This window comes from Epinephelus lanceolatus, chromosome 20 (genome assembly GCF_041903045.1).
Source record: "Epinephelus lanceolatus isolate andai-2023 chromosome 20, ASM4190304v1, whole genome shotgun sequence".
NCBI lineage: Eukaryota > Metazoa > Chordata > Actinopteri > Perciformes > Serranidae > Epinephelus > Epinephelus lanceolatus.
This window is the reverse complement of record NC_135753.1, coordinates 30,591,416-30,645,414: the sequence shown is the minus strand read 5'-3', so window position 1 is coordinate 30,645,414 and position 53,999 is coordinate 30,591,416. Positions and strand designations below refer to the sequence as shown.

Genomic DNA, 53,999 nt, shown 5'->3' with positions numbered 1-53,999 from the left:
GGTCACCCAGTGCCAAAGAAATTACTAATTAATTTAATTAATTATTGATTTATGCACTGATTGTATACTTTGGAATATGAAGTTTAAAGTACATCAGCAATAATTCTGATAAATTAATTTGAAATATGAATTTGAAATAGGAAAAAGTATGTTGTAATTTGTATTTACTGGACTTTGATAGAAATGGTTTCGTATTTTCTATCAAAAATATTTCAGTAGTGGGTTGCCCACTAGCTCACCTGGTAGAGCAGGCATCCTATGTACAAAGGCTGTGTTCCTGCTGTAGCGACGCGGGTTTGATTCCAACCCATGGCCCTTTACTGCTTGTCAGTCTCCCCTCCCCCCCTTCTTTACACCATAACGATCCTATCAAATGAAGGCAAAAAGCCCCAAAAATATATTTTATTATAGCTGCTGCGCAGCAATGGTCGGGGCCGGGCAATTTTAGGCAAAATTAGGCAATTCTGTGCAACACACACACTAAAACAAAGCATATCACAACATAGAAGTTACATCATATAATTATGGCATGCCCTTCAAATTGTGCATGAGTGGCTGAAGTGATCAGACTCATAATATACAAAGGAAAGAAAAAACTCAAGGACAAGAAAGTAAGAATAACATTAACTGCTAGCAATTATGAACAAATTGGCCTGATCTAACTTAAAGCTAAACATTATCCATGGTGACAAAGACAAAAACATTTTTTAAAATGTAAAAGTAGCTATTGGATAGACTCTGCATATTGACTGATAGCTAAGCCAAATAAACAGGGAAAAGAGACAAGGGATAACAGGGAAAAGTGTTGATAAAGAGTATTTGTCTCTCCACAAAACTGCCTGGATCATAATTATTTTAACCTTGGTAGTCTCTAATCCACATAGCATGATGCCTGAACATAGGACTTTCACATTAGAATGTCCGTCCTTCTTCTATCTCACTGAGCTAATTGGCAAGTGACAGTTCATGTGTGGCTTCACAAATTGACTAAGCCAAGCATCAGGGTGCCAGACAGTAACCATCCATGCCATGGAAAAGCAAATTTCAAAGTGAAAGTTCCAAAGCTGTAGCACATATGGTTGATTTGTTATGAATTTTCAAAGTTTTGAAATTTAGAGGCTTGCTGTAGCGCCACCATCAGGACTATTGTCTTGTGTTTCCAGTTGAGGACATCTGGCATGGGACTGGACCTTTATGAAAAGTTTAGGTAGATTTCTCATTTGGAAGTGTTGCACGAGCTGAGGCTTGAACTCACAATCTTCAACACCAAGAACCATCCTCTATCTCACTGAGCTAATTGGCAAACAGAAATGTCACATGTAGCTTCACAAATTGACTAAGCCAGTCACCTGTGTGCAAGACAGCAGCTGTTAGTGTATAAAGGCAGATTTCAAACGGCTGTCAAAAATTCAGTTATTAAGACAAAAATATGAAAATACACAAATTGCATCTAGACAGCATGGAGATGTTGATAATTTGTTTTTAACAATGATTTATTGGCTCCATAAGTGAAAAACTGATGTTTAAAAATGCCATTTTGCATTGACTCCAATTGTTCACATTAGAGCAAAATTCAAAATGGTGTAACAAAATTCAGTTTTTGAGATAAAATTCTGATATATTCCAAACGTCATCTACCATGACTCCAAAATTTTGTTATTTTTTTAATGAACATTGAAAATGTATTTAGCAAGAATTTGCAAGTATATGTTTACAATACCGTTTACAGTCAAAGATTTGGATGCACTGTAGGCTCAATTTTCAATAAATCAAAAATCTGTGTAGATCGTTTGTGTAGGACAGTCTGAAGATGCTCTGTAGCAAGTTTGGTGTCAATTGAGCAAAAATTGTGAGAGGAGATAGGTTTAATAAGTTTTACAGTTTTTGAAAAAAACAGAGTGATGGACTTCATAATTTGCAATAGTACAATAATAATTTAAATGTACAAAAGTTTCTTCAGTATTGGGGCTACATTTTGGTGAAAATTGCAAATCTGTAGCACATATGGTTGATTTGTTGTGAATTTTCAAAATTTTGAACTTTAGAGGCTTGCTGTAGCACCACCATCAGGACTATTGGCCTGTTTTTGCAGCTGAGGCAATCTGGCATGGGACTGGACCTTTGTGCAAAGTTTGGTGATTTTTTGCGCATGGGAAGTATGATTTCCTCGGAAGAAGAAGAAGAACATGCAGCAAAACAATAGGGTCCTGGCAGCTAAGTCCAACATGCGTGATTTGGTCTGCCTTGAACATGCCAAGGAACTGTCTGTATTTTACTAAAGTTAAAAACAACAACACATTTGGTTTTTGATGTATGTGTTTATTTGTATAAAGAAGGGAGAAGTGAGATCTGATCGCAAGTGGTCACACGAGATGCATGTGGAGACACATTCTAACGCCAGGTGTGAACAGACAGGCTGAGAGCTCTCTATTTGAGGTTGGATCACCCGAGAAGCAAGATGACACCAAGAGTAAACAGGGCCTCTCAGTCCTCTGCACTCCTCTTCCTCATGTTTATTGATGCAACCAACAATGGGTGAATCGTCTGAAAAGTTCTGTAGGTGGCAGGAACCTGAGTTTGCTAAGGGCCATACAGTCCATGTACCGAAGGAGCACGAGTCTGGTTCGCATGGCTGGCAGTAAGTCGGACCTGTTCCCGGTGAGGGTTGGACTCCGCCAGGGCTGCCCTTTGTCACCGGTTCTGTTCATAACTTTCATGGACAGAATTTCTAGGCGCAGCCGAGGGGTGGAGGGCGTCAGGTTTGGTGACAGGAGGATCTCGTCCCTGCTATTTGCGGATGACGTGGTCCTCCTAGCTCCATAGAACAGTGACCTCCAGCTCTCGCTGGGACGGTTCGCAGAGTGTGAAGCGGCTGGGATGAGAATCAGCACCTCCAAGTGTGAGGCCATGGTCCTCAGCCGGAAAAGGGTGGATTGCCCACTCCAGGTCGGGGGGGAGGTCCTGCCTCAGGTGGAGGAGTTTAAGTACCTCGGGATCTTGTTCACGAGTGAGGGTAGGATGGAGCGGGAGATTGACAGGCGGATTGGGGCGGCGTCAGCAGTGATGCGGACGCTTAACCGGTCCGTTGTGGTGAAAAGGGAGCTTAGCCAGAAAGCGAAGCTCTCGATTTACCGGTCGATCTACATTCCAACCCTCACCTATGGTCATGAGCTCTGGGTAGTGACCAAAAGAACGAGATCACGAGTACAAGCGGCCGAAATGAGTTTCCTCCGCAGGGTGGCTGGGCTCAGCCTTAGAGATAGGGTGAGGAGCTCGGACATCTGGGAGGGACTCGGAGTAGAGCCGCTGCTCCTCCACATCGAGTGGAGCCAGTTGAGGTGGTTCGGGCATCTGGTAAGGATGCCTCCCGGACGCCTCCCTTGGGCAGTATTTCGGGCATGTCCAACCAGGAGGAGACCTCGGGGCCCCCCAGGACACGCTGGAGGGATTACATCGCCCGGCTGGCCTGGGAACGCCTCGGGGTTCCCTCGGAAGAGCTGACGGAGGTGGCTGGGGAGAGGACTGTCTGGGCTTCTTTGCTGAGGCTGTTGCCCCCGCGACCCGGACCCGGATAAGCGGAGGATGACGAGACGAGACGAATGTGAATATGGATGGCACCAGTGGGGAAGTCTGTAATGCAGGATGCAGTGTCAGGGCACAACCTTGTGTTCTAGAAATAATGTTTGTATGTTAAACTGCTTTCTTGATTACGTTATTGTGGCAACATTTCGCTGCCTGGATTATACACAGAGCTGTTTCTTTCAGGTAATGAAACACAATTTTAATGTACTGCATCAGCTACAGAGGGAGGTTGTTGGCCTTAGACGTAAAAAGCGCAGGACCTTGACACTAGATCTGCAGGCTGGCGTCCAGACTCCTGTCTTAGGTTTAGGCAACAGATGCACTTTGGTTAAGGTTAGGGAAAGATGGTGATTTTGGTTACACTTTAATAAGAAATGTAATAACAAAGACGCCTGTCTTTGGGTAGGAATTTGATTAAGGTTAAGGAAAGATTGTGGTTTTAGATACATATTAATAAAAAAGGTAATAAAAGTTAGAATGTTGTAGTCACTACTAGTGGATACTGTATTGTTTGATTGCCTATTTTACCATAAAACAACTGAAGTACATGGTCAGTTTACATTTTGCTGATAGTATCAACATTTTTTTGCCCTGTATTAATTAGCAATATTTCCTCATTATGTTAATAGAAAACATAGTTTACTCAGCATTACATTCCCTTCAAAACACATTTACAGTTTCAAATATTTTGTATACAAATGTCATTTCTGGTAGACCGGGCTGCAGGGTGTCATTGCATCACCAGAAGCTTCTCTCTCAGAAGGCGGGGTTGGATGGTGTTGAAAGCACTAATGAAGTTCAAGACCATTACTCTCACAGTGCTGTTGTCTTAACTGAAATTTCACTGAGAGAAAGAGAGGTGGTCTGGTGATTGATGTGTTCCTAGTCCCCAGCAGATATTTGAATAGGGGACAGTGATGATGAATGGGGGCTCACACACACTTACTAAGCAAACAGTTGACGGTTGTGTCAACTCTGTGAAGAATTGGTCAGCTAATTCGGAAATTCTGGGTCCCAATGTATTTTGTAGACAGACACAAGAAGAAATACTATATGAGATTAATAGGATGTCAAATCACCACCACTTTTCATGTTTTAAACTATTTTTAAATGTCCTTTTATATTGAAGTACCTTGTTTGGCTGTTTTATGTCCATTATGTCTATTTTCATGTGAAACACTCAGTGGTATAGGAATAAAGTTTACTATTTGTGATTAGAGACACTACCCGTTTCACGCACAGTGATCACTACAGTAGACAGAGTTTTCTTTTTCAAGTGTTGCAGGGCTAATCAATTACAAATGTAATTGGGCCTAATTTTAAAACCAGAAAATGTCGATGGGCCTGACATTTTCAGCAACGAGCAACCTACTGAAAACCATTTTTTTAGCTTTTGGTAAGGACAAAATTTCGACAAAAGCAAATAAATGTAGTAAAAATATCAATGTTTATCATCGAATTGTTTCACATTTGAAATAAAAAAATATATTTTCAGTCATATATCTGACCGGGGAGCTTCATACAATGCAGAAACATAATTAAAGAGTGCTATCAATGCACAGAAACATAACAAGTGGCATTAACAGTAACTCCCTCTCCTCCACACGCACACACATGCACACACCTCACTTCCTGACCTCCTGACGTTTCCCTTGTAGGTCACTTACACAGGATAGTTTTTGTCAATCCATGGAAGCAACAGTCATGTTTACAACAACAACAAACTCACTATATAAACTCAATAATATCTCACTGGAAACAAGTCTAACGTGTCAATAAAATAAATATTCCTCCTGACATCACAATACTGAGTGACATTATCTAAACATGAAGAACAGACATCAGTATCAATCATTCATCCTGCTCTCTCTCTGTCTCCTGTCTACTGAGGAGACTCACTGTCTACAGGTCGACTGCCTCAGGTACATTTTGTCTGCAAGTCATTTTCTTTCATTTTAGTTTGTGTTTAACAATTTGTTAGCCCCACGAGCACGATGTGCTTGTGTAAACTGATTATAAACCATAATGGTGGCAAATAAGAGCATGCGGACAGAGCAGATTGTAATATGGTTTTCTACATGCTGAACATGTGTATTGATTAAGTATTGGTTATTGCACTTACTTACAGTAACAAGCATCATCAAGTTATATTCCCTTGACCTGCACTGCAGCCTCTCTACTGTTGTCTGACCACTCTGTTGTGTGTGTTTGTGTGTGTGTGTGTGCTATGCCATACAACATAACCCACTGTCCAGCCGTTCTAAGTGCAACACATATTTCGAAAAACCAAGATGGCCAATGAAATGCCAGAAACGCTGTGCAGCTCAGGAATATCATGACAATCCTTCTATAGTAGGAGACCTGTCATCACCTGATCCATACCAGAAACCTGACCTGTTTATGGCCTGCGACCAAAGGACTGTCCTGACCCTAACCATCCAAGGTCAGTATCCCCATTTGTCTTTGCACGTGTGTCAAACAAATCAGGTTTTGGATTGGGCAGACTCTTGCAGGTAAATAAAATCAACACAGAGAGGATGAGAGGCTACAGAGTTGGGACAAAGATGCAGCATCTTTGCATTGCATTGGACACATTTAAATAGCACTCACTGTCAGTAGGCCAATAGTAACATGACAGGGCACTGAGGCACCAGGTGAGGAAAAACCACCTATGGGGAGCCATCCACACCGAGAGATGCCACAGCCAACAGCCACAGGGAGTGCCGCCACAGAGACCACCCCAACCCAGATAGACCGGGGTGGACTCCACACATGGTGCAGAGCCCCCTAGTCCTCCGGGTAGTGTCCCCCAGTCCTCCACTAGTGTAACAGAATTCAAAATAAAGTTTACTAGTCCATACCCATTGAGTGCACAGTTGCCCATGTACAATTTCACATGGTGTGTGTTTAAAAGTTTAAGAATTAAATAGTCAACTGAACCCATTAAGAAGAGCAATGTATTCAGACAGAGTTTTTGTGAATTTGATAGTACGATTGCTTTATTGAAAAAACAGTAGATTGACCACGTCAGTGAGTAGAAAAATGTGGGACAGACAGAATGACTGACTGACAGAATGACACACTGACAGTTTCCGTGATTATGTACAGCATACCATACCATGACTTAGTCATACCAAAAATTTGAAAAAAAACCTCAACATTCAGCCACAGGGGGAGCCACAGCGATCTGTCGCATTTTAGCCATTTTTAAGCATTTTTCTGTTGTTATAGTGCCACCCAGTTGCCAATTAGAGTTAAATTTGTCCTGTTCTACATATCTACCAAGTTTAGTAAAAATCCATATGGAGGTTAGGCCTAGATAAGAAATTAGCTCCCTAGCGCCCCCATTTTGTTTGATGGGATCAATAATGGAGGGGTCCCCTCAGATTATGTGTGGTCATATGCCTACAAAGTTGCGTGGTGATGGGTGAAACCCTTGAGATGTTATACACCTTTATGTGATGAGCCACGCCCTCTGCAATATTCATTGCCTTATAGAAGCTTAGTTTTAGTAAGTTTTCCAACTTTTGCCAAGAGGGAACTTTAGATATTGGTCCCTAGATTATGTTCACCCCGTTTCATGCAGATCGGTCAAACTTCCTAGGAAGAGATCGATTTAAAGTGTTTTTCAAAAAATTCAAAATGGCAGAAAATCTATATAACCGGAAGTTATGGGTTCTTGGGGCAAATTTGTTGCTCATGAGGAGAGGCATCTCTGTGCAAAGTTTCATGTCTCTACGACATACAGGGCATGAGATATGCCCATTCAAAGTTTGCAATTTCAATTGGTTGCTATAGCGCCCCCCTTTGGCCAATTGATGTAATATTGCTTCATTCGCATCCTCCCATGACCCTCTACCACTGTGCCAAATTTCACATGGATTGACCAAGTCAGTGAGGAGAAAAATGTGGAACAGACACACAGACACACACACAGACAGAGTTTTCGTCATTATATAGTAAGATTTTTATAGTTTTCAGATTGAATATAAATTTATTCATTGGTTTGTTTGATACATACTTCTTCGGCTGAAAACACAGGTTGTCCCGCCAGATGGACATATTAAAAGCCACTTTTCTACTTTTCATGCATAAAGAGGAATAAAAACACTTCACAAAACACAAAATCTGGAGCGAGGTGGTTGTAACTCATGCGTGAAAGGGCAAGAGCAGCATCTGGTTTCCATATGTTCTTCACAACCATGTTGATCCATCTCAACATACCAGACTACCTTTATGCCACATATTTGTCATCACCCTGATGACTTCAGGAATTTAAAAAATCCTGGCATTTCCTCAAGCAGAAAAGTACAGCAATGTAATTTTTATTCAATACAGACATTTTTAATGTTGTCAATTAAACCTGTGTTTGATGAGACAAGACGTTTGAAAAGGGTGTGTGCACTATGAGAAAGGTCATGCAACAAACTTTCTCTAACAGGTCATGGTCTAAAAGTGACAAAGAAATTATCAGAATTTGTCTTGAATCTTATAGGGAACTAGATGGGCACTATCTTGCAATGATAATAAATGTGAAAATTATATTGTGTGTCCACCTTGTGCGTTGGATCTGTTCCAGACTAAAATGGCTTCTTCCTTGGCTCATGCTGCATCCCTTCACCAGTTCTATTTCGGCCAGCAGTTCCTCTGTAATCCTGCTGACACACAGACAAAGAAAACCGAAAACATAACCTCCTTGGCTGAGGAGATGAATGTGATCTTCAGCCAAGGGTTGTCAATCAAACAGGACATGACTGTTACATAATATTTTAAGGTGGTGCAACATTGCAACACAGCAAAAAAAAATCAAAAACAGCACCACTCTTGCTTTTATGTCCCTAATTCAATTACATTTTTTGTGTCGTAGTTTTCAGCAGAAACCAAAAAATAACCCATTACTTGACTTTTGAGCCATTTGTCTTTCTCTGCCTCTGTTTATTGATTTTGAAGAACAGTATAGAAATATAGAAAAGCAAGCACATCAGCAACAAATGCACAGGAAAAAGCAACAATGAAAGAAACAAAAACATCAAAACAAAAACATTGGCAGTAACACAAAAAAATTAAAGTTCCACATAATTTATCTCATAAGTTACAAGGTATTGGCATGTGACACAGTCCCTCTCTGTATGAACATAATGAATCTTATTTTTTGTAGATGTATTTCCTAATTTTCGGAATTGCGTCTTTGCTTTTTGCAGATGATGTGGTTCTGTTGGCCTCATCACACCTAGTCTCGCCACCAGACAACCAGAGATCTCCGCCTTCTGATAGTCTGGGGACACTCCTTTCTAAAGTATGTTTAACATACCGGTGAAAACGGCCGGCAACAAAGCAACGCCTCTTGCATTTTTGAAAAGGACACGCCTTCTCGGAAATGTGCGCTCCTCCTTTTCTCGTCCGCAAGGAAACAAACACACAGAGAGCTTGAAAATGTATGCCGAGATATTTGACTCCGTTTTATCAAATGTGTGCTCATCCGTGAAGAAAATATTTTTTCCAGCGGATGTCTTAGTTACAACATGATTGAGCTAACTGGAGTAGTTTCATGTCATATCTGACAACGGGAGGCTTTTAACAGATGATGTCCTGATGTTAGCTTTGCTGCTGCTGTTAGCTGTCCCTGTCAGCTGCAGCCACAGATGCTTTCTAGATATCATGATTTCCCAAAACTGAATAAATACCACACATAGCAACACAAAACTGCTTTGCTAGCTCAATCATGTTGTAACTAAGATATCCACTGGAAAAGATATTTTTTTCACGGACCGTTTAATGAGTTATTACCCTTTACAGACACTGCTAACGACTAACAGGGCTAACAGCTAACGGTTAGCCCAGCTAAATGTGCACACAGAAATAGTAATGTTTGTTCAATCATTGTGTTTATAGACTTTACAAACATTGGATTAGTCCAAACGGTGATACAGTGATGTGAAAAATGTGATATATAGGCTATATATATAGCTAAAAGCTCTGCTGGTTTTCTACCCGGAAGTATTTGTAAACAGCAAGGCGATTCTCTCTATAATCCGGCCGGATGGATGAGTCATGGCCTTGTAAAAGATTATGTTTGTTTCTTTTAGTTGGCGAGAATGTGTCGCCGCAAACGCGACAAACATCCACTAACTTTGACAGCGTTTTCTGCGAGCACAGCCATTTTGTACCGCTACACATGTTTCTAGTGGGACTCAAGCACAAGAGTTCAGTGAGCCACCGAAGGACCGCCCTGCGGATTTACTATTGGTTCTGCAACGTAAACTCTGAAATTGTATCCGCCCATCTAAACATAAAATCAGGGAGAAAGTCATCAGTCTTTAGTTAAGCAAAGCGTCTAAAGACTGACTTGTGAGTCTACATCACACCATGACCTCCAGCATGCACTGGAGCAGTTTGCAGCTGAGTATGAAACAGCTGGGATGAGAGTCAGCACCTCCGAATCTGAGGCCATGGTTTTCTGCCGAAAAACAGTGGATTGCTCCCTCTGGGTTGGGGAGCGAAGGAGTTCATGCATCTTTACGTCTTGTTCATGAGTGAGGGTAGAATGGAGCATGAGATGGATCACAGTTTGGCACGGTGACTGCAGTGATGCGGGCAGTTTGCCAGACTGTTGTGGTGAAGAAGGAGCCAATATTGTGACTTTAACTTGTTCTTTGTCTCTGTTCGGATGTTACAGGATTGTCGGCCTGTGACCATCGACAGTGGAGGGTTTTGGTGATAGAGTTTCTCCCCATCTGCCTCACACCTCTCACACCTGTGTGCTGTGGTAATTTTTGCACCTCCTTCACTAATCACATTTTTCTTATTGTGCTGTGTGTGTGCGTGTGCGTATGGTGTGTGGAGCACAATTGCATAGGTGAGTACTCTATCCCATTTTACTGTCTGTGGGCTTTTGGTTGGTTTGATGGAAAAGTAATAGTTTCCTCTAAAAACTCTAAATCAAAGCTGGGCCTTGCCACGGTCCGGCCACAAAAAGATCAAATACATGACTGCAAATAGTTTGCGCCTTATAAAATTGTAGAAATTGCCAAGACAGAGCTCCTTGATCATAAGATATACAAAAAAATCCTCCACACACTGACATAGACTTTACTATCGAAATTTTCTCAATTCTCAAGTTTACTTTTATCATAAAATGTGGCACCCGGATGCATCCACAACAAGAGAGAGTTATGGGTTGCAAAGTGTTATTTCATCACTCAGACAGTCTACTTTCAGCAGGTCAGATAGTAATATTCAGGTGGATGATGACAAGGAGGAAGATGTGGACTGCACAAAACTGAAAAGTATAGGGACAGAGAGGGAGGACGGCTCACATATTGACATTTTGTCATGGACCATGTCCAGATACAATGTGCAAGGTACCCTGGGTGCTTTGGTTATTGACGTTCTGGGACGTTGTGTCAAGTTCTGCCTGTTACATGCATTGTCTGTTTTCAAAATACACTTCCATTCTTACAAGAAATGTACAGTTTACAGTCTTTTTCAAAATAAACACAATACAGCAGTAAAACACCATGAATTGATGTTTTTTTCCTTCAACAACAAATGCACGTGGTTACGTTTTGCCAACACAGACAGTTGGGTTTAGGCTACAAAAGCACATGGTTGGGTTTAGGCCAAGAAAAAAAACAAGGTTTGGCTTCACAGTCTTACAGGAACTGAACACTCGCCTCCTTGGCGAGGGGCGGCGGTTGCTGGACCCATCCAGCACCCTTCCCACCTGCCTTATTCGGAGTTACATCGTGTTAACTTTTTGTTGTCTTGCCTTTCCCCCTGAAGCAGACGGGCGCATTTAAACAATAATAGCGACTGGTCACGTATCATGCTGACATGAAAGAACAGCTTTCGACGTGCAGGATTTCAACGACATTGGAGTGAGACCGGGTTGGGTGACAGTAAGGGAGTTAACTCCAGTGGAGAGAAGCAAGGGGGGACATGTCTTTTCATTTGTCTCATATTGTTAAACAATAAAATGCATCAGATTCAGTGTGTAAAGTTTCTCTGAGTTCGTTTCCCAAAATGTGGCTACAGCAACACTGGCTGTAGTCGTGTAGTATAGCTATGACTCAGTTCACCAGGTTCATTCCTCTTTGTGTATTTTTCTTTTGACCTTTTCTGGCAGAAAACAGACACACTGACAATTATTTACTGCATAAATTTTCCTCGACTGCTGGTCGGTCCACTTACCCGACGACCATTCCCCAGAATGATTAACAAACCTTATCCAGTCCTCTTTTTTGACTGCATGATGTACCTACATTTGGACATGTTAAAGGAACTCTCATTTGTGGTGTTTGCAAACTGTAATCTTCTTGGGGAAATTGGGTTGAAGTGTCAGCAGAGAAGGATTCAATCCATCATTATATAGACCGTGATTCTGTTGCATGTCTCTGCCAAAACAGTGTTTTCCTCTGGCGTCAAAGGAGCACACTAAAGAGAAACACAAGAAATTATTTACAGCCCCCTACAGTCACACAAAACTCTACATAAACGTAAAAGGCTTCTCTCCAAGACAAACAGTCAGGAGGGAAGATATCTGCATCGTCTGCCTGTTTTGTTCATTACTGACATAGGACGATTCTGACAAGACACTATTGTTAATACTCACAGCCTTTATTATGTCAGATGGAGGGACTTGAGAGAAATGCACATCTAGTGGCACGAATCTAAAGCTGCAAACTTTTCAGTTTAATTCATAGTGAGATTCAGTAGCAGTGAAGTTAGTGTATTTTATGAGTATGCCATTTTTTATATTACCCACCGCAGTGGTTGGGGTCATCACTCCTTAAGCTCCTTACCAGCAGCAGCAGGATGAGTTTTGATGTGGGGCGGGGGTAAAACATCCAACTTTGCATGACATAACAGGCCAGTTAACTTTTTCATGTCAACTTCCTTTCAACATCAGCCTAGGTTACTGTTTTTGTATTGAAATATGGTAAGAAATGCATTCCCTCTTCTCATCAGGGTATATTTAAAACAATAGCATTTTTGAGCGCAGTAGTCCGCCAACAAGCAGTGAGCAAGCAAGGCCTTCCATAGTACATGCTGCTCTTCTGAGAAATGCTTTATGAGTGTTCTTACATTCAAAATGAACCCTTATCCTACCAACTGGGGTACCTGCAGATGACCCTGAATACTGTTATTCCCAAAGGTAATGCAACACTTAAGTTCACTTTCATATAACTACAGGTGAACTTCAGTAACAAAGCAAACAGTCAATGTGGGTCAATATGCATGTCAGGGTCCCTAACAGCATTATTATAAAACAATGAAAAGTTAGAGCCTCTTGCTGCAGGGGTGTGGCACACCCATCTATAGGCAGGTGCACTGGAAGTCTACTATATGTAGATAAGCAAAACTACACACAAAATAAACCTCATTCCAACAGAAAAACACTCAAACTTCAACCAGTGACACAGCAAACCTTAAAATCAGCACTTTGCCTGTGAATTGAACACAACACGTGTTAATCTTTGTCCAACCACAGGCAAACATTTGTTTGACATTATGAACCTCGTGCCTTTCCTCTGCCACTTCCCCTTTTCAAAAAGAAACAATAAATTGTTGACAGACCCATATTTTATAATTGTCATTTTTGCAAGTAAAAATCCTATAACTTCAATATTAACACTTAAAAACCAATACCTCAGGGTGTGTTTGCACCCATACACTACCTTAACAATAAATTCTATTTAAAACACAAAGTTTGTTCGGCTCACCAGGCGAGCATGTGCACAGGATTGATCACAGATCAAGAATGAGGCTCACACACCTGTGCTCCATGAGCCTCTTGATAGCTCAGGTGCTCTCACCTTGATTGGCCAAATTTTGCCTGGGTCCTAGTGTCCCCCTGTTACAGTAAGATGATGTTCAAAGTCAGAAATGCATTACATCATTTCATAATAAAGTATTTTATGAACATCAAATTCAACATATCAATCCTAGAAAGACTCCACCTGCTGCTGTGGACATCCAACACTCAGCTGGAAAATCTACTTGAAAAAGTTGTTGCCTTTCCTCCCAAAACACAGACAGGAGGGTGGCAAATGTTTGCCCTGAGCGTAGAATGAGCCAAATCATGTGTTATAACTGCCTGTAGAGTTTTCTGTCCATAGTTCTGTGTGAACAACTTTCATTTTACATTTTATACAAACTGAATAATAAAAATTTAATTACATTTATTCAGCCTTTTTGATAGGGGGTCATACTGAGATCAAGGTCTCTACTTGTAATAAAAGTTAGTATTTTGCTATGATGGTTGTTTTTTTTTCCACTCTGGGGTAACAAGGATCAGTACTTGCCGTGTTACTCATTCAGCTGAGCCCAACTGGGCCACATGGTCGAAGCCCCGGGCTTATGTATTCAGTGGATTGCCCCCTCTGGGTTGGGAGACAGTTATTGCCTCAAGCATGTTCACGAGTGAGGGTAGAATGGAGCACCAGACTGTCGTGGTGAAGAGGGAGCAGAGCTGGAAGGCGAAGCTTTTGATTTACTTGTCCATCTATGTCCCAACCGTCATCTACTGTTTTGAGCTTTGGGTAGTGACTTAAAGAATGAGATCACAGATTACATATCTCATCTGGCATGGGAACGCCTTGGGGCCCCCCAGAATGAGCTGCAAAGCGATGCTGGGTAGAGGGACGTCTGGGGTGCTTTGCTTGGCCTGCTGCCCCCGAGACAGTATTTTTTTCCTGGGGTCCCCAGTGTTGCACTTCACATTGTCACTTTTGGTCTACAAGATTAAGATCCCCTTGTGGCACTGGCACTGTGATGGCAGACCAGTGGCAGGTGTCAGGCAGGTATGAGGACATGGCAACAAACCATGCAAACTCCTCTTTTTTGGGTTTTCCCAAGAAATTTGTCCCTGTCCTAGTTTACAGTAATTGAGGGAGGCGTTTCTTAACTGCCACCAGATTGTCACTATGATGTTACTCAGCTCAGCAGCAACATGACATGTGCCGAATGAGTGCCGCTTGCCTGCCACTGACACCTGCCAGTGCAGTAAAAATAAACTTCACAGTAGACAACAAAATAGGATCAAATAACCTTACAAATACATTGTGAAACCAAACTTTATACATATGTAGCAGCGCACTTTGCATCGGGGTAAGTTATAGGTATTTTCCAGCTGATTCTTGGAGGAACTCAGCTGCTGGCTCTTCTGAATCATTTGAGGTAGGCCATCAAATCTGAGGTGTACTCATGGCCTTATGCTGCCTTTTAGAAATATAGAGGTCCAAAAACTGAGCTTGTCAGTGGGGTTTGCGGGCATGTCCCATCCCTGAAAAAAAAATCCCGCATCTAAATATACAGAGGCGGCAAGTAATGCAGTGCTGTTGCCTCACAGCAAGAAGATACTGGGTTCAGACCAGACCCAACAGCTGTTTGGGGCCCTTCTGTGTGGAATCTGCATGTTCTCCCTGTGTCACTGTGGGTTTTCTCCAGGTTCTCCGGCTTCCTCCAACAGTCCAAAGACACGCGGGCAGGTTAAACGTAGGTTAAATGTAGTTTTATAACCAGGTATGGGAACAGTGACCACGCCTCGAACCATTCCCTTTTACCCCCTCATTCTGTCATCCTTAACCTTTCATCCATCCATCCCTCGACCCTCATCCCTCATCTCTTTATCCCTCCATCATCAACCTTTCATTCTTTAATATCCTTGATCCTCACCCCCTCACACTATCCTCCGAATCTATCATATCCAATAAACCATTCAAATTATCTTAGGGGCCGTTTATATGACAACGATTTCAGTAAAAACGGAAAAGTCTGTCCTTTGCCTTTTAAAAAACTTCTGCGTTTATATGACGACGTTATTGAAACAATCCCCGTTCACACGAAGCCGCAAAATCTACTGGAAACGCTGTAGTATGCACGCCAGGCCAATGGGTAGCAGTGTAAATTTGCAAAGCAACACCACGGCATGACGCCATGCGCCTGCGCTGAAGTGCCTTCCTCTCCAACGCCGTGATTACAAACCAAAACAAAGAAGACAAACTGGCGAAATCATGCACAGATAACTTTTATTGGATAGACGACGAGGTGGAGTTGCTACAGTAACAGATCTACACTTCACTTCAAATCAACAGGGTGAGCAGCGCAAACAGAGCTCAGCATTGTTGTTGTGACGGTCAGCATGCCCAGTGACTGGAACCGTAATGCGCATGTGCGAAAAGTCTCTGTTTTCAGAGGAACTGCATATTGCACGTTTACATGACAACGGAGACTCTGGAACCCGTTTTCAAATCGTTGCGTTTTCAGGTACCCAAAGCGCTGCTGTCGTGTAAACGATCGGCCAAAATGCAACTAAAGCCGTTTTCAGTTGAAATCATTGTCGTATAAACGGGGTCTTAATGGTGTGGTCTTTGTTGGTGAATTGGCGACTACAAATTGCCAGTAGGTGTGAATGTGAGCATGAATGGTTGTCTGTCTCTATGTGTCAGCCCTGTGGTAGTCTGGCACTCTGTTCAGGGTGTAACCCGCCTCTTGCCCAGTGTCAGCTGGGATAGGCTCCAGCCCTCTCCGTGACCGTCAAAAGGTTAAGTGCTTATGGATAATGAATAAATAAATATATGTAAGCTGTGAAAAGCAAGTGAGAAAATTTTGATCTGAATTGTTTTCTCTTCTGTGTTTATGACTTCAGAACAGGTGAAAAAAAGATTTTCCAGTATCAATTTTCCAAGTTACCTTTTTTTCATCTGGAAAACGAAGTTTTGACAGGTGATTTTTTTTTTGTCGCTTATCTACTCTCAAGATCAGTATTTGTTGTTGTAATGTTCATCTCGCCCCAACAGGCTGAAGTGCACCACTGTCCCATTTTCGAGATTCACGAACAAAGACCACACCAATGAGATAAAGAGGGTTGAGGGATGAAGAGATGAAAGATTGAGGGGTGAAGGCTGGGTCTCTGGGTCATGGGCGAGTGCGATGATGGATGTGTTGCTCGAAGGCAGGAACGCAGAACGGATCCTAGGAGTTGAGACTGAGTGGGGGAGCTGTCTCTTTGTGAACTCGGCTTTGGATAGAGCCCTCACTGGTTCATGTACGCAGAAAGGAGCAGAGAAAAAGATGTAAGAGGCGAGAAGGGATTGGGTGGGTGGAACCTGAGAGATGCGTAAAAGAGAGAGAAAATGTATCAGGTGTGCTTAAATACTTTTGGGCAGAAATGGGATGTGTTCAATGCAGGGTCTTTGTTCCTGAACCCAGATTTATAAAACTGCATTAGGACTAAAAGCTTTTACTTTTTCCTCTATGCAAATTTTAATTTCTCCATGCACTGAAAATACAAGGTGCATGTATTGTGTGTTAATTTATGTAACATAGTTGTCGTGTTTTTGTTTGTGAATGCTTTTCTATGCCTGTTCAGAACATGGGGTCATGGTGCACTTTAGCTTCTTGTGGTCAAAAACAATATTACAATAACACTTAGAAAAAAAAGAAATAATCCTGACAAAAAAATAAAGGAGTGAAAGTTCAACTAGCAGCCAGCATTATGATAGATGGCTACTGTTAAATGTAGCATGACCGCACAGGAGCTGTCAGATGATGTCTGTGGATGAATGGCAATGAACTACAAGTTGTCTAATTCTCTAATGGCATGTATCACACTCTGTATAACTTCAGCTGCTTTTCCAGTTTCTTAAAAGGGTCTGTTGAGTGTTGAAGTTTTTGTTTTGACGACAAGACCTCTGTGACCTCGTTGGGGGGCACAGCCATTACTGCACTGCTCTGTCGATCTTGTTTGAAGCTCAAATGCCTCATGATGTAACAGCTGCTGAGTGACTCTACAATCATGATGATTTAATCCCAATGATACCCATCTAATATCGGGTAAAATAAGTACGGTTATGAAGCAGTGTAGAAGAAATTGCACCCTCTAATGTAAACGTAATGATGTAACTTTACCAAACAAGGATTGCACTATGGGCTTCAAAAATCCACTGAACTGCACAGCTAGTTGATGTTACTACTGCTGGCGTGCAAAGTCTTGTGGAAGGGGAGTTTGCTCGCATTCACCGTCTTAAGTCATTGGCTCTACAGACAGCTTAAGTTTTAAGATTGGCCCTTTTCTACAAGACACGTGATACATTTGTTGTGTCAGTTGACTCGATGTATTTTGGTCTGTAACCTGTCGATGGCCTTCCCTTCAGATGAGCCTTCCTGTTTGATGTCACACTTGAAGAGCATGATATACAGTGGCATGCAAATCTTTGGGAGCCCCTGGTCAAAATTTTGTTTGCTGTGAATTGTTTAGAAGATAAACTGATCTCTAAAAAGGCATTGGGTTATAGGTGACAAATGCCTTTTAACATTTTAAGCAAGACAAGTGTAATATTTTTGTTTTGTACAATCTTAAAGTGAATAATACATTTCAAAGCTTTATGAGTATTGTGACTCCTGAAACCTTGTCCAAAAAAATCAGCAGCCATGGGCTCCTCTAAACAGCTGCCTAGCAATCTGAAAACATACTGTAACTGATGCCCACTGTGATAAATCAGTTCAGGGAGGACCCAAATGCAGAGTGACAGGTAGCTTGATGTGTTAACAAAAAGCGAAACTTTAATGCAGCTGAAAACATCCAGAAAAGTCAGTGGAACCAAAACTAAACTGAAAACCAGCTGGAAAATATCATGCACTCAGGTAAAAAAAAACACACACACAACACCAGGCAGGAAAAGAAGGGAATGACACCAAGAACATACAGTAAGTATGAATGCAGGACAAACTAACAAAGAACAAAGGGAAACACACAGGTATATATACACAGACAACTAATCACAAGAACAAGACACGTGAGCAAAGGGGGGAAATGGAGATTGGCTAACAACAAGGGTGGCGCAGACAAGACTAATACAGAACAGGTGTGAAGGGAAGACTCTGGGAACAGGGAGGAACTAAGGAGACAGGTGTGACAGAAAACTGGCGGGAAAACACACAAAGACAGGAAGTAATACCAGACACGACACATGAGGAGAAAGTCTACAATACAAAACAGGAGACAGATTAAACATGATTGAATGATGCAAACAGAAAAGTCCAAAACAAAGTCCACAACATAATGGAATATAAACAAAAACCCAGGATCATGACATCCACAAAGCAGGAAAAGACTATAAGAAGATAGCAAAGTGTTTTCAGGGAGCTGTTTCCTCAGTTTGTAATGTAATTAAGAAATGGCAGTTAATAGGAACTGTGGAGGTCAAGTTGAGGTCTGGAAGACCAAGAAAACTTTCCAAGAAGAGCTGCTTGTAGGATTGTTATAAAGGCAAATCAAAACCATTGTTTGACATCAAAAGACCTGCAGAAAGATTTATCAGACCCTGGACTGGTGGTGCACTGTTCTACTGTGCTATGACACCTGTACAAATATGACCTTCATGAAGAAAACATTTCCTGTGTCCTCACCACAAAATTCAGCGTCCGAAGTTTGCAAAGGAACATCGAAACAAGCCTGATGCTTTTTGGAAACAAGTCCTGTGGACTGATGAAGTTAAAATAGAACTTTCTGGACACAATGAACAAAGGTATGTTTGGAGAAAAAGGAACACCTGTCCAGCTGTTAAAGACGGGGGTGGATGGATCATGCTTTGGGCTTGTGTTGCAGCCAGTGGCACAGGGAACATTTCGCAGGTAGAGGGAAGAATGAATTAAGTTAAATCCCAGCAAATTCTGGACGCAAACATCACAGCATCTGTAAAAAAGCCGAGGATGAAGAGAGGATGGCTTCTACAACAGGACGATTCTAAACACACCTCCAAATCCACAATGGAGGACCTCATGAGGAGCAAGCTGAAGGTTTTGCCTCAGCCCTCACAGTCCCCTGACCTAAACATCATTCTGTGGATAGACCTCAAAAGAGCAGTGCATGAAGACAGCCCTCAAGAATCTCACAGAGCTAGAAGCCTTTTGCAGGAAGAATGAGTGAAAACCTCCTAAACAAGAATTGAAAGACTCTGAGCTGGATACAAAAAGTGTTTAGAAGCTGTGACACTTGCCAAAGGGGGCGCCACTAAGTACTGACCATGCAGGGTGCCCAAACTTTTGCTTCAGGCCCGTTTCCTTTTTTTATTATTTTGGAACTGTAAAAGATTGAAATTAAAACATAATCTTGCTTAAAATATCAAAGAAATGTGTCTGTATCTATAACTTTATGCCTTTTGGAGATCAGTTCATTTTCTACTACTCACAGTAAACGAAATGTCGACCAGGAGTGCCTAAACATTTGCATGCCACACACATATTACAACCCTTTGTATCCCATTGTTGTTAACAGACAGCCTGTAATTACTTAAAGGTCTGTGGTTAGTAAGGTCAACATGCTGTTCTGCCCCAGGGATCAATTTTCTGGTTTGCCATCCTTAAGAAATTATGTGTGATTGATTATCCCTAGGGGAGTTTCAGCAGAGAACATAACACCAAAACAAAAGAGGGGCATTTAGACTCACAACACATTAACATGTTACAACCACAGTAAACACCAGACAGCGAAATTTTTAATAGGGCAAATGGGTTAAACAAAACCATATTTTTTCATCGACTGTAACACTATTGACTTCTGCAAGTCAAACTGGCCCTCAGGGATATTAAAGCTTTACTATGCTCTATTTTAACCAGGCACAAGAGGCTTGCAAAGCTTTGGATTTCAATAAAATACCAATGCGGAGTGTGCAGGGCTGCAGTAAGAGCGATAGGTTGTATTTAAGGGGATTCAAAACACAGAGCCACAAGGGCAAACGTGTGACGAATGGATTAAATAGTATGTTACTGTGCTCTAACCTTTACTGCAAACATAAGCATGTCCGAGCGTTACTCCAACTCCAAAGAGTCTATCATTGATCATCTACAAACCCTGAGGAACGTCACACTTAAGAAGAGGAACTTTACACTAAATTACAAATCATATAAAACAGATTATTGTCGGCATATAATATGAATAAGGGTGATTTTTCTAACAAAATTCAAATTGTTTGAAAAAAAAAAATGAATGCATGTTTGAGTGTTTCTTGGTTGCACTTTTAGAGTGCATTTTATTTTGTTAGTGCGTTATTAGAGTGCTGCTTGTTTGCCTTGTACGTATCGAGGAATGTGATTAATTGCCGTGCAGAATGTGACCACAGCTGCAGACTCTATCTGTCAGACTCTCAGTAAATCACCGTCCTGCTCAGCACATTATGTCCATCTTTTGAGTAGAGAATGTGGGAACAGCAGGTGTGTGTGTGTCTGTTCTTTTTGCAAAGCTTGTCACATTGTGTGGCATTACATTATATTTCTGTAACTGATGCTTTTATCCAGAGCGACGTACAATAAGTACATTTAACCGTGTGGATAACACAGAAATCGTAAGAAGTGCATCAGATTCAACAAATACGTAGCTGAACTGCGTCAAATGCTTCATTTAGAAACAGTAAGAGATAAATAGGGTTTTTCTCTCTTTATTGACTGTAGTCCTTCTCTTATTGATGAAAATGTTATGGCATGACGCGTAAAAGGTGCATGAATGGTAGTATATGTAAAATAAATAAATATAAATATAAATAAAATTAAGTTGGATACCTTGAGATGGCACCAGTTAGTCCACTAAGTATTGCCTGTATTACAGGTGATAAAATCTGCCAGCTACTATTATTTCATCCTGTAAAACTGATGACTAAAAGCTAGACAGGTGAGGCTTGATTTTGTCTACTTTTTTTCTGGAATGAAAGACCCCTTTTTTAAAAACAAGAATTAGTAGAAGTTAATCAGCCACTGTTGTTATTGTAAAATACATATCAGTGTGTGCCCTGTGAGAATGAATACAGCTTGACTGGCGTAGCAACAGTGAGGGGAGCCGAACTTGGTGCATTTTACACCCTAACACTTAAGACGTGTGGTCATGGAAGAAAAGTGGAGGACAAGGAGAGTAGATGAATACTACTGGATTTCTGATGACTGTTTTAAAGAGTTGTTTTAAATGTATTTGGATCTAATTCCCTGAACATAACCTGCCCCTGAGCTGTGCATCCTGAATTATCACAGAGATAGACACCACTGTCATAAGACCAAAAATCCAAAGTTATCTTGCTGATGCATTTGTCTCGCTCTGTGAGACAAGCGTCAGAAATCCCTGCTGACGATTCAAAGCTGAATTGGACTTGCAACTTCTTCAAAGGTCAAGAGGGAAGGTTGCAGCTCTGGGGTAAAACTGTGAAAAGTGGTAAGTGATAAAGCTTTTGGATGCTGTAGTAATGATCATCAAAACTTATTCTTCTTTTGAGATAATTATAAATCTTTGAACACAAAATCCTGCACACTACTCTTGCTGAGCTTCACAATTTATTACATTTCTGTCTGCCTGAGGCCTGTACTACGAAGCAGGATTTGGAGTTAGTGAGGTAACTTTAGGGTATTTCTGAGTTTCCAGTACTACGAAGCTGGTTTTGTTTTTACCAGGATAAAACACCATGGCAACTTATGCTGAACAGCTGATACTCCGGAGCAGGTTGACTTCGGAGGATCACATCACACCCTGTCAGAAGAAAAAAGTATCCATGAGCAATAAGGTTCCCTATTCAACTATGGATTTATCACCCTCCTTATACCATACCATCTCTACATGGTCTAATGGCCAAAGACTTTCCACATTTTCATCCATATGTTCATATGTTAATAAATATTCTTTTACCATAAAAACAAGTCTCTCCTGATTGAACTGGCTTAGCAGAAAAGGCCTCTGGACATTTTTCAAGAGTGTTCAACACCATTACATTTACAAAACTGAGCTTAAATAGAAACTGCTCCACCCATTGCACAGGTGTACACAGGTGTGAGGGAATTAATCAGCTGTGGGTGTGTTTCTCAATAATTGATAACAACCTGTGCACCATGTGTCACATACCCCACAAAAAAAAAAACCCAAACATAGGAGAACCCTCAGATTCCTCACACAATAAAGACTATTTACAAGATTATTTACAAAGAATGCTGATCTAATGAATGAACACATCGTTCTTGCAGCTTTCATAAATCATTCAAAATGTTCAACATTGTATACTCTTATGTCGTGTATTATGAATTGGTCCTTTGAGATCTACGAATCTATTATAGCATGACATGCTGTGGTATCTCATCATTTAATCCTTTGGGAGATAGAGTTTACAGATTAAATATCCAGTACACTTCTCTTCTGCTTAGTATTTCTTCAATGTCTGTAGATAACCTTGTAAATAGATTTTATTGAGTAAGGAGGTTTTTCCTGTTTTTCTTGTTCCATTTGTGGGGTATGTGACACATGGTGCACAGGTTGTTTTCAGTTATTGAGAAACACACCCACAGCTGATTGATTCCCTCACACCTGTGCACACCTGTGAAATGGATGGAGCAATGGCCCTTTCCTTACATCCTACCGCCTACTTCCAGCACCCTTGCTTGAACCCAACCTATCTTCAAACTTGGCCTTCATTGTGATCTTAACTACACACCTGTAAAGTTTTGTTAGCTGGAAGCAGTTGAGCCTACATTTTGGTTAAGTTGTTATGAATTTTCAAAGTTTTACACTTTAGACAGTTGCTGTAGCCTCAACCTCAGGACTATTGGCTAACACTGTCAGTTGAGTGAGTCTGGCAAAGGACTGGACCTGTGTGTGGCAGCAAAGCCGCCCAGCCACAAAAATATTCTCCATCTAGATTTTATGTGAGCACCTGGCCCCAGTATTCCCAGACTGATAAAACTCAGTTATCCCCTTCCACTTGGTGTGGTCTCCCCTCAGAGACATCTTAGTTGTATATGGTGTTATTTTATTTCACCTACTCTATTTATGCACCTTAGCACTGTCAGCCATGAGCCTCACACATGCCCACTTAACTATATAAAAGGCCCAGAGGATTAGGAAAGCCTCACTCCTTCCATGGCCTCACTTGTTTGTTCTTTTATTTTATTGTTACCCTGGATCAAGAATAGTTACCCTGACAGTTGGGAATATTTACAAGGGTTTCATTTTGTCTTGACCTCCAGACACCCAGAATTTCCTCACATAACGCATGCCAAGTGTAGGGGACTCTGAGGCCTCCAACAAAACATGATGACCATGAAAACAATGCCTAAACAAATAATTTATTCCTTCATGTCCTCAAAATTTTGCCACGGGAGGGAAAGGTGTATTTGCAGTCGTAATTATTTCGAACATCCAACAACTGCTAATTTAAAAAAGTGAACTAAAGTGATTACTTCTTGTCTCTCCTGAATGAAAGTCAGCAGGGTGAGGGTCCATTGGAGCAAGGAAAGTTCTAGGAGGTGTTAGCTGCTGGGCAAGTCTCTTCAAATCCCAGCCTATTCAGACAAACCCGGTCTGTTGGACATTACCATCATGACTTTTAGCATAGGTGAAGCATCTAGATTGACAGAGTGTTTTCAGACCAAACAGTTCAGGGGACTCCCTGACAGGAACTTCTCACTGAGGAGCTCCCCTGAGAACTACATCAAGCATGTGATTAGTAAAAAACAAAAACAATAGGAAAAGATACAGATTACCCCAAACTACGCACTCATAATTCTGCTGTAAACAGTCCCTGTGTTTAAGCTGTGGTTTGTGTTTGTTTACACAGCTAACAGGTTATTAAAATGCAGATGCCAGTGCGGCATTGGCCCATGTGTTCAACCAGTCACCTAACACTTACGTCACTCAAGATACCTCTTGTGCTGGGCTTTAAAAAGTCCTTAAATGGGGGTTCTTAGAACTATGAAAAGTTCCTCTGGTCCGAAAACAGTTAAAAAAAACTTGAAGCGCACAGGTCATGAAGCAGGGATCCCACTGGAAAGGTTAGTTCTCATTAAAGTATCAATTAGACAAATGTTGAGTGTACTTACAGATCTTTTTTTCAACACTTCATGTCTGACTTTAATATGATTCAACAATGTTAAAAATGCCTAAAAGTTACTGCTAGGTCATACTGTCAGGAAGATTGTCAGATACAAGCATGGTAAACATGAGAAAAGGTCAGAGGTGACTACCACTGTAAAAGTAGAGGGAAATGTCACACTGTTCCTCACATATCTATAAATGTCCAATCCAAACTAAATCACCTACACATCAAAAGCTTCAACGTTACTTACACGAAAAATGTTAAAAATGAGAAGCTATGGTATTAATACATTTATGAAGGTAATGGAAAGGTAAGAGTGTTTGTTTCTCTTTTCTATTTGATAGCATACCTGCAAATTGTCCATACATAATGTGAAAGTAGCTGGTCTATCATGTCCCCTGGATTGTTATTCAACTCAAAAGTGGACTGCCGTCTGTGCCAGATATCTCAGAAGTGACTATAACTAAAGTCTCCAAAAGTAGATCAGGAGCTAGAGCCTTCAGCTATGAGGCTCCTCTCCTGTGGAATCATCTTCCTGTTACGGTCCGGGAGGCAGACACCGTCTCCACATTTAAGACTAGACTTAAGACTTTCCTCTTTGATAAAGCTTATAGTTAGGGCTGGCTCAGGCTTGCCCTGTACCAGCCCCTAGTTAGGCTGACTTAGGCCTAGTCTGCCGAAGGACCCTCCTATAATACACCGGGCACCTTCTCTCCTTCTCTCTCTTGTATTCTATTACTGCATCTTGCTAACTCGGCCATTCTGGATGTCACTAACTCGGCTTCTTCTCCGGAGCCTTTGTGCTCCACTGTCTCTCAGATTAACTCATATCGCAGCGGTGCCTGGACAGCGTGACGTGTGTGGTTGTGCTGCTGCCGTGGTCCTGCCAGATGCCTCCTGCTGCTGCTGCCATCATTAGTCATTAGTCATACTTCTACTGTTATTATACACACATGACTATTGTCACACATGTATACTGCCAGATATTAATATATACTTTCAACATATTGTACCACAGTAGCCAGAAGTATAATATTATTACTTTCAATAATGTTGTTGTAAGCTACTGTCATTACCTGCATCTCTCTCTCTCTCTCTGTCTCATTGTGTCATGCGGATTACTGTTAATTTATTATGCTGATCTGTTCTGTACGACATCTATTGCACGTCTGTCCGTCCTGGAAGAGGGATCCCTCCTCAGTTGCTCTTCCTGAGGTTTCTACCGTTTTTTTTCCCCGTTAAAGGGTTTTTTTGGGGAGTTTTTCCTTATCCGCTGCGAGGGTCATAAGGACAGAGGGATGTCGTATGCTGTAAAGCCCTGTGAGGCAAATTGTGATTTGTGATGTTGGGCTTTATAAATAAAATTGATTGATTGATTGATACATAAGCAGTTGTAAATCAGAATTGGAAAGGTGAATAGGCTACACTGAAAAAGAACGAGAGCAGTACGGAGACCACATGTTTTGGACAACTGTGAAGTGACAGAATGTCCCACCATCATGGTTCTTAAATTGCCAGATTCCAGAGAGTCTCCCCTCTTCATATATGGTAGAATATGTCAACTTCCAACTTGCTATGGTGAGATACATGTAAAAATGTAAGAATTTAGTCACACGGATTTGTTTTTTTCATTGATATAAAAATTGATATAAAATACAGGCACATAGAAGGACATGAAATGATGGCAAATCTGGTTAGCCCACATTGTCCTGAAAAACAAAACATAAAAACAACAAGATATAGCATGTGTATGTTGCCTTTATAATGACTGTGATATGAGCTTAAAAGTAAAGGCAGTAAAAATACCCCAAAAACGTCTAGGGCCCATAGGGTTAATGCTCTAGGGATAAAAGACGTCTCTCTCAGGGGTGGGTGTGGCTACGAGGGTCGTCCACTATTCAAAAAATCGGTGGTTTGATCCCCGGCTCCTCCTGTATGCATGTCAAAGTAAGTATAGATGCTGAACTCCAAATTGCTCCCGATGGCTGTTCCATCAGTGTGTGAGAATGTGTGAATGGTTACTGAGTAGCAGGTGGCAACTTATATGGTAGCCTTAGCCATCAGAGTGTGTGAAAGTGTGTGTGAATGGGTCAATCTACCATGTGGTGTAAGGCCCCCAAGAAGTGAGCCAGGCTTTGAAGCCAATTTTCGTAGTGGCCAAACGTAATCACATCCATCACTTGACACCACTGGGCTCAAAAGACTTATAGACATTTAAGAGACGTCTGTAAACCAGTGGATATATTTTTTTGTGTGTCACAACCCCCATGAAATGATCATTTTTAACTCATTGGAATGAACAGGGCCCGCCTAGAATTTAAACTGTATTCAGTTCTCTTCTCTTCTTACATCCATGGCTGCAACAGTCACAGTTCTTTACAATGGGAATGGTACACATAAAAATGGCTGCAACAGCTCATCTCCTAAACAGCTGAAATAACTAGAAAGCACTATGAGGGCACACAATGCTGCGCAATCTAAATGTTTTAAATGGATGTTAAAGGATAAATTAGGCCAAAATTCAAGTGAGGCAATCTCTCAATATATCTATCATGTTGCTGTAGTACCACATATAAGCAGAACACCATTACATTCGCAGCATCGCTCAAAGCAGATATGTTCACCTGTGGTCTTAATTGCATCATGTTTTTTAAGAGTTATAAGTAGTCTGTCAAAAAGGACCATGGCTACAATTTCGCATCCAATGCTGTTAAAAAACAACATGGTACGCAGCGTCCTAAAGCTCACCTAGTAGAGCAGATGCCCCATGTACATAGGCTTTGTCTTTTCCAACCTACAGCTGCATGTTGTCCTCCCTCTCTCCTCCTTTAATTCTTGATCTGTCCTGTCTTATAAAGGCAAAATGACAAAAGAAATATATATAAGAAAAGCATGGCATTTAAAAACCCCCACAAATGGATTGACATCCTTAGGTCTTGTGTAGTCAAGCACATCTTTCAACACTGAGCGTGTAACTTTTTCCTGTGCTTTCCCAAATGTTGAATGTGCAGAATGAATGAAAGAGTTTTGCCAGATATTCAAGCCTAAGAACATAAGAACGATAAATAAGAACTGTTAAGGAAGGATTACCGTGGACAATACCATCTCTTTTTGAAACAAAGAATCTAAAAAAATAAGACTTTTGCAGTTACACCATAAGTTTTAAGCTATCCAACAAAATGAAAGTGCCATAAAAATGTCAGTATAGTGGTGCTATGCATCTGCACTTAAAGCTGATCATTTTTCCTTGACCCATTACCTAACACTCAACTAAATTTCATTGAGAGCAACAAAACGGGCCAAAAGCATTAAATCTTTATTAGCGACAAGATATATACGGTTTCTGCTTTCCCGATCATCCATCACATCGCTGAAAGGCAACAAGACCAGAACATCTAAATGGAAAAACATGTGAAAAGCTAGACATCTTGTAAAATCAAATCCCTGAAACATTAGGCTGTGCTTTTAAGATGGGGTTACCCCAGGGTACTCTAAGTTTTTACTGCTCAAACTGTATGCACTGAGTTCCCTCTCTAAGGAAACTGCTCTTCTATTTAAGTTGTATTATCGGGGTTATAGCTGAAAAGATACTATGGTGGTAAAGAGGATTTTTGTGTGATAAGAATTTATTACATTTTAAAACCATCACACTTTTAGAGTGGGCCATACTGTAACTGTAAACTTACATTATCTCAGCACTTATCAGACCTGACAGTTTAATACACCCGAGCACAAACTACTCATACCATCTGTTTTCATTAAAACAAAGACTTTAAATGTGAGCAAACATACACGTGTAGTCAATAGATCATTCCATGTTTAATTGGGTGAGAATTAAAAATTTCTTTCTGTTAAACATCTCTGCTATAGCATGTGTTACAGTATCTACAGTATTCATTTCAGACCAGATTTCTCAGTGAATTATCCCTTTAAATCCAGCTCATTAATAGAGATACCAAGTGTTATTCATACAAGTCTTTCATAGTGCAACTACAGGTGTATATGTGAACTTCATATTATTCATATCATTATACAAAACCACGTCGGTTCAGTCTATTCCAAGCAATGACATACACATACGAGTGTCATTTAAAACATAATTTCCATCAGAGGAACAAAGTGGAATTGTTTCATGTTCTACACAAATCTATAAAGCTATTTAAACACATCAAAAGCAAAGTTAGGTGAAAGATGTTCAAGGCACTTAGAATTATGTGAAGTGAATATACAGAAAAAAACATTGACAAAACTCCATATATATTAATCCCATATTGACACATTAGATCCAGCTGGGAATCAAGACAGATTCAGTGGTTGAAAAGGCACGTTTCTGTCTCAAACAAAGCAGTAAAAACCAAATCCTAGCAAACATTATGGGTTGCCATTCATCCATAAAGTGCATCACGCGACCCTTTTTCAGGCCTAGTTTGAGATGATTCAACATTAGCTGTTGTTACTTTACACTTCATTAACTCATCATCACAGCGAGAAAACAACAGCTGGTCAGCGCACATGTAAAACCTCTGCCTCTGTAGTTTTATTGACGTTTAAAAATATGGCTTTAGTGGATGATGTGTAGGCCTGGTAACAGTCTGGTGAGTGTTTCAGTCACCTTTGTCACCCAGTTAATCCTGAAATACCAGTATGACGGTTCTGCTTCTTATTTTCAATGGCATTCATATCTTGAAAACAAGGCTGTGTTGTTAAAATTAAACTTTTAGAACTGTGACTTGTTAATCTCTCATATCATAACCTTTGGATTTACTTCAGGTTAATTAGCACCACGGTGATATAGCGGGGGGCTTCTTTCTGCATTACTCGACTGAAGCTGAGGTTCATCTTAAAATAAATAAGTTCCTTAAAAGGTCAGTTGATCTTAAGTACAAAAAACATCCTCTCCTACTTTCGCGGATAGTTTTGGTTTTATGTGCAGAGATTTTTTAGATGTCTGGCTGTGAAGTGTCTGCTTCCTGTCCCAGTGTGATGGAGGTCAAGGGACGTTACCTCCAGATGGCCCTGTCGAGGGGGATTATTTTTCTGTAGATGGGGGTTCCACTGACAACTGTCGTGTCGCACCAAAAACAAAATCCCATTCACTTATATTGTATCAAGATAAAGGGATAAATCACATGGGTTGATATCTTAAAGTCCTCAGCAGGTAAAACCAAAAGTATCTGCATTGCCATACACCACTAGGGGTGAGTAGAAAAATATGATGTTCTATCAAATGGGTGAAATGATCTTTTAATTATACCTACATCACACCATCTCTGTAGACCAGTAGTCCAGGCCCAGTCAACACTCTTACATTAACAGGCAACGTGCCAATAGAGGTTAAATGTTGCAAATATTTATGGACTTAAATTGGCATAGTAAATGTGTAAAAGCAAACTGACACATGTGACAGGGGAATGACGTGATAGTGTACATTACATTCCTCAAGTTAGGCCACATTTCCTCGTCTCTCTCTCAGTGGAGTACATTACAGATATTAAGGTCTCTCCGGGGACTTAAACAGAAATCACACATGGCACTAGAACGTGAGGGAATCTAGACTTTTAGATGCAAACCGAAAGTGCAAATACAATGAAGTTTCTCAAGGTCTGCCTGTAGCCTCAATGAGAGTCAATGGCAGTACTAAGCAATGACATGGAAGTGCCTGCAAACACGAAGTTATCAGTCCTCTGTGACAGCCACCTAATCACCAATGTGAAATCTGAGACATTTAATTTATCCAGGTTCTTTCCCTTATTTCAGTATCCACATGGGGGTGTTGTTTCTCTGGTTTCAGAAGAGGGCCTGCTATCACAAGTAGCAAATCATAAGGTGATGCACGTCTGCACAAACTGATGGTTTGAGTTTTCTGTAGATTGTCACAGTTGTGAATGTCTTCAAGTTATCTTTTTTTTTGGTCAAGTTGCCAAACTTTGGCTTTGTGTCCAAAGGATCAATCTGGCGGCCGCGGTGCGAGGGTCAAAAGTGAACGAGCAGAGCTGAGAAATCCCCACAAGGTTTAAGACAACTTAAACTCTGAGGTTTAAAGGAGTGGAGCCACGTAATGCCAGAAATAATCCTTAGTTGCACAAGGTCTTCAGAATGAAGTCTTCTGTACGGGCTGGATAAAATATCCCATGAGCCATTGTAAAGGGGGAATATAAGTGAAACAGGCTGCTGCAGGAAAAACTGTTCCCTTTTAACTTATATACAGATCTTGAGATAAAGGCTGCTTCCAATCCAACTCCAAGACTGGAAGGTGAAACAGCGGCTACAATATGGAAGTGGAACGGTGAAATGGGAGTTGTGGTGGGAGCAGGGAATGATTAGGGACAGGGCAGAAAAAGCAAACACAGGGTATGGAATAGCACTCAAACACAACAGGAGGGTGGAGTGGTCTGGTAGGGGAGGAGGAGATGAAGGACAAAGGGAAAATGGAAAAGAGGAGGTCCAGTGCTCATTGTTATTGTTCCAGCTTCTGGTGGTAAAGCTGAGTGACCTGGATGACCGGAGGCGAGGTGCTGAGTGAGGGCCCACACCAACAGGCGGAGGATCGCACTGGTTGGACTTCACACCTGCCACTGGAGAGAGGGAGGTCACAGCAGATTAAATGCAATGTGAGAGCTGTACGCCTCAGAAAACATCAAGCCAGCCAGACAGAGAGGATCCAAGAGGAAATGTACAGTACAGGACAGATGCTAGTATAGCTCAACTTGTCAGCCATCCTTACGGGAGGAGAGATACTGCATGTTATTAATGCCACAACACCGGCAAGTTACAGGTCCAGGTCCACTGAAAACACAGCAGGAAGACAGGTTTTACCTCTGGCTCTCTCCCATCTCACAGTGCATGACAGATAACGGAAAAGTGGATACAGTGAAAGGAAATCCACATGATTTATGACAGAATCTGGGTTCTAAATCTAGTTTTTATAAGGACAAGCTAGAAGACAAGAAACCGTCATGAAACATCAGATGATTCAAATAGCCATTTGTTGAATCAATTACTTCACAGCGTTCTGTTTTGAGATTTAGTGGTTTAGAATATTATGTCAGACAAGTTTTCAAACAGATGGTATCTATTAAATCTGTTTCACACAGGCTGATTTAATAAAGGGATTTTCCCTGTGCGTCAAAACACCAGATGAGGAGAGGGAGGAGGAAGACCTGAAATCCAACAACCTACAAAGCCCACATAGTGAGCCCACATCACCATGTGACAGAGAGGTGCTAACAGCATGTGTTAATCACATACGATGCAGGGGAGCAGTGTGACACAGCCAAAAGGTTTACAGAGCACAGAACACTGCAGTACAGTAAATACACACCATGGTTGGGGACAGGTCATTTTCAGGACAAAATGTAAATCAATACTCAATCAATACATACTTTACTTGGGTTCAATCATAGACTGTATGTTAATGATAGAAGACATGACAGCTCCTCAAAAGTGAAGCCACAACATCTCAATCGCCCCCTGGTGGCTGGCTACAGTACAGGTCGAAAACCTGGCCCCCTCTATATTAGTGGAGGGGACGTGGCCAAACTAAAAAACAAAGTGCACGTCATTTCTGGATAAGTTTGATTTTGATTAATTATCTGATGCTATAAAAAGGTATTTTGACATCATGATTCAAGCTGTGTGTGCTCATCAGTGTGCTCGTGATCAATGGCGCCACTCATGAATGGGCTAACAGGTGTATAGGCGGGAACTCAATATTGCAGAGACTGCAACTGCGAAAAACTCTGGCTCCAAATGGCATCACCAGTGCAAGATGGCAGCGGCCGTATCCAGGATGTTTCTGCTTCATCTTTTGTACAGTCAGAGTAAGTGGAGACACATTGTCCATCTTTATATACAGTCTATGGGTTCCATATGTAACCTTCAATAAACCCAGGTATCAATAAAAGCTGTTGGTCAGACTTGCACTCTGTAGGTGCGAGCGACCACCTGGGCATTGGCCAAAACAGTGACGTGACATACACAAGACTGAACATGACTGATCAGCATCGTATTAATAGAATGCTGAAAAATAAATAACAATCATATTTAGAATAATGTTGCTATCTGTAATGTTTCTATATTTCATTTGGACTATTGGCTCCATGACACTAACTAGCGTGCTGCTGAGATACCATTTTGTTGCAAAATCCTTCATCAGCTGACACTATGAAGCAACCAGCAGCAGGTCCATGCTGCATAGCTGTGTTACAGCTAGCTGGCTAACCTTAGCTTAGGTTACAGTTAGCTAGCTGAAGTTATGGTACAATCCGTTCACCCACTGGCAATACGAAGCAATTAAAACATGTAAAGTTACATATGGAACCTTTAAAAATAATTTTATGCTCAACACTGTTCATATAAATAAGAATCTCAAGCCTTTGGTGTTAAAACACACTTCTTTCAAGTTCACTCCGAGTATCATCACTGTTGATGCGCAACCTCCTTTTTCATCTGGACACTTCTTTCAAGGTTTGTGTCCATTAGGCCACCATAGTTTAAAGAGATGGGACTTTGTGTAAGAGAAGATAAGATCTTCCCCTGATCACGTGCACTGAAAATGAACTAACCCCAACCTTGATAAACATCCTGACTGCAAGCACATTAAAGACAGTTTTGGGGTTTTGTAGAAGCCCATTGGACTCCTCAATAAAATGATGATGTAAACTTAAAAATGAAAATGTAATTCAACAATAGTAATATAAATTTCCACATATGTAAGAGTTGAGTAAAAATTTAAATGGAAATGCTTTAATCCTACTTCCTTTTTCACACACTTATATGGTTGTTTTATGATGATATTAAAATTAATTTAATTTTCAAAATTGTATCCCGCTGTACACTGGACAATATTCAATTGTTATAGGTCCTATTGATCAGAACAAAAGAATACCTTGCAAATCTGTTTCAAAACATGTGCATAACAGAGGGATGAGTAAGACACAATTTGCAAACAAACTCCCTCACACTGTCCAACTTGCAAAAGAAATAAATTAAATATAAATAAATTGGTCTGCAATGGTGTTTGAGTGGACGGGACATCCAGGTGGTATCCACATGAATCCCAGAACGAAAGGTTTCCCAGCAAAACAATGCATTGGAACAACATAATCAAAGTTATTCACTTCACCTGTCAGTGGTTTAAATGTTTTGGCTGACCGGCGTATAATGATAGTGAATTAACCACTTTAAAAATGTTGGTCTCTGTGTCAGGTGCCTGACATTTGGTCACCACCTTGAACAAGGCTGGTGTCGTCAGTGATCAAGAGTCTTAGTGGTTGCCAGTTATTGTGGAAAGAATGGAAAAATGGCTGAGTTTGACTGCAAGCACCCAGCTTCACTCTGTTATAATTCCCAAGTGCTTAGCAACAAAAGGAGGAGCGAGACCAAAGCGAATACTGGTTCAGCTTGTGCTTGTTAGAGTCAGCTGGAGGAGTTTCATGGGCTGGAAAGCCATGTCATGGTGGTGTTACTCATATAAGACATATCTATGTGGAAAATGTATACAGTTATTGTGGAATTACATTTTCATGTTAAAGTTTAGATAATCATTATATCAAAGTCCCCTATGGGCTCCCATAGTTTTCAAGTAAATCTAAATACAATACTCACTCGTCATATGTACAGCCAGTATGAAAGGAGGAACAATTAAAGCACAAATTAACTGCACATACAGCACCTGAGCATTGTATTAAGAGAAGACTTGAAAATAATAGGAAGTTGTGCTTCAACATTCTGATACCACAAAACAGGACACCTCCATTACAGTACAGTAGTTAAGAGTAGGATGCATGTTACTGAGAGGAGCAATATAAAAAGACAGTAGACAGTGTTAGCCTGCTGAGCTGGTATATGAAGTACCTCACATGTTATGGGGCTCTTTTCAGATTGGAGCAGCACTGCTGTGAAATGTGAGGGCAAAACAAACACAAGAGGAGAAGGGAAAACACTTTTAAAAAGCAAACAGATGTGACTGTGAACAAAATAATAGTCATAATAATGATGGCAATCACCTCTTCACTTTCAAATTCCTGAAATCTTTACAGATGTACAAGCCTATGAACAATTACGAGGCTTATGTGTTTATCCAGACATGTGCTTAAGTCTGAAAGTTTGGCTATCATTTGGGCATGAAATTCATCTAAGGAAACTTTGGGTAACGCATTTAATGACATTAGAAAGCCAGCAACATAACACAACCCATTATCAAGCAAATAGGATCAATTGCTAGAAATCAACACTTGTTCAAATGCTGCGTTCACACAGAATCAGGCAGATGGCAGATGGGCAACAACTTCTAGACGACACCTTGTTTCAACACTTTGATACCTTAGGTAATTTCTTTTAAAAACATGGGCAGAACGTAATGAGCAATGAAATGACCCACAAAATTTACAAGAAACTTGCAGAGAGAGAAAATAAAAAACAAGAATATTTAACTTTATAAGTTAAAAAACAGTGTTAAGTAGTGCTTAAAATTATAATAATTATGTAACAAAATTTTAAAATGTAACAGTTTTATCCTAAGCGTTTTTTTTTGCAAATTCTGTGACATTCCCTACCAAGTTGCTCATTGCCTTTTTTTCCATGTTTTAAAAAGAAAACCAAATTCCTCCAACATTCAGCAGTTTAAATATTTGTAAAAGGCGTCTGAAAGCAGCACAAGAAAAGTGATGTCGCTCCAGGTTTCAAAGGGTTAAAGGAGCTACATCATATCAGGATGCAAGCCCCGTCATGGAGAGCGACAAAAAGTTAAAATATTTTAACTTTAAACAACAGTGCTGTCTGCTGTTACCACTGCTGATATTCACTGCCAGCCTCACCTAATTTTACCGTCCTGCTCTTGTCACTAAAATGATATACAGTTTGTCATCTACCATCTCCCTGATTCCACGTGATAACATTACTTTTATGATGTTGCTGTACTGTCTGTATAAATTAGGATTATTTTCTGATCAGAACTAATAAATCAATGTGGTGCAAAAATGGAGGCTGACAGCTGGTGAGGACTGATGAATGTAAAGAAATGTGATTAGTGTAGTATTATATTTTTAAGATGAGAGGTGGAACTTGCAGCCGATAGCATGAGGGTTAAATCTGAAGTCTCAACAGGAGTAATGTCAGATTAGACAGACATCAGTTTGTGATACACAGTTGGGAGATCAACAATTACACCAGCAGAGGCCATGACTCATAACAGGACCGGTGGCACTGAATGTAACCAGGTATAACTAACTTGCATTTGTGTGTTTGTCCATGCACGTATAGCATGTCAGATTTTTTAAAGAGGGACTTTAAGTTATTATTTTGCATTTTTGGTGAATGGATTAGAATACCTTTCCCAATCACAGACAGAAACAGGAGTACAGAGTTTAAATGCCTTACCACTGTGCCTACTTCCTCCTATTTAATTTGATTAGGTGGTTGAGACTGAGACATGAAAAGCCCACATTGCTCAAGTTCACAACCACAGATAGTTGATTAGCCATGGTCTTATTTACAACTGAAGAAAGATCCAGGCTTGTTTACATTCATACATGTGATCATATTTAGCAAGAAGCTTCCAGGTTTATCCATCTGCTTTTGTTTGCCATGTTAATGTCCTGTTGATGCAAACTCAACACCTCCTCCATCTGTTTCACATTAAGTGCTTCCAGCAGCTAATGGGGCTTAATCCCTTTAATTCCCTGAAAGGCTTCATTCGGAAACATCTTACGGAATAGTGGGGTTTTATTTTGCATGCAGAGTACGAGTGAAATGTGAGCCATGACCAGGCCTTTGAAATAGCTGTATTAGTATAAGCAAAGGTCATAATGCATGAATGCCCTTCGGGTAATTGATATGGCATTCCACATTCACCACTTAGCCTTGACCTTATCCCCCAGAGTCACCTCTTAAAAGCTTTAGAACATTTACTTTTGGTGGCGGCGTAAACATGAATGGGAAAATATCACTTTACATAATTGGCTCTGTTTAAAATAGAGTGGGAAGTTAATATTACTTGAGAATGTTAATACTTAATCATTGCTTGTTTGCAGGGCTTGACATTAACTTTTTTTGCATTGCAATCGCAGGAATGCTTAATTATCTGTTGCAGGAGAAATGTGTCAGAGTACCATTTTGAATGAAATATACATACATATATTTATTTATTTATTTCAAGAATAGTGCAGCCCCAATATATATATACATGTATACACGCATCTTTTTTTTTTATTTATTTATTATTATTTTTTTTTAATTCCTTTTATGATACAATTAAGCTATGGTCCTACTTTGTTTTGTGGTTTTAGGGGCACTTATCTCACTTAGAAGAGCCATGGGGTGGTGGTAGAGTGGCGGAACAGCTGCCCATCTATGTATAATTTGTCGACCACAAGAGAGGTCCTATTTCCCTTCTGCCTGTGCTCTTTTAAAATGGGATATAACACTTTACGCCTCTCGTTGATTTCCCTGGGGAACTGATCGTTCATACCGAACAAAGTGCCTTTTAGCTCTCGTCCTTTACTCTTAACGAGCATTTTCTGCTGATAATGTTCGAATTTGGCGATGATCGGACGAGGACGCTGGCCTCCTCGGGGTCCGAGCCTGTGGACGCGGTGAAAGGTGATGTTGTTGACGGTCTCCGTCGGGATCTTGAGGGCCGTCACCATGAACTTTTTTTACCTGGACTTCTGGGTTGTCTGGTGTGCTCTCCGGGATGCCAGAAATGATTAAATTGTCTCTCATACTTCTGGACTGCACGTCGAGGACAGTTTCCTTAAGGAGTTTATTTTCCTTTTTGAGAAGATCTACATCTGACGTGACCGCCGCTAAGGTGGAGCGGAGTTCAGCGTTGTTTTGCTGCAGGTCGCTAATCTGCTGGTAAGTGAACTCCAAGCTTACCTTCAGGTCTTTTATCTCCTGGTGAAGCATACCGAGCACTTCTAGCTTCTTGTTGATGGATTCCAAGACGCTAAATTCGGAGGATAACAAGTCTTGTGTATCGGTGGCTGAGTCGGTCTTCTTCCTCTTATTGGGGTTGTCGGCAGGACCCTCCATGACGCACTCGTAGTAGTATTGATCGATAAACTCTTCTAGGTCCTCCACTCTGGCTGATGGTGCAGGCTGGAGTTGTCACCCGTTAGGTAATTATATTTGTTTGGCTAGTTTGTTGATATCTAATCTAGCAGCTAGGCGCCGCCATGTTGAATCTCAAAATCCCACAGTGGTCTCGCGGTCTCACGCTGCCATCCGGTCTCCCCTGGGTTGCGGGGCCTGGCGTGGGGGCTGGGTGCTGCCCGCGGGGGGTGTTCTGGTGCTGCACAGTGTGGGCCTGCCCATTGGTGTGCGGCCGCCGGTAGGGGGTGGGTCGGATGGGCTGGGGGTCCGGCTTGGGGTCTGTGGCGGTCTGGGGGGGTACTGGCGGGGTTGCGGGTTGGTCTGTGCTCCTGCGCGTCGGAGTTCGGGGGGGCTGGGTGGGGCCCGTCGTCCGTGCACCCTGGTGGCGCGCCTTGTCCTTCTGCTGGGGGCCGATTTGCTGCGGGCGGTGTGGCCCAGGTCGGGGCCACTGCGGGGGCCCGACGCTGCAGTTGCCAGGGGGGCGGGGTTAGGTGGGGGCCCGTTGGGTTTCCTTGGGGCCCGCCTGGCCCGCTGTCCATGGGCGCTGGGGGCCTCGCGGCACCGGGGTCTGGTTGGCGCCACCTCCTAGCCCCTCCCATCCATCCCTCCAGCCCTCGGGCCGGGCCTACACTGGCCTGGCCTCCTAAACCACATTTAGTTCACTCACCACACATTGCACAGTTTTAATGCACCACATACACTCACTCTTCGAGGTGCAGACCACGGATGGATTGGGGGGCTTCATAATGAGGCAGGCTATGGGACAGTGGTGTCCGGTAGCCCTCCATGCTGCCCCCTAGCCCATCCTTATCTGTTCTCCAATTTTAAAGCACCACATACACCTACATCTTGGGGGACAGATGGGAACAGGTTCCAGGTGCCTTATGGCTGCACGGGCTGCAGGACAGCAGTGTGCTGTAGCCATCAGCCTTGCCCCCACCTGTCTCCTATGTCCCTCAATTTTAATGCACCACATCACACTTATGGGCACTCACATTCACATTCACGGTGTAGGGTTAATGTTTCTCCGTCAGGGATCGGAGAATCATAGTAAGGGGGGGGGTGGTGGGTTTACACACACTGTAGATACGCATGGCGTGGCTAGTGAGGCCCGGCCCTCCTGGGCTGAGGGTTGGAGCCAGGGAGCCCATTTACATCATGGTGGTTTGGCTGGGTTCCCGGTGTCTGGGGGGTCCCGTGGCCCTGTGGCGGGTGGGCCGGGTGGCGCCCTGGGGGCTCTGTGGGTTCCTGCTGGGGTTCTGCCTCCTGACCGGCTGTGGTTTATGGGCCCTCTGCTATGGGGTCCCGATGGGGGATTGACTGCTCGTGGCGGTCCGCTCTCTCCTGTGTGTTGGTGGGGGCCCGTCCTGGGGGGTTTGGGCGGGTGGCCCTTCGCGGTCCCCTGGTTCCCGATGCGCCGGGGACATATGCCTTGCAGTATCACCGCCTCCTTGCCTCCCTCGTCCGCCCGGGCCTGGGTGGGCTCTCATTACTGTCCGGTCCGGCGTCTGCTGGTGGCCGGCGCCTGGTGCGGGCCCGTCCGGTGCGGTGCTGGTTCTCTCCCTGGGGGCGGTGCCGGGCCCCCGCACCTGGCTCCTTGGGTCGGGGGCGGTCCCTGGGTGCGTCCGTGGGTGGGGGCGGGCGGGTGGTCGGGGGCGGGTGGTGGTTGGGGGTGGTGGGGGCGGTCCGCGTCGGGCGGTGGGTGGGCGGGCCCTCCTGCCCCGCCTGTCTGGGGTGTGTCTCTGGCTCTCTGGGGGTGCTGGCCTTCGCCGCCCTGGGTCCGTGGGCCTGCGTGGTGTCCTGCAGCCTCTGCGGCTCCCTGGTCTTGGGGTCTGGGCGCTCCTGCGGTCTTGGGGTGCCATACCGCCCCCCTTCCCCCGCAGGGCTGGCCCTGGACCCTGGTGATGGTTTTCATAAACACATTGGGAGGGTTCAAATACACACATGCATGTTCGATACTTCAGCTCCGTGACGCATCGCAAAGAACCGATGGGATCACTCCAAAGGGGCCCACTTGCTTCTCAAACCTACCACACCACGCTGGCAACTCTTCTCTGCAATTGGGCTTTCCCCCTCCACCAAGACTCTCACATTTTTGGTGTTCAGTATAGACTTCTCTTTTGTTTTGTTTTTTTCAGTACAGTATAGTAGACACGTATATGTTTATTTTCGATAATCTGCATGGAGCACAACCACCTCAAGGCCACAATACATCAGCTACACTGCCTGTTTCTCCCCTGTTTTTTTTTTCGTTTGTTTGTTTATTTGTTTGTTTTTCCTCCTTCTTCTCCGCATGCACTATCACCATATAACTCAGGACTTAAGCACCTGCCCCCTCCCCCTTGCTTGTTTCCTTACTTTCCCCCTGACACACTTTGGTGTATCACGGCCCTCTCTGACTCATATTAGGAAGTTTTTCCAATAAAGGCTGATAGGCTAGTCTCCAGGGAGGGTGGGTGACGGTCACAACCACGCATTATGGGTATAAAATACTTGACTGCAAGATTAACAGTGCATCAATCTTCACAAGAAGCTTACACCCTTTAGTGGCGCTAAGCTATGAAGACCAATGCAGACAAGTAAAAAAGAGAAAAAAAAAAAAAAGACATTAACTTTTTTTGCTCACCAGTTACTGTAGCTATCGGTTTTCTAGTTACCAGCCAATCAGCATTTTTACTACCAACAAATTGGTGCTGGGGAATAAGTTTTTTTTTTTTTATTAAAGTTGACAATGGTGTGCTACAATTTACTTTAAGGAAAAGATATGCAACCCTTCTAAATTGAAATGATCAGAGTAAACACCCGAATCAAGACTATATAAAATGTAACACCATAGTCATTAAATATTGTGCTGTGGTAAGGTTGTGTGTTTCCATTTGTTTTGAAAAGACAGTAGAGCGAGTGTCAAAGACAGAAAAAATCATCTTGGTGGGGACTGAGGTCTTCAGTAATTGTTGTATCCTGTTCTGCTTTTGTCTCAAAAGGCTGCTTGAAAGCAGTGGAGATTAGAAGTTCATATTAAAGTTTTTTTTGGCATGGTGTCCATCTGGATGATGGTGTCTATTGAGGATCAGCATGACGAATGTGTTTCCATACCCTACAACTGCGGAGCACCGCAGACATACTGGGCTCATCTTGTACACAGCTCTCTCTCTGTTGCTGTTGAAACTGACTGACAGCCCACAGGCAGATCCTCAAGCTCCACTGTTTCATTTGAGCTCGCCACAGAGTAACACACTCACACGTCCATCTATTTGTTGTGGTGGCCTCAGCACATGGTGCTAACTGTGGACAGCTACATGTGTCCGAGTTGGAACTCACACTTGTGAACTTTGGTTTCGCATTACCTGCATCAACCTACATATCGTGATTCTGCTCTTGCCTGTGTGCACAGACTGTATCTATAACACCTGCCAAAGTGTCTAGTAAGAATTACTGTGTTGCATGCCACTGCCAAATTTTACCCCCACCTGGCAGGTGCTAATTTGAGCCCCCTTTATTTGATAGAACACGTAGTTGTGTGAACTGTGTTTGGTCTCTGCATTTGTGGCATCTGCTGGTGCATCATATTCACTACTGTGTGTAGTGTGTGTTTTTTACCCAGTGTCGTCAGGCACATCTTGATCAGCCTCTGCAGCAGACGACTCCACATCTGCATCTGCATCTGCACTGCTCTCACTGCCCTGAGCTGACAGACCGCACAGAGACTCTGGGCTCAGACACTCGCCACTGGGACAGACAGACAGGGACACACACAGCCAGGTGGTTGTCATTTACTCACAAGATTTCTTGCTATTTTAGAACTTGTTTGTGGATCTTAATTACTACAGTCTTCTGCCTGAGACCCAGCACACGGTGTGAATCAGACGTGACTTACATATAAATGCATGTTGTACTTTGTAATTTGTTACACATGTGTCTAGCCCTCCTTCTGATATCTTGCATTTATGTGTGTCAGTGCATGTCTACTAACTTGATATGTTTCTCTAGTAGCAGGATGGCTTGCTCCCTCTCCTCCAGTCTCCTCTTCAGGGAGGCAATCTCCTTCTGCTTCTCTAGCAGCTCCTTCTGGAGACGATAGTTGCTCTCCTCCAGAGTCTCACAGAACGCCTGGAGGGCGGCAGCGACAGAGAAAAGAAGAACTAAAAACATTTGCCAACAGTAAAAACAAAGTTGTGTGCGGGGAAGAGGACTGATATTTGCCTTGTTGACTGCCATCGTTTCCATCGTCAGCAAATAAGATCACATTCACTGATGGCAGTAGCCAATGTTTTTCTGCTTTGTCACATAAATTTTGCGTTTATAACATTCTCATGATGTGTTAAATGTAAATCTTGTAAAATGTCGTTTTTGGCGAGAAACTCAAAATAAATAAATTTGTTTGAAGGAGAAATGAGTTGTTTTCAGGGCAACATAAAATAAATATTACTCCATAACTTTAAAACAGTTCCATTTTTTTCATAATTAAGATTCCTTTTTTATCTGGCACAAAAGGGAAAATAAATAACAACAAAAACAAAATAAACAACAATAAAAGACATTGGTGTCGGCTATCGGCCAAATCGTTATTTCAAATATCAGTTTCAGCCCAGGATTTCAAAATCGTTGCATCCCTAGTGAAAACATTTCCGCATGCAGGAAACTTCAACAAATAAACCTACAGACCCACTGTGTTAATCTCGGTCCATGTCTTTAATCTATAATTAACTGTATTATATTTACAGCTTCCAAATGTCAGTCTGGAAACATGTCCAGGTCAAATTAGGAAGGCTATTTTACAGGCACAGCTGTAGGGGTCAAGCGAGACATGTTTATTGCCTCCTGTAATGGGAGTGAGTACATCCTTGCATCACCAAATGCCATCCAGCTATTTTATGGCTCCGTAAAATTTAAAACCCGGGGGGTCATTTTAAATGCTTAAGTAACCTATGGTACCTGAGGTTTGGCAGTGACTTGAAAATGATACTCCATACCATACTTAATTTTGAATATAAACACTTTGTAAAAGCGTCAGTGTGTAATGTGGTCTTAAGTAGGGCTGTCACGATCATGGATTTAGTTGCTAAAGTTAGTACATTACATTTTGTTTACAATTACTGTCACACAAATATTTGTAATATACAATTTCATTCTCTGTTTTTATACATTTTATGCCACACAGCGGTGCTGTTGTGTTCGATGTTGCGACTAGACCTAAATCCAGGCTAATTTCAATGTGGAGAGTTTGCTCTCTCTGCTGTTGCTAGTCAGCTTTTTACCAGTCCTGTAATGTTATCCCCACCACTCAAGGTCACCATCTTTTTCAGCTGCCTATTCCACCTGTAGAGACTGATCTCTGCTGACCTGGCTCATCTCAAATGAGCCAATTATTCAATACCTGGTCTTACTAAAATGACAAGATCCTGTTTAAAGGTGAGCAGCACAAAAACACATACATGTACATGAGCATGCATACTCCACACGTATATGCATACTTACTCTGCTCTCCTCCAGACTATCAAAAGGCCCAGGTGGGTCATCCAGACACAGAAACTCTCTCACTGCCAGGCTGTAAAGGAGAATAAAGAGTGGGACATGAATTTGTGCATGTTTGTATGGTTGTTGTTTTTGAACAGGCTAATAAAAAATACTTTTTTCAGGTGATCAGGTGATGCAGGCACAAAACAAGTGAACGACATGACAGGGACAGCACTATATGGGAGACAAGACAGATGTAAAATAACAACACAAAACACAGGTATATTGGTATAATGTATGTTGATGTTGTTGAGTGGTATTCTGTGTTTGCTGGTGTGTGTGTTGATGAAGTAGTAAAGAGGGAAGTTAGAAGGAGTTCTAATAAATAATACTTAAATATAAAGTAGGAATTATCAGTTATCAGGTGGGTGCTTTCCAAAGCATAGTTTGCACAAAAAGGCTAAACGGTTCCATTTAAATATAAAAAAGTTGCACGATTATGTCACGTACCAGTTGGCAATGTCCTTGTGTGCAACCAAGTTTTGCATAAAGGCCTGCAGTCCCAACTGTCTGTCTTCCAGGAAGTCGCTGTCATAGTTGTCTTTGAACCACCGCTTGGGAGGCAGCGAGAGCCGGAAGCCTGGGAACATCTCCTTCAGCTAGAACACACACCCACACACACCCACACACACCCACACACACACACACAGTACAGACTGAGTATCACATGATATCTCTCATACAGTTACAGTGAAAGAACACTATCCAGTTTTAAAGACAAAGCATAGTGACAAAAGTGACAAAGAACAAGACAGCGTACACACTGCTGCTCCCTGAAGCACTCACACTATGTTTCTGCATTACACGCCCAGATCAAATAAGCTGTTAAGCAAGTCAGCTGTCTTACAATCTATAACCCTTACTAAAACAACCACACTGACTACTATTATTCTGAATATGACAATATTCTGAAATTGATTTGGGTGATGTAAACAGCATTTTCCGTTTGGATATTCCAAGTCAGGCCTTTTCCGAATAAAACATTTTCTGATTAAGACGTGGAAAATGCCAGTATTGTTCAGGTTTTAGGGGTATTCTTTGGACATGTATACAGTGCTTTAAGCACAAAGCAGCTCGCCAACAGTTTGCAGGGCTGGTGTAGAAATGCATGCCCAAAAGAAAAGCCCACATTTCTGGTCGTAAGAAGAAACACACCTACTTTTAAACACCATGAAAGACTTAGATATCAACAGGGTTTTTGGATATGCGTAAATATTGCAACACCGACCCAAGTTTTTTCTTATTTTTGTTTTAAAGAGAGATCCTAAAACATGTTTACGATAGATTCATGACGCGTTCTTAAACCCCAGAATAGTTTGTATGTGTGTTCTTGTAATGATGAATCCCTTTGTCTTGTAAACTGACAGCACATGCCAGTTGATCCTAATTAACACAGTCAAACGCCCCACATATCCTCATAAATGGGCATGACACTGCATGACTGTGTGCACTCACAGAAACCGAAAAAGTCAAAGAAAAGTTGACAGAATTAAGTCAAGAGTGCCCAACCGCACGCAGGTCTGAAGACGGTAACGCACTGGACTCCAAACATTAAAAAAAAAATAAATAAAAAAAATAAAAAAATCTGTTATGAATTGGGGGACTAGTGTGCAGAACGACCCAGGACAGAGACGAGTGCCACGGCATGCTTCAAAGTGTGTATGTGTGTGTTCAGAGGGAGACAATGAGAGGACAGAGAAGGTGAAGGTGGAAAATTTCATGCAATATTTTAGTAAATTATTATTAATTTATTTCAAGCGCTACTTTGTCACTTTTTATCCTGCCTGCCCGAACAGCCTGTGATATTTTCTGGTGTGATTAATTACTAATTATCAGATGGCATTGTTCCTATTAACATAACTGATGTGAACTGAAGTGTTAGTGCAGCATTTATTCTAAAAGTGCCATTGCTTCTTAAAATAATCGAAATAATTACCAAAAAATTATTAAAAACTATAAAATATTATTGTAATATAAATCCTATAATATTATACAACTGTAGAATTGAAGAAAACCTAATAACCAATTATGCTGCATAAACATGTCAGCACAAAATGTATTGCTTCTGAGTGTGCGTAAACTCTGTGTTCCCTAAAAACAGACAATAATTAAAAAAGGTTAATGAATGAGGGCCCATTGTCTTTTTCAGAATAGGGGCATAAAAACAAATTATTTTGTGCACGTGAAACGTAGTCATTGTAAGGGTGTCACATATAATCACATTTTCACATTTGACATGAGCTTTAATTTTAAAGATCACAATTTAATTCATCTTTTTTTTTTGTTTTTAAATAAAAAATACGATCATTTATTTCAGATGACACATTAGCTCAGTTTGGCTACTTGTAAGGCTCCCTCCAAAAATACTCATACAAAAACACTACAAATATAAAAGTCACGCATGTAAAAAAAAATTAGAATCTAAGACAAAAAATAATGTACACGTTAAAATAGAGTGATTAAAATACAACAGATAAAATATAAAATACAGGTATCACACACTTAATTTTAATGCTTTTTAAAGATAATCTTTAACCAAATTTAAGGCTGACTTTTGGACAAATCCTCTTTTTATTTTTCAAGCACTGTAGGTAAGTCTAAAGGTAAGCAGTATATATGTAAAAAAAAAGTGAGTTAGGGCAGCACGGTGGTATGGTGGTTAGCACTCTCGCCTCACAGCAAGAGGGTTGCTGGTTCGATCCCGGGTGTGGGAGCCCTTCTGTGCGAAGTTTGCATGTTCTCCCCATGTCAGCGTGGGTTCTCTCCGGGCACTCCAGCTTCCTCCCACAGTCCAAAGACATGCAGATTGGGGACTAGGTTAATTGATAACTCTAAATTGTCCTGGCTATGGTGATGATGGGGGGCCGGGGGCAACACGGCCACACAGATGTCCAAGGTAAAGTGTACACACACACACACACACACACACACTGTGGAAGTGAACAAAGTTGCAGTTCTCATGGTTATCACACCCATTTGGGTGTGTTTATACAAGCATGACATCAAATGTCTTTGAAAGATGGTTGATCTGGTTCATCAAGGTGTTGGAGGCGTGTCAGCCAAAACAGCCTCACAATGTCCAGAGGCTTTAGCGTCTCAGGGAGAAGCTCACCCACATCTGGCGCCCTGCTAGGGATATTCCCCTGAGTCTTCAGACTCTGCCCCCTCCACAGAAGATGTAGTGGTCTGGTTCAGGTTCCTCTACATGCTCTTTCTACCATTTGATAATAACCCCAGTCCGTGTCAGCAGTTGTCCTCCCCTGCTGAACACAGCCTGAGAGCAGCCCTGCTTTCCCTCCTGAGGTGTCTAATGGTTTCCCAGAACTTTCATGAGCCCAAGCAAAAGTCCTTCTCTATAGCCTCCCCAAATTCCTCCCACACCTGGGTTTTTGCTTTGGCAACCACCTCAGCTGCAGCCCTTATGGGCAAACAATACCCGTCTGCTACTTCAGGCGACCCCTGGGTCAACCAGACCTAAAAGGCTTCCTTCACTGCCAGTGTCTACCAGCAGGTTCTTAGGTTGCCGCCACAAGAAGCACTGATAGTCTTCCAACCACAACTTCTGGCAGCAGCCTCCACAGTGGAGGCTTTAAACATGGCCCACTTGGACTCCATGTCCCCCAGCATCCCCTGTGATGTACAGAAAATGCCTCTAGAGGAAGGAGTTGAAGACCTCACAGCCAGGGTCCTCAGCCAGACATTCCTAATTCACCCTCATTTCATGTTTGGGCTTACCAGGTCTGTCAGCCTCCCCCACTATCTGATCCAACTCACCACCAGGTGATGATCAGTTGACTGAAAAGGCATCTTCCAAGTAATTTTAAAAGCACTGACACACACTGGTGTTGGGCGGCGGAGTTTGCATGTTCTCCCCGTGTCAGCGTGGGTTCTCTCCGGGCATTCCGGCTTCCTCCCACAGTCCAAAGACATGCAGATTGGGGACTAGGTTAATTGATAACTCTAAATTGTCCGTAGGTGTGAATGTGAGTGTGAATGGTTGTTTGTCTCTATGTGTCAGCCCTGCGATAGTCTGGCGACCTGTCCAGGGTGTACCCTGCCTCTTGCCCGATGTCAGCTGGGATAGGCTCCAGCCCCCCCGCGACCCTCAAGAGGATGAAGCGGTTAGAAGATGAATGAATGAAGTTAGATTTGTCTACATTTTGCCAACAGGCAAGTGAAGGTATGAAGTTTAAAAAAAAAAAAAAAACAGTATTAATTTCAGTTTAAAGATTCAGTTTAAAGATTTGTAACTTGGACTTCATACAGAAGAACTTGACTCCACTGACAAAAAGAAACTATAAGATAAATGATGTTAGATAAAATGTTTATGGCAATTAAGATCTAAATTAAGACTATTTAAAGACTTTTAAGGCCTAATATTTATCAAATACAATTTACAATGTTTTAAGACTTTTAAGAACCTGCAGACACCCTGTGCAAAATTAATGTAGACTTGTCGCACTGGGCTGGTGCCATTCTGCTGTCAAGTAAAGCTGGACTGAGGCAGAGATATATATAAAAATAATCTTAAAATCAGCTTGCCAGCTATTTTGCTGGTTCTTAACCCTTTACCCCTGAGCTCCAGCTGACACTTAGCGTGACAATACTCAACAGCAAATAAGATGTATAGAACTCTGTGTTTCAGTGTATAGCACAGAAGAAGGAGTAACATCTCTGGAAACCCTTAAAGTAAATCGGTTTGGCGTTCTCTCCTCATAAACTGTTCCCACAGTCATGGGAGCTGGGAAAAATAACATACGTTTCCTCTACTGATAGCCCTCGTATCACCTCTAGCCTGTTTCTAAAATTTGCTTGTGCTCTTTAATAAGTACTAAAGTTGATCATTTGCTTTGTACTGTAGGTAGTGCTTTACGTTGAAGTCATTGTTGTTTGCTTTTAAAGAGGAATTACTAAATACTGCCAGATGCTTTTGTTGCTTAAATGTCCTGACGTAACTCTTCCGTCCATTATCCTGCTGACTGCCTCCACTGGAGCCTTCAAAGTCAATCATGGCTACTTCCATCGCTACCTCCATCTCTGCCTTTACATCTGATGTAAACATTGTTTTGTGATTTGATAATCCTCAAAACAGATGTATGCAAATTAAGACAAAGCAATGTTTGGCTGCATGTAGTCAGCTTTGGCAGTTTGAGAAAACTGATGTCAGTTTTCTCATCAGGAGGTCAGTTGTAAGCACACATACTCGACACGGTGGCCCAAGCCATGAGCACAAATGCTTTCTAAAGCAATGCTGGATAAGGTCCAAACTACTACACAAGCTATGTCTGGTGCCAGCCACACCGTGTGGAGACAGCACTGCATATTGGAAACCTGATCATGTGTTTACTATGCCTGATATCTATGCTGTTGTTTAGATTCGGCTACAAGTGAAAATAACTGTAACTGCTTAAACATTTCCAGACAGTTAAATGCATGACCTCTGCAGTAACAGTACATGCACGGCAGAAGACCATCACGCACAGTGTGAACATTACAGTGGCCTCTGTGGAAAAGCCACAGGAATGGAGGAAACGATGTCCACACACCCCTCTCTGTCCTCTCCCTCCTTATTGAATGCATATAGTATAAAGGGAAGAATGTAGGGTGTTACCGTCTCCTGTCTTTCCATTTTGCTTGCCTGGGGTTACTATGTTTGAATTAGTATATGGTGCATTTCAGTAATAGGTTTTATCAATATTTTGCAGGCCTACAAAGATAACTTTCGCTTGTTTGTTACAGCTTTCAAGTGTTCTTTTTCCCCATAGATTGTCATTATACGGTTTAAACTTTTTTTTCCTTTTGTAATCTGTGACCATACTGTCCTTCCCGAAACCACGAGAGACCTGTTCCCCTAGTCGGCTCAGGCCTGTTGGATATTTGGGAACAGAGGGTTTCTTTGTGTAGCTCTAATCACTTCCACTGTGTACTCAAAAACAAAAGAACGCATGCTGAAAGCAGGATGGTCAAAAACAGTGTCTGCAAACAGATGATCGCAAAAAAAAGTAAAAAAAAAAAAAAAAAAGCTTCAGATAAGCCTGAGATTTGGGACAGCCCATACTTTTCACACGAACATGCATAAGCAAACTTATGTACATTACACACCCAAACCCACCTTGTCGTTGAGTCTGGAGAAGTCTGTGTACCTTCTAAAAACAACCCAGCTCTCATCTGGAGTCTTCTTGACCAGGACTTTAAATACCTGCAGCAGGGATAAGGCAACACACAATCTAAAATCTCGTTTACAACTGCAAACGTATGGTAATAAAACTCTGTGTACTGAGTACATGTTGGTAGTAGACTTTAAGTCTATTATGCATTACACAGTGTGCTTGTTCTCAGTGAGCATGTCTATCCCCTTTGGTAAAGTGCTGTTCTTTACTGTAACTAGGCAAACTGATAAACAGGTTGACATGCTGCCAACCTACATGTCAATTTGGGGTAAATAACATAATTTTCTAACTTTAATAAAAGTACTTAGCTGCCACAGACACACAAGCTCAAAAAGGTTGTCATGATATGCTGATTTCCTGGTTTCATACCGTGAACTTAGCCCTCTCCTCCATGACCTCATACCCGAGCACAGTCGGGGTAATAGGCCTCTCCTCTCCTTGCTGGCTCCCAGCAGGATCCGATATAGAGCGGGGACAGCTGGAGTACTCCACAGAGGTGTCCAGAGTCCCGTTCACCCTGGCCCGTACCACAGGGCTCTGGAGGGGTGGTGGTGTCCTGCTCCGGCTGCCTCTGTCCACGCAGCGAGATTGGCGCTGGGAGCCTAATCCTCCACATCCTCTTCCATGGTCCTCCCCGGCTGAGGAGGTGGAGACGCTTCCTAGTGATGAAGCTCGCTGTGGCCGTCTCAGCTTGCTGCTACCCCCTGCTCTGTCCAAGGGCACGGGGACTGGCACAAATGGTGATGCCATCTTCCTAAGCTGCGTGCTCCTGCCCCACCACCACACTAAGGTCCTTCACAGTGACACCACCTTGCTTCAGCGACGCTGTGATGATGAAATGAAGCCGTAATGCTCACCCTGAGGGGCTGACCAAGACTCTGTCGAATAAATAAAGAATAATTAGGTATGTTCATTGTATTCATCATAATCAAAACTGACTGTAAGCTTCCCTAAATACAGGCTGAACAATCAGGATCCTCAGATTTCTTTTAAACGTACACCAATGCAGCAGAATCTGTCAGCAAACATTATCCTGAAGTAAGGGTACCAGACTGTGAGGGCAGATGAATTATTGACAAGAGCCACATGTCGTTCATAATTTATGGATTTGTACATTATGTGTAAAATTCATGATGGAAAAAGCCTGTGAACATTTGTAGATAATCAGTGTGTAAGATCAGCTTGTCAATTGCTTTGGTTTTATCCGCCTGTTAAAATAGGAGCCTCGCTGCTCCCAGAGAAAACTGCAAAAAGAAATGAACCATGATGTTTTATAAAAAGGTAGAGAAACCTGCATGTTGGATTTCATGGCAGAGTGGCCCTGAGATTGATTCCTGCTACCTGCCTAACATGTACACATCAAGTCAGCATCAGTGGATCTTAGAGAAGTCAGCCCTGTGCCTCTGTATGACAACAAATGAAAATCCCAATTACAGGCTCGTAATACACACTTCATTGTCAAAATATAAAAGTCAATGTCATATCAAGGCCAGATGGCTAAAGACAGAAACACATGGAAACAACACAGTGAAACAGTAAGGATAAACAAGTATACATGAGGAGATAAAATGACTGTGATGATTATTTATTGCTCTTACTGCTCACTCACTCTTGGCTGACTCGTAAAGCTATTTTGGTGCGCTTAAAAAACATGACGAAAGAGCTGGGACCTGGACCAACATGACATCAAAACACTGGCTGCCTTATATCCTGCTTTAATAAAACGTTACTAATAAATCACGTGTTTTTTTTACAGTCAAGCAGCTAATGATGTTGCCATCGTTTGGTATGTGAAGTTAGCAAGCGAGCTAACCTAATTTCGATGGATGACGTCTTTTTATTGAGCAGTACGAGCTCCCTCATCAGAATATGGCGATTTAACGTTAGTTAGTAGATCATCGCACTGCTTCTCGGTTCAGGCACAACTGCTGGCTACAATGGCTTTAATTTACAGTTAACTTAGGTAACATAGGAAATACTGCAAATGAAGCAACCACAAGGCAAACCGGTTTAAATTAAACAACATTTCAGTCACTGCAACAGCTGCTGCTATAGCTAACGTTAGCTATGCTACCTACAGTTGCACCACTGCAAACAAAGTAGGCTAACTGACATTATGTCAAAATGAGAGCGGTTTGTAATATGAGATTAAAGCCGAATTGAGTAGCAACTCCTAATAATTTCTCTGACGTCTACTTTTGTTTTGTTTTGCGTATTTTGCCAATGATACATAAGGAAACGCTAAATCCACACATTTCCGGACGGCGTTTGTCGTATGCTCCACATCATAAGGCTATCACATTACCTTCACGTTAGCTCGTGAGCTAGGACGGGCAGCCCGTGTGGGCAAAGCTAGGGTGACGCAAGATGACGACGACTTTCGCTTAACTTACCGCAGGAGGCCAGTACCCGTCTCCTTCATGAAATAATGTGATTATTCTCATAAAGTCCGATTGTCCTGTTGCCGTTAATCCACTGCATTATCTCCTCCCAGGTCCGGTTCATGTTAACGCGACTGACAGACTACAACGGGTGCAGTGCTCTCAGGTAGCCAGCTGAGGGCGCTGTATGTGGATGATATTGAACAGCAATAATTCAGCAGCTAAATAGCAAATGTCACTTTAGGAAGAACAGGACTGGTGGTGGTTGTCACTGCTGTCCATGGTTGGTTGGAGCATCACATGCAGTGTTAGTTCTACATCACCCTCACTCTTTATATTTTCCTTGAAGGAAATGGTCAATACATAGAAGAATTCCTCAGTTTTGATGTGTTTTATTGATGCTTCAAAAGCTTTTGACCAGGTCAATCATTTAAGTTATTTGTCATTGTCTCTGCCCCTTTTGGGGTCAGGAATGGAGTCAGACAAGGTGGAATCCTCCCACCAATTATTTTTAATTTGTATGTTGATGATCTAACAGCCTGAAAACCTGTAAGACTAGGTGTATGATAGGCAATACTTTGGTGAACCATATTATGTATGCGGATGACCTTGTGGTCTTTAGTCCCTGAAGTGCTGGTCTCCAGCAGCTTCTTAATGTCTTCTCTGAATATGGTGTTGTCCATGACATGAAGTTTAATGAGTGTGGTCATGATCTGTAGAACAAAAGAGGACAGATGTCTAATGTTTCCTCCATTCAAATTGTCAGATAATAATTTGAAAATAAATAGTAAAGTATCTTGAACCTTTCTTCACAGATCAGTTGAAGGATGACCAAGATACTTACAGGCAATGCCGTGCTTCATATGCTCAAGCAAATAGTTTGCTTCGCAAGTTTGGTGCTTGTACAGAAAGAGTGAAGGTGGCTTTGTTCAGAGCACACTGCACTCCTCTTTATACTGCCTACTTGTGGTCTAATTACAGTAAAGCGAGCCTGCATAAACTTCAGGTAGCATACAATGATGCTATGAGAATTCTGCTGAAAAGACCTCGTTGGTGTAGCGCCAGCAAAATGTTTGTGGCTGCAGGAGTTAATACGCTGTAAGCCACCTTGAGAAATTTTATGTATAAATTTATATGTCGGCTGAACAGCTCAGAAAATGGTATAATTATGGCACTGACTAGTATCAATTCAGTCCAAGATATGGAAGCACTGGCATATTTGTCTCTTCTGAGGGCATTGTTTTTACTTGTTAGAGTGTTTTTTATATATTGCATTGTGATTCTTATATATTGCATTGTGAATATGTTGTGTAAGTTTCTTGTATTGTGTCTTGTCTCTTTTATATATTTCGTATGTATTGTTTTTTGTTCTTATCTGGACCTTTGAGTCTGTAATAAAGCTTATTATTATTATTTATACAGTGATTTAGAAAGTCAATTTAACCTGAATGAATGAATGATGTCTGTCTTCATGTGAAGCAGCATCACTGATGATCTTCAGCTGTAAAAGTCCAGCTTCATCCAATCATGCAACAAGTCCCAGATGTTCATCACCCACAATTCATCCTACTTTTTCCTTAAAACAAGACACATTTTTTCAACTCACTATAGATCATAGATTTCATTAAAAGGAACTGAAAGTATAAATGACTAAAAACAGAATATTGGCAGCAGAGGAAGCAGTGAATCTCAATGGTAATCGTATCATGAACCAGGGGCATAAATATAGATAGTTCAGGCCGAACAGTTGCACTGGGACCTGTGGCTAATTGGGCAAATCAGATTGCAGCCTCAGAACTACACCTGTGCTCAAAGAAAAACTCAACCCTATACCTCCCTCTTATGCAGCTGAACTACTTCACCCATATTCTTCAGCTCGCTGTCTTCAGTCATTCATTCATTCATTTCCCATAATCGCTTATCCTGTTAGGGGTTGCGGGGGGGGGGGGGGGGGGGGGGGGTGATCATCACCTGGTGGTGAGTTGGATCAGATAGTGGGGGAGGCTGACAGACCTGGTAAGCCCAAACATGAAATGAGGGTGAATTAGGAATGTCTGGCTGAGGACCCTGGCTGTGAGGTCTTCAACTCCTTCCTCTAGAGGCATTTTCTGTACATCACAGGGGATGCTGGGGGACATGGAGTCCAAGTGGGCCATGTTTAAAGCCTCCACTGTGGAGGCTGCTGCCAAAAGTTGTGGTTGGAAGACTATCAGTGCTTCTTGTGGCGGCAACCTAAGAACCTGCTGGTAGACACTGGCAGTGAAGGAAGCCTTTTAGGTCTGGTTGACCCAGGGATCGCCTGAAGCAGCAGACGGGTATTGTTTGCCCATAAGGGCTGCAGCTGAGGTGGTTGCCAAAGCAAAAACCCAGATGTAGGAGGAATTTGGGGAGGCTATAGAGAAGGACTTTTG

The 53,999-nt window shown here is 42.0% G+C and overlaps 1 protein-coding gene across 5 annotated transcripts; it reads right to left on the bottom strand.

Annotated features, from left to right (window-relative positions):
• Positions 1-28,225: 28,225 nt before the first annotated feature.
• Positions 28,226-51,746, bottom strand: snx16 (sorting nexin 16). Of its 5 annotated transcripts, none has more exons than XM_033638854.2 (9): positions 51,601-51,746; positions 49,577-50,085; positions 49,150-49,236; positions 43,488-43,636; positions 42,999-43,068; positions 41,494-41,630; positions 41,121-41,249; positions 34,281-34,321; positions 28,226-31,000 (listed from the first exon to the last, which is right to left on the bottom strand). In XM_033638854.2, the coding sequence occupies exons 2-8, from the start codon at positions 49,955-49,957 to the stop codon at positions 34,303-34,305; spliced, it is 972 nt and encodes a 323-aa protein (XP_033494745.1). In that variant the 5' UTR covers positions 49,958-50,085; positions 51,601-51,746; the 3' UTR covers positions 28,226-31,000; positions 34,281-34,302. The 5 variants fall into 5 exon arrangements, with proteins under 5 accessions (XP_033494745.1, XP_033494746.1, XP_033494747.1 ...); XM_033638855.2 differs by having other exon boundaries at positions 34,286-34,321; XM_033638856.2 differs by having other exon boundaries at positions 34,281-34,318.
• Between the last annotated feature and the right edge of the window lie 2,253 nt (positions 51,747-53,999).

Bases quoted from the DNA above. Each gene is read 5' to 3' on its own strand.
- snx16 (XM_033638853.2), bottom strand. From the start codon at position 49,957: ATGGCATCACCATTTGTGCCAGTCCCCGTGCCCTTGGACAGAGCAGGG. The intron at 43,637-49,149 runs GTGGGTTTGGGT...TGTGTGTTCTAG, and splicing joins TCTCCAGACTCAACGACAAG to CTGAAGGAGATGTTCCCAGG. The intron at 41,250-41,493 runs GTTAGTAGACAT...TGTCTGTCCCAG, and splicing joins CTACTAGAGAAACATATCAA to TGGCGAGTGTCTGAGCCCAG.